The following is a 71,092-nucleotide window of genomic DNA, read 5'->3' as shown; positions in this document are numbered from 1 at the left end:
TGTGGCAAGTGTTAGTTAAAAGTGACCCTGCCTCGACAAGAGCAGACCCAGCGACAGACGTAGGATGAGCAAGGTCAGGAAGAAAAACGAGGGATGACATTGCCATAGAAAGTGAGAAGCGCAATAGTGACATCTTTCTGCCAGTGAACCTGCCAGCAGAAATCACCCTGTTAGGTGATGCCGTAAATCCCAGAGGTTCACCTCGACCAGGGTGTCCCAGCAACTGAGACCGTGGTGAGGAGCCTTCCCAGCTCTCGGCCTTGCTTTGGAGAAAGAGTCAGCCTGTCCCATCTGCACCTGAGCACTGCCAGCATGCGTGTTCTCAGCACAGGCAGGGTTTTTTTCTGTGCAGGGGTACGTATCTCTTTGGATACGTATTCTGAAGAGAGGATGGAGAGCATCTCGCTGAACAGAGAGCCGAGGCTGTGCCCTTGTCTGGTCAGGGACAGGCAGGGGAGCCGAGTGCTGGTCTCTGCCAGGCACGCTGAGAAAGGAGAACAGGAGGCTCTCCTGGCCCTGCAGCGCTGTGCCCAGCTTTGGTCCCCTCGGTCTGTCGCGGGCAGGTCTCCTTCCAGGCACGTGCAGAGCAGGCAGGTCAGGATGGTCAGGGCCGAGAGGAGACGAGCCGTGGGCAGGCGAGCAGAGCCCCAGACGAGGGGTGCGGGGTGCCCCGTTTTCTGCACGGAGCTCTCCACGCCCACAGCTCCCACGCGCAGCCAGGCATCCGCACCCCGTGAGGCGCCCAGTGCTGCCCCGCACCCTCACACCCGCCCGGCCCCACAGCCGCGGTGGGGCCTCAGCAGCCTCCTCTCTCCGCAGGCGCCTCTCCGCAGCTTCGCGAGCCTGGTCCGACACCAGCAGCTGCTCCTCGGGCCTGGACAGCCGGAGCAGCCGCTGCAGCACCCCGGAGAGCTGGACCCGACAGCAAGAGCCATCACCTGTGCCTGCAAAACCGGCCCCCCTGCCACAGAGCAGCAGGGAACGGGCCTCCGCCAGCCCGGACAGCCGCCCGGCCCGCCCGCCTCCACCCCGGCCCTCATGGCTGTCCAACTCAGCCAGCCGGCTGTTGCGGGACCAGCCCAGCGACCTCGAGCCCCCAGAGGAATTGAAGCCACCCGCCCGCGCCCCAAGCCCATCGCGCCGGCCCTCCTGCAAGGGCCTGAGCCAGCCCCACCAGGGTATGGGTTTGGGCTACAATGACAGACTCCTGACGGACAGCTTCAGGGATCGACCATTCGTGTCCGAGTAATGGCACAGCAATAAATACAGATCAGTAGCACAGTTGTCCAGGTCGTAATGGCAGCAGACCCAGGGATTCACCAATCCTGGGCCGAACTTCGCATCGGGGCACACAGGGACCTGGATGCCCACGGTGTCAGCAGGCAGGGAGCTGGGCATGGGACCCACCAACAGGCTGGGGGAGCCCAGCTTCCCTGGTGGGACTGTCCTGCTAAATTCTGAGCCACAGAGGCACCAAAGGGGCTCGTTAACAGGTCACCATCCCCCCCTCTGCTCCCTGTGCCAGCTTTGTCCTGGAGCGCACAGGACAGGGGTACTGTGTAGGGCAATACCAGCCCCAGCCCCTCCATTGCGTGCGCGCCAAATACACCACATAAGGCAAAGCCAGAAATAAAACACAGAGCAGCACCAAGCTGCTATTGAGCCATAACTGCTTTTGGCTGGGATGGAGTTAATTTTCTTCCTAGCAGCACATATGGTGCCGAGTGTTGGATGTGTGACCAAACCAGTGTTGGTAGCACACCCATGTTTTAGCTATTGCTGAAGGCTGCTTGCACGGCCCCAAGGCCTACTCTGTGCCCATGCTGCCCTGCCAGCGAGTAAGCTGGGGGTGCGCTGGTGGATGAAAAGCTGGACATGAGCTGGCAATGTGCACTTGCAGCCCGGTCAGTGCAGGTGGGTGGGGGCCGGGGGGGTCTGTGAGGGGTTTGGGGGGTCTGTGAGGGGTTTGGGGGGGGATTTGCGAGGGGTTTGGGTGGTCCGCGACTGGATTTGTTGAGGGGATGTTGGGGTCTGTGAGGTGTTTAGCGGGGTCTGCGAGGGGATTTGAAGGGTTTGGGGGGGTCTGTGAGTGGAGTTGTGAGGTGGTGAGGGGATTTGTGAGGAGATGTTGGGGTCTCTGAGGGGTTTGGGGGAGTCTGTGAGGGGATTAGTGAGGTGTTGAGGGGATTTGTGAGGGGATGTTGGGGTCTGCGAGGGGTTTTGGGGGGGATTTGCGAGGGGCTTGGGCGGTCCACGAGTGGATTTGTGAGGGGATGTTGGCGTCTCTGAGGGGTTGGGGGGGGTCTGTGAGGGGATGGAGGGGTTGTGAGGGGATTTGTGAGGTGTGGAGGGGATTTGTGAGGGGATGTTGGGGCCTCTGAAGGGTATGGGGGTGTCTGTGAGGGGATTTGAAGGGTTTGGGGGGGGGTGTGAGGCAATGGGGGGTCTGTGAGTGTATTTGTGAGGAGATGTTGGGGTCTCTGAGGGGTTTGGCGGGGTCTGTGAGGGGATTTGAGGGGTTTGGGGGGGTTGCGCAGTCTGCGAGTGGATTTGTGAGGGGATGTTGGGATCTCTGAGGGGTTTGGGGGGGTCTGCGAGAGGATTCGAAGGGTTTGTGGGGGTCTGTGAGTGGATTTGTGAGGAGATGTTGGGGTCTCTGAGGGGTTTGGCAGGGTCTGTGAGGGGATGGGGGGGTTCTGTGAGGGGATTTGTGAGGTGTTGAGTGGATTTGTGAGGAGATGTTGGGGTCCCTGAGGGTTTTGTGGGGATCCGTGAGGGGATTTGAGGGGTTTGGGGGTGTCTGTGAGGGGATGGGGGGGATTTGTGAGCAGTTTGGGCGGTCTGTGAGTGGATTTGTGAGGGGATGTTGGGGTCTGTGAGGTGTTTGGGGGGATCCGTGAGGGTATTTGAGGGGTTTGGGGGGGGCCTGTGAGGGGTTTGGGGTGTCTGTGAGTGTATTTGTGAGAAGATGTTGGGGTCTCTGAGGAGTCTGGGGGGATCCGTGAGGAGATTTGATGGGTTTGGGGTCTGTGAGGGGACGGGGGGATTTGTGAGGGGTTTGGGCTCCTGTCACGCAGCTCCTCCTGCCCAGGGCTGTGGCTGGCAGCACAGACAGACCCGCCTTTTGGGAAAGATTTGCCGACCCAGAGCAAACGCGGGGCAGCTCCTCTCCCTCCCTCCCTCCCCGAGCAGGCGCAGACCCCACAGCAGCACTGAGGGACGGCAGAGCTGCACGCACACCTCGCAAGCGCTGCTGAGGGAACAGCTCAGGAGCAAAGGGCCCTTCCCGAAGGCCGCGTGCTGCCAAGGGAACAGCTCCGGACCGAAGGGCCCTTCCCGAAGGCCGTCTCTCCGCAGGCGTGCTCTGGTGGGGACACAGCAGGTGCCCTTGCTGTCCCCAGGCCTCCCTGTGGGTGTGATGGCCCTGAGGTCTGATGCATGCCTTTCACCCCATGCAGGCTGTGCTGTGGGCTGTCATGAGTCCAGATTCAGGATCCTGCCGGCTGCGCCAATCTCTTGCCAAGGGGCGGAAAGCACCTCGCTCAGGAGGAGAGAAGCATCAGTGTGTTTTATTGAGGTGAAATAATAATTTGACAGAGTTCAATAAATATGAGGAATTTAACAAAGTTTGACAGTGGTTTCCCGAGGTTCAGTAAGTTGGACGGCAAGGTTTGCCTTATTAATTACGGCACGGAAGAAACGTACGAGGGAGAACTGAGTTAGAATCGAGGTGGAAGGATTCACACAGAGACCGGAGATGCAAAAGGGTAAGGAAGACCCTCCCGTTGAGTCGTGAGGTTCAGAGGGGACCCCCTTGCTTTCTAAACTCCTTATGGAGCCTAGGTGCGGCTCGGTCCAATCTTAGTCTCAGACTTGGACAACAGTTTGTCTAATGGAATTATCTGTACAAAGTTTATAATAGTTAATATTAAGTAGCTACGTGGATTAGTACTGTTTCCTTAGTATGAATTCAGCATGCTGTCAGTCACTTAGCAAAGATCTGCTATTGAGAACAGGCCTCTATGCCTCGAGGAGCAACCTTGAGAGGCGTCCCAGCTCGAGGGGAGATCACTGCCATGCAGCCACGCTGCCTAGGAGGGAGAGCTGAAAGAAGGCTCCCTTAGGCTGTCATATTTATGGGATAAAGTGGCTGGCTCCTAGTCAAATCACATGCAATGGGAAGGGTATGCATGAGACTCCCTGTGCCCACAACTTTTTTTGCTCCTTGATAAATGAGTCTTGGAAAAACCACCCGCTATTCCTGTGTTAATCGCCTGATGAGTGTTCCAAGGTGATAGGCAGCGGTGCTCACTGGGTCACTCGGCTCCTTTGTGGGTTTTTCAGAGAAGAGATTGAAACTAGAGGAGTTCTTGGCCTGGCTATGGCTCCTTTACCTCCTTTGGAGCCTGTACCAAACTACGGCTAGTTTGGTTATGGGGTTGAGTGTACCCGTCACACCGGCTCTTGGGAAATGAGGGTACATGTGACCCTGTGCGAGGTCAAGCTAGAACATGCTTTGCAGTTTGTGTATTTACTGCCCTGAATTTTCTGCTCTTCCTGGCTGTCTTCTGTGGTTTTCAGCCTGCTCTCGCCTCCACAGAAAGAAATGCTGTGTGTATGAAAGAGGCCATTATGAATCTTCCCTTAGGAGGTTTTTTTTTTGCGCTCTGCTCCTGAATTACTATCTGTAGTATATCTGCCAATGTTCAAAATATCTTTCTAATTCCCTGGTTTAAGTATTCTGACCCTACTCCAGCTACATGTTACTATGCACAACTCCCACCAACCATCATTTTTTATTTCAAGTTGTTTTTCATGAAATAACACACATTGCATCCAGAATCCTGTGTTGCTGTTCCATGGTTTTCTTCACGGTTTTCCAGCTGTATTCCTCCTCCCCATGATAAACAGTGTTGCCAGTATTTCTTTTTCTCTTAGAATACACATGGTAAGGGTGGTTGCTGGATGTCTCATCCTTTTTAAGGCCGGGAAGACACGTTCTGAGAAGGCCTTTTCCTAGTCCCAGGTATTCAGGGACGCAAGACGTGCCTATCCCCGTCAGCTCTGTGGAGGATTTAAGAGAGGTTGTGCACCTGAAGGTTAAACCGTGCTTCTGTATCGGAAGCTGAATTTCAGCAAGCAAAAGCAACTTCCCCAAATCTTAAGTTGTGTGTCTTTGAATGCTGCAAAATTGAATTAAATAATGAACCTTGCATACATCTTTCTCGATTAAGTGTACAGTGGATGTCTCCTCCTTCAACTAGGCTGGAGCTTAAAAATCAGCTTAAAAATACTGGATAGTGTAATTTTTGCTGCACATGGCCTCAGTCCACTTGGGAGAAAATTGGATTAGTTACACAAGTCTTCGTGGAAGGCTCAAAGAGAGCCTAAGGTTTTGAGTGCCCTAGGATGCTCTTTTCAAGTAGGTTAACAGGCACGTATAAAGCCTGTAATAGCGTAAGGACTCCCCAGAACATCTTCAGTACAGCTATATTTTATGTAAGCTGCTGTTTTCATGCAACCTCAGCTAGCGCTGTGCTGCTCTTTACAGGATGGGGTGAGTGGTGTTGTCTTTGGCTGTGTGGGCTTAAATGTGTTTCCAATGTGCGTGTCAAATAATTACCTGTGAAACAGACTGCCAATCTGGCTGAAGCCAGTGCTTCCGAGAAGATGAACTAAAAGCTTTGATGGTACAGTCCTGCCATGAATACGATCCGGTCAAGTAAGTGTTGATCATGTCCAATCTGTTCTTTGAAGATTATGGGAAAATGGCAGAGATGTGTGTTTTAACAAGAGAGACACGTGCCTACCTTTTTTCCCCCTCAAACCTTTTAGTTACATGAAGAAACCCTTGGGTCCACCTCCACCATCATATACTTGCTTTTGTTGCGGAAGACCTAGCCACTATATAAAGAACTGCTCGAAAAATGGGGTATGATTGTGGGGGACTTCTGGTGTTACTCTAGGTGTTAATTATTTTACCTGGGCAGTTATGCAACAAATACATGAACACTCATATTAAGAATTGTTTCTCTTGGGGTGAAAGGCAGAGGTTATATGGCAATGTTGCAAAGCCCTTCCAAATTCAAGGGGAAGCTGGAATTATAAAGGTGGAATTTTCTTTCTAGGTCTTAGACATTAAGTATGTCCATAGATCTTTCTCTATGAACTTTCATGCGTATTTTCATATACTTCAGTATTACTGGAATTTTTTCTGTTTTCCACTCTTTTTAATGACAGTTCACTGTTTTTATTATTTTGTATCAAACCAAGACATTTCTCTTGACCCCATCTATTGCATATTTGCGTGTTGTAATTACACTAAGTCCCTGGTTGAGTATTGATACCATTTCACGTTAGTCACTGAAGGTATACACGTGAGGTATGAATTCAACCTTCACCTATAGACGGCGAGTGTAGGTTTCTCCAGTGACTGATTCAGAGCACAAGATTAAGCTCTCGCTCTGAATTGTGCTTTGGAGGAGGAGCAGCGGGTTTGTCTCTTCTCTGAGTGGATGGTGAGCTAAGGGATATGTCAGCCTTAAGGAACCTGAAGTTAAGCCAAAGAATGTTGCTGGAGTTCAAAACCCCGCTCAAGCCTTTGGAACATCCTGGCTATATTCATGTAGGAAAATAAGTATTTCAGTTGAGCAACCCTTACACTAGGTAAAAGGAGAGGATTAAAGGCTTTTGCTGCTTAAAATCATCAGGGAAATGTCATTTTAAGTGTGGGTCTTGAGGTACGTCTGCCTCTCTTTTCTTGAACAGGACAAAAAATTTGAGTCTGTTCCCAGAGTTAAAAAGAGCACAGGAATTCCACAGAGTTTCATGACAAAGGTGAAGGATCCCAATACGAAGGGTGCTATGCTGACAAGATCTGGAAAATATGCAACACCACCTTTTAATGCCTAGGTATGGAACTAAGTGGACTGACCAAAAAGTGAAGGAGAGAAAGCACGCATAAATCTGAGTGGCAATGCAACCCAGTTGGCCAGCATCTGTCATTCCAAGGGAGGAAGCACTGTCATTGTACCTTAACCTGAAAACCTGTGGTACTTTCTAATATTAAAAGAGGGTGGTCCTACTGCTCATGCCCCTGGAAGTTGGCTAAACTTGCGGTGTGCTAAGAATCTGCGTTTCTGCAAAACACTTCAGTAGTGTTTACAGGGGAGTCGTTCTCCTTGAAAGCTCATTTTGCTTCTGTTTTCTGTTTCAAAGGCTTCTTGCCAAATTCAACAGGTAGCTGTTGGCCTGAGATTTCCTCCCCCTCTGACTTTTATTAAATCCCATGTGTGAAACAGACTAACGTTTTCCTGTTGCTATAAACTGAGAAAATACTACCGTGTGCTGATGTCGTGGTTTAACCCCAGCCAGCAACTAAGCACCACGCAGCCGCTCACTCACTCCCCCCCCACCCAGTGGGATGGGAGAGAAAATCAGGAAAAGAAGTAAAACTCCTGGGTTGAGATAAGAACGGTTTAATAGAACAGAAAAGAAGAAACTAATAATGATAATGATAACACTAATAAAATGACAGCAGTAGTAATAAAAGGATTGAAATGTACAAATGATGCGCAGGGCAATTGCTCCCCACCCGCCGACCGACACCCAGCCAGTCCCCGAGCGGCGAAAATCCCTGTCCCCCCCCCTTCCCAGTTCCTAAACTAGATGGGACGTCACATGGTATGGAATACACCGTTGGCCAGTTTGGGTCAGGTGCCCTGGCTGGGCATGAGAAGCTGAAAAATCCTTGACTATAGTCTAAACACTACTGAGCAACAACTGAAAACATCAGTGTTATCAGCATTCTTCACATACTGAACTCAAAACATAGCACTGTACCAGCTACTAGGAAGACAGTTAATTCTATCCTAGCTGAAACCAGGACAGCTGACAAGAGTGGCTGTTTTAAAATGCACTTGGTAGCACTTTTGGTTTTCCGTCATGGATCTCCTTTTGTAGAAGCTGTAACATAGACGTCTTCCTTTTAGAAAATGTAATTACTCGGAGACTACCTTTATCCTGTGCCTGCAATTTACATTTATCCTCTGGCAAAGGAGAGGTGGGATTCATTTTGCCTGATTTCTAGCTGTCAAAAAAAAATTTTCCTAGTCTGAGCTTCTTTCTTAGTTGATCCAATGAATGGGAGAGTTCTGCAGAAAGAAAAGTGTTCCCCCCTCCCTTTCTAGTGTTGTGGCTGTAGAAAAGTAGTTTAAACTAAGCACCTGTGTTTTAGAAGGCTAATGTGGAGTGAGAAGAATTCCATCTCTTCTCTTCCTTTGGTAAAATCCAAAGCTTGGAAAAGTTTTCCTTTGCCCATCTTTAACTTGTTTCTTTTTCCTTCCCCGCCCTTCCTCCAGGGAAGCTTCTGCTAGAGAAAAGAAGGAAAAGCCTCCCTTTTTACCAGAGGAGCCATCCTCCTCCTCAGATGATGATGATCCTGTTCCAGACGAGCTGTGATGTCTCTGTTTGTAAGGATCTAATGACTGATGCAGCTGTTATTCCCTGCTGTGGAAACAGTTATTGTGATGAATGTAAGTGTTACTCCCATATTTGTTGATTCAAAACATCACATCTGATCTTCTGAAAGCAGAAGGAGGAGATAACAAAATAACTTTGTTAGCAGTTCTATTTAATATTTAATATGAATTGAATACGAAAGCGCTCTTCTCGTATAAAGGGCAAAAGAAAGCCAGGAAGCTTTTCCCCCTTTTTTACGTGTCTAGTTAAATCTTCTTTACATGCAGAAGGACGAGTATGAGAAGAGTGGCTAACTGTGCAGGTGATTACAGTGTTAGGTATGGAATGCGTTTAGTTTGTCCACAGCCCTTTCTCTCATACAAAATTATATAGCCAACTCTGGGGACTTTTGGTGGTCTGCAACAAAGGGATAGTTAGGCATTTAATCCACATTCTTCTCCACGGGAGAGTTGGTTAAAACCTTCAGAACTCGAACCTACTAATGTTTTTTTGAGACGTGTTTTATTCATTAACCTTAAGGTTGGGGACTTCTCACTGTACTAGATGGTGGGAAAGAGACTAGTTGAAACATCAAGACACAGCCTATGCTACATCTTCAGATGTTACAATAGTGAAATATCAAAACTGTATAGTTATTTGCTACATACTAGAGATTTTTTACACTGTTGAACATTTCTAGCTTCATGCTCTCAATTCAAGACCATATTCACCCATTAATCATATGTGTGCTTTTATAATTGATGAGAACCCCCAAAACTTCCTTAGTTTGGCTAAATACTATTTTGATTATTCTAATTATACAGAGGTATTAGAACAGCATTGCTGGAATCTGAGGAACATACATGCCCAGCGTGGCATCAGATGGATGTTTCGCCTGATGCTTTAATCACCAACAAGTGCCTACGCGAGGTAATGTGATGACATTTACATAAAGTGCTTGTAAGAAAAGGCTATTTGTAGAAAGCTGAAAGGGAAGAAGATACTAATTTACATCTCCTTAAGCAAGGCGTAATTGAATAAGGCTAAATTTACTTTCCAAATACGTTATCTGTTGCTGTCACAGAAGCTTACAAGTCTTTAGAGACAACCTGGCAAATTCAGGTCACGCTTTTGTTTGACATGATTGCCTCGCTTTCAAATTCGGCGCTAACACTGAAGTACATTACATACAGTTACTCTGAGTTACCAGTCATTAGTATGAGTGTTTCATGTGATGTGCACGTTGGTTTCATATATCTGTCTGTTGGTTTCTTTTAGGACTGATAGCATTTACAGGAATACACAAGTAATTTTCCTCTGTGAAGGCTTTTGTTCGTAGATCTGCTGAAGTTTCATCTTACCCTTTTTGTAAATGTTTTTCTGCCTCTAGGCTGTGAACAATTTAAGAAATGGAATTGGCTACACAAAAAGGCTGCGTCAGCAGATTCGGCAGCAGCAGCAGCTGCTACTGCCACCGCCTCCACCACCACTCATGAGTGTTCTGTTCACCAGCAGTTCGTTGGAAGAGAAGGTAAGCTTTATTTCAACATATGCAGCGATTCTTATATTTCAGTACAGCTTATTTTCCAACTGTCTGCGTTTATTCAGAAGGGTTATGAGGTTCCTGTGTGAAGGCAACAGCATTAGCAAGTCATCTGGGCCCCCAAGGACAATCAATACCCACCACTGGTAAGGAACTGTAACTTTAGAATGTCTTTTAAAAAATTCTCTTCAGATAAACTGAATGGGATTTTTTGCTGTTTCCTTTCTCCACTCCAAAAGGTCATCCAGCGAGAGCCAGTACACTTTGCTCAGCAGGTGGCAGACCAGGCTGGGAACTGCAAGTGTTGTACAGAAATTCGATGTATTACTACTTGTAAGCTGTTAAACGAGGCCGTAGCACTTTTAACTTCTGCAACAGCCGATTTATAAAGAAGTAAGTATGGACAGAGAGTTGTGGAGAATACAAGCAGTCCTTAATTTTTAAATGGCCTAATTTGAATTGGCTTTAACGAAGGGGATCTGTGCTTGCAGTAAAATTATTTAAAATAAAACTCCAGTACCTGATCGAAAAGAGGACTCTGAAAAAGGAACTTTTTTGCAGGAAACCATAATTCCATATCAGAATTAAAAACAATTAAAGGCTCAGGTGGACAGACAGCCTTTTGATTTCTGGCTGAACAGGGCTGTAGAAATTGATTTCCCAATAGAAGTCAGCCTCCAACATTCTTTTTCTAACAACTTCGTTGACACTGATTGAGCAATTCTTGGAAAAGTCAACACTGTTATTTTTTGACAATTTTGAGTTTCTTCAGTTTAGTCAGCCCAAATAGCCAAGCTGCTTTCTCTCAGTTGGAGAGAGAGGAGTCTGTTTTATCTATTACTGCAGTGTCATGTCAGTCCTTCCTTTTGGTATGTATGTGTTAGAGATAGATTGTAAGGGTGCACTGTGTTTATAAAATCTTAAAGATGAATCAGAACAAAACCCCGGATCCATCCCACAGATTGTCTAAAATCTCCAGGAAGCAAGAAAATAACAGTTCAGGGACAAGAGCAGGCCAAATACATCATTGTGAGGCAACAGCATAGGAAGCGTACGTGGAAGAAGATAAAAGAAGTTTGAGGGAAAATGAGTTAATATCTGTGCCGTACGGGCTGCCAGCGCCTGCGGCTTGTCACTGCTCTCGGGCTACCGACCCAGCTTCAAGGTGGAAAAAGAGCAGCTTTCTTTGAATGCTGGCGTCAGGAACAAGGTGCTTTAACTTGCCAGCAGGTGCCTGCAGGCTTTTATTGGCATGAGTTTGTGTGGTAGGAATGGAAGGTGTAGCTGGTGTTACTTCAGTGAAGGTCATGGGGCTTGGGGGTTTTCTTGGTTGGTTGGATTTGATTGGTTGGTTTGTTTGGTTTGGTTTGGGTTGTGCTATCAATTTCGGGGGTTCAGGAGCTGATTTCCATTCATTCCTCCTCCCAAGTGGTGTGGGTGGAAAAGGCTGGAGTGATAAATTTCTACCCGGCTGGAGGCAAGCTGACCGCATGAGTTGGAGAGACACATTCACAGTGGAGGCTCATACACCACCCTGATGGCTGAAGGCAACTCCCTGAACTGTAATAGTGTGAACTTATCTGTTGTCTCTTGGAGTATGCAGGAGAAATGGCTTGCAGCTTTGTGAAGCTATAAACAAGTGTCAAAACTGGGAACAAATCAGTTTAACTTCTTGTATAAAATTAGGATCTCTCGGAACAGAAGTAGGTTGGAGCTGTTCACTGTGGTGGACAAATCATAGCAAGAGCTGGCAAAATATTAAACTGCCAGAGACTTCTCATTTGAACAGAAGGCTGATGGATGAATAGGTAGTATGCCATGTGTGCTACTTTCTCTCTTAAGTTCTCTTCTTTGTATATGCCTGGCAGTCTGGTACAGTTGAGAGAGAGAAGTAAGATTTTTTTTTGATTTTTTTTTTAATACCAAAAGGGGAACACATTCTGTTGGGCATAAGTCACTCTCAGTAAGGCTTTCCAAGTGCGATTTTCCTCAACTTTTAAGTTATGAGATCAATTTTTGAGTAATACATGCAGGCAACTGAAAACTATCGATTCTTGCCTAGAAGACTTTGCTCTTAATAATATCTGCTACATCTAATTGATATTGTCCTTTATGTCAATCTCTAATTATAGCCTCTGTAGGAAGAACAGGGCAATGAAAGGCAGATGGTGGCCTTCTGTACACTGGAAAGATCTTGGATGCTAGCAAAGTCCAAAACGCGTTCTTGTGTTGTGCAAACTCTCTGAAGTGCAAGTTGTACGTTGCAAGTAATACGTAAAGCATGTAGGAAGTTGCTGCTGTAGGTGTTCTAATTTAGATGTAGTTCACATCAATTAAACATAAGCTTTCCTTCTGTATTTGTTATGGAAATAATATCATAAGAAGGAAAATATTCATTAAGACTATTTTTACTTAGGAAGTGGAAGTTGACAATGCCTATAAACAAGGCAAGGCAAATTAGGTCAAGGCCTAGTTACCCTTGTAAGTAAAGAGCTGTTCTGACTGGGGAGACTAGTTGATAGGACTACAGTCCTAATACCCCCCCGCTCCAGCTTTTTGGAAAACATGTAGAAAAAAGTTTGAAAAATGAGCTCATAGAGAAGGGAGGCGGGGGGAACCCACCAGATGACTAAAAGCCATGTCTGTAGTTGGATAAAGCTACTCTGAGAGAGAGAAATCCATCTTCCCTCAGTGGAAGATAAAGGCAACAATTAGAATTAAGGAGCTGCAATAAGCTACCTTTTTAAAATCAAGTGTTGAAGCTGTCCTTTGAGCATTTCCTCATCCCATTCCAGCCGAAGTGGGTCAGATGCCTTAAATAGTTCTAAGCATCTCTCGACTAACCCAGCTAATATTTGAAGTTGTCTGTATATGAAGTAGGAAAATGTCCGGTTTGAATAATGGCATCATTAATCCCTTTAGCCTTTGGGTCTGGATATGGGCTTTTTGACAAGCATGATGAGTTGTAGAGACCTTTTTCATGTGTCTCCCCCTTTTGCTACTAGTGTTTCTGTAGAGACCCTTGATCCATTAAGTACAGTCCTCACCTCCTGTCCCACTCCTTTCTCTCCCCTGGTTTCAGCTGGTAATGCAAAGTAGGGGTTTCTTTCTCCCTTTTTCCCTTTCTAAAGCAAGGGTTCTGTGGTGTTTAAAAAAAAAAAAATTCATGCTGCTTTTAATTTAATGTTGTGCTGCCATGTTTGTCCTGTGCTGCTTCTGATTGCAAGGAGGTCAAGTTATCTAAAAACCATAAGCAGGATCTTTTTCCCCTCATTCATGTTAATGATGGGCAAAAGAGCAGAAGCTGATTTGGAAACCTGTAAGTGGAAGGGTATTTTCCAGTAAGGTGGTTGGTTTGTTGTTTTTTTTTTTTTCTGTTGTGGGGTCTTCAGTATTTTATTGTCTCCCACAGTACTCCTAGGCTGCAGAACCAGCCTCAAAGGCACTACGGAATGACTTCTCCCATTAGCTTGGCTCCTCCTAAGGATATAGACTGCATTCATACTCAGAAGCTGGTTGAAGCAATGAAAGCATGTGGGGTATTTGAAGATGAGGAAGAACTGAATCACAGGTATAACAAGGCTGTAAAATTTGTTAATCTCCTGGGTTTTTTTAGGGCAAACTTATACACAAGTTTTCTTTACAGGCTGGTTGTTCTTGGTAAACTGAATAACTTGGCCAAAGAATGGATTTCAGAACTTGGTGAGAGCAAGGTAAGGATTTTTGATATGTTCTTATCAAAACAGCTGAAGCCTTTTTGCTTCTTTTAAAGGTGATACTACTAGGATTTATGCTAAAGTTCAACTTTTAACTTTCTTCTGAAGTATCACGCAGAGCTGTAGTAACTGCCATTGAAATAATGTATAAAAGATACTTCAGATCAAGCTCTTCAAGTCCTTGGGGCACGGAATAAATTTGTGAGGTGGCTCCATCAGTTGACTTGTAGCAGCTAACAAAGCTGAAACCAACATATTGTGGGGCGAGAGAGATGGTAAATGAGCAGTAATCTTGCCCCAAACAGCCTGCGGCACTCAATCTAGTTTGACATTATTTCACTAGACTTGCCTTTGGTGTGGCTCTTAGATTGTGTTAATTTATGTGGGCCTGCTGCAGGGAAGACTGATAGTAGGTCTTAATTTGTTTAAATTGATGAAACGACTGCTACATTACTCATCTTTTCTTTGTTTTGTTTGTGAGCTGCAAGCACTCACTTCAGAAAAACAGTATCAGTCTATTAGACTAACAACTCAGTCCGGGAGAGAGAGGACATTGTTTATGGAGGCTGTTGTAGTCTTTCTAAATGACTTAGAAAGAGGCTCTGCATCTCAGTGGGATTCTGACGTAGAGCCTTGGAAGGAACGGATGAGTAGGTCGTGAGTCTTCACTTCCTTTGCTGGGTCACAGGCAAAAGCTCACTCTATCCCCTCTGCAGCTGCTGCTCTGCAGACCAACATTTAACGATTACTGGTATTGCAGTGAGCTTAACGCATTCTTCGCATGAAAACTTTCTACCCAGAACATCACCCGTGTGCCTTTGCAGCTTTGGGTGTCTCGGCTTACACCTGTGTCTGCTGCTCATCTTCCATGCACTGCCATTCACTTATGAAGCAGTTGATTGCAACGTACCAGGGGAATGTTTCTCCTCCAGATGGGATTACAGCAGTGGCTGTAGGCTGTGTGACTTCAGCTTGTGAGCTGGCTGCCATTCCAGAGCCACAGGGGGAATGCAGGGCTGAGGCATTCAGCTTTGGTTGTCTATTTTTTATGCCTTCATAATACTGTATTGCACTCCTCAGGAATCCAGGGTCCCCAGCAAGCAGTCCTTGCCCCAAGCCCACGGGCACAGCTGCATCTAGCAACCGTTCAGCCTCTCAAACACACTGTGCGACTGTCAGCAGTGCAGAACACATGAATATGTGGGACTGTCTCATCTCCTACAGGTGCTGGTGAGAAAAGTCCACAGGCTGCAGAATGCAAACGGCGCTAATGTACAGTGCAGCTGTGGTGCTGGCCATCCTGGCGTCCATAGTCCTTCTGGGAGCTTTGGGTCACCTGGTTAAATCACTGCTGAAGAATAGGAAACAGTGAGTTGGTCTTCCCAGCATTCTTGCGCAGCAAAGCATTCCCAGTGGCAGCATCCTGGAGTGCAGTTCACCGAGGGTAGCAGCACTCTGTTAGCATTTCATAGAATCAGAATCATAGAGTTGTGGAATGGTTTGGGTTGGAAGGGACCTTTAAAGTTCATGTAGAGCAACCCCTCTGCCATGGCCAGGGACATCTCTCACTAGGTCAGGTTGCTCAAAGCCACATCCAACCTGACCTTGAACACTTCCAAGAACGGAGCATGGAAGTGTCCTTTCTTTCTCTCTTCCCTGCCTTTCTCCTCTCACTCTTCCCCTTTGTTGGCTCATATTCCACACTGGATTAGCAGAGGAGAGGTAAAAAACTGCTTGATTATACAAAAATACATTTTTTTGACTAAAGATCACATACCTGCCTCAAATCCGACCTCTAAACCTCAGTGCCCTTCTTACGCCAGGAACTCAGCCATCTTTTCCAGACGCAGGAGCACGTCCCCACAATCCCCAGGAGAACTGCATCTCTGTCAAAAGGCATTTGGAGCTAAAAGATGAATTGGCTGGCATGGGTCTCGCCCTGTCCAGCAGCCCAGTGGCTCAGGCGCTCCCTGCAAAACTCCTATATCCACACCCCCTCCTCACTCAGATTTGCAGTTAGAGCCATGGCTCTCTCACCAACCAAGCGCAAGGCTGAGCTGGAGGTTGCAGGCATCCTGAGGACAGAAGCCCCCTTTAACGGTGCCTGACCCACTTTCTGTAAACCCACAGTGGATTCGGGACAGTTAATGGCCAGAGAGAGAGAGGAGCTAGGATGTCCCTGCTGGGAACTCGGCTTCAAACCCCCAATACAACAGTTCCTGAATTATACAAAGGGGAACAGCTTCCCTGGGAGCAGACTCCCTGCAGCCCCTCTGCCTGCCCAGCCACCTGCTACTGGGGCACTATTCGCCTTTGTGCTAAAGTCCACCCTTCAAAACAGGCAATCAGATCTAAATAGAACTTTCTTTTCCCTTCGCTGAACTAAGTAACGGGGATCTCCTTTTATTCTTTCTTCCTGTCTGAGGAAGGAGGTAAGCACCTAACTGCAGAAGATTTGTGCCCAAGACCCCGAACTGCAGGGGGCCTGTGCTGCCAGCCCAGAGCTGAGCAGTGCATTATTTAGGACAGATGGGATTCAGGCTTTTGCCTTTTACTTGCCCATCCCTCCTTTGTAACTTGCAGGCTTCTTTTTTAGCTCCTCAACTTTTGCTGTGATGTCTGGGCACTTGCTGCAGCCTGAGAGTCTTCTGGACAAAATGAGACGCGTGTCTTGAGAGGCCACAGTCCAACCACTAATTGCCTATGTCTCTACTAAGCAATATTGACAATAATTTTCTTAGAAGGGGTGGATCATCAAATTGGTGACACAGAATAAAAAGATTGGTTTTCTAGGCCACTTTAATTTTAACAGAAAATTGGAGATTTGGGTTGAAAAATACAAAACACTTTAAAGCTGAAACACTCTCTGTAGCTGCTACTTTGCTTATTCTTGTTTGAAAGAAGTACTTGGCAATTTGAACATATTTTCCACATCAATTCAACCAGACTTGTTTACATTCAAACTTTAAAACATATACAAATCCAAACTAAAAAAACAGCACTATGCTCACAATTTTTACCTAACTTTTTAAGCATCTTTTGCCCCAAATATTTATATTCTGATTATATTCCAATATTATCTCTCGGAAGTTATAGAGCACTTTTTTCACTTGAGTGCAATGTAATTAGCTTATGTCCCCAAAATACTTCATTCCTGATGACTTACAAAATTCACAGTGCAAAATGAGATACAGCATCTCCCTGTGCAATGCTAGGCGCCTTGGGCAGTGGTCCTCAGAAACAGGACAAACAGAGAGTGCCTAAGCTTATCAGGGATGAAACGAGGAGGAAAAGGCATCTAATTAGATCTACTCGAAGATCCAAGCGTGATCTTCAAACACAAACTTTCTTCTGCAACTGAATGTCTAAGACTGAATTTGCGTTGTGTTAAAGAAAGAAAGAAAGAAAAGAGACAGAGACTGTACTTGGCTTCAGTAAGGGCTAACAGCAGAGTTGTCAGAGACCTGATGAGGAACACAGGAGACTGGGGTGTGATTCATCTGACTCAATGTGGATGTCTCTCATGTAGACACCCATGCCCGAGCCAACCTTGGCCCCATTTTCAGGCAACAGAGAGTCGAGTCAGTATAACCAGTGAGTTCAAGGTGCTGTTTCTCTTATCCTAAAGTAAATACTTATATTTTTGGCCAGAAAGACTGCACATTAGATTCACTGACTTGATTCACTGTAGCTCCTTTAAAATAAAATAGGACCTCATGCCCGTTGTGCAGGCAGAGATGATTACAACTGCATTACAGATACACAATTGTCGCGTCCCAAATTTTAATATAGCAGAGATTAGAAGAGAGAGAGAGACAGCTGAAGATAGTAGGCGGCTAATCATACATCTTACTATGGCAAGGCCAGCTTTTAAACATATAAATCCAATTAATATCATAAGTCCAATATTTACAAGCCATTTTCCCCACCCCGTCAGTCCCTAGGATCCCAAAATGGAATGCAGCCATGAGTTTGGACTCCAGCCATCAAACCAGTTAGCTGACTGATTGATTGAAATAATTCAGCTGTTTGATCAGCTATCTCTTTCATCTTTGCCCGGGCTTCTTCAATGGAAGTTGTGGCATTATGAATGGTAATACAACGTTCGGATTCAGTCAAGTTTAACATACCACACACACCACGTTCTTTTAGCAATAACATATCTAAGGCTAAACGATTCTGTAATGTCATTTTTGATACTTGTTGCACTAGCAGATTTAGTTCCCCAAAGGCATATTGAGTCCAATTACTTAATACATGTACTTGCCAAGTTAGGTTTTCTAGCGCCCATTGGTGCTGAACAATATAGCCAGATGGTGCAAAGAATGCTTCTAGCTCTAATGATACCTTCTGTCCCCAGGTATAATAACTGGGTTTTAAATGCTTTGAATCCACTTCTGGGTGTTACTTGGGTCATCAAGTTCTCGTTTTTTCCTGTGAATAGGTGGTGTGCAGCATCATGCTGGCAAAATCAACTCCTCATGGACTGTTCTGGATGGTTTGCTATTTATGCTGCATCAGTCCTTTGCCTTAACTCTAGATGTGGCAGTACACCAATCCATACACTGTGTTCCACCAGCTGCACTACCTCTATGTCAGCATCTTGACTAAAAACTAAGGCAAGAATTGGACTTTAGTAGGGTTAGTTACATGCAACAAGTTTAGCGTGTAGGTCACTCTTCAAAAGCCTATGGCTGCAATGAGTACTATTTTGCCTCTAATTAAATAATATACTTGGATAAGTTGTGTTGACAAGGAGACAGCTGATGACAGGGGTATAGAAATGGATTCTGTATAACCTGTTCTATTTAACTCACAAATGATCACCCTGTTTTTCTTTTTTTTTTCTTAAATGAACTGGCGTAAGACATTAGCTCCATGCTTGTGACCATTCATAACTCCATGAAGACAGAATAGCACATATCAAAAGCTTAAAACAGCATCACTCACATAATACAGATATTAGGACAAATACAGGAAAAAAAAAAGGACCTGTATAGCCATTTAAGTTCAAGCCAAGACAGGATCAAAATACACTGGTATTTCTTCTGTTCTCCCCGATGTATAGCTCCGGCATAGCCATAATATACATTTCTACTGATTGTTCTATTGACGTGTTATGCCTAACTTGATCAAAACACTTGAGGTTAACAATTGCAATGTTAGTGAATATAAGCCACTCTCTCACTTGCTGTACTACAAATATTCTGTGTATTAAGTTTAACTGCGTCTTCTAGGGACACATCCAACTAGTTAGCAGTAACATTTACTGTGTTGCAAGCTGAACCTATTTTGGAACACATAAAACAGGTTTATGTCCCTTATTTTAATTGAAATATAGATATGCTACTGTAATGTAACATCTCTTCATAATGTCTTCAGTACTTTTTTTATGCAGCATTTACTATGTAACAGACATTAAATCTTGGGAGAGCTCGTGGATATTGCCAGTGCTCTTTTGGCTTCCCTAGAAATATTCAGAACTCAGACTTGAGAAGTTCTTTGTTTTGCTTCTAAATGACCCTTCCTTGGAGATACACTGCTTGATCACTAGCTGTGATCTGCTGTGTGTTCCCGGATGAACGGTGCAGGACCTATGTCCTGGTTTAAGCCCAGCCAGTATCAAAGCACTATCAAGCCACTTGCTCACTGCTCCCCCCCAGCCCCGGTGGGATGGGGAGGAGAAAATATAAAGAAACGCTCGTGGGTCGAGACAAGGGCAGGGAGGGATCACTCACCACTTATGGTCATGGGCAAAAGACAGACCTGACCTGGGGAAGAAACAAAATCAATTTAATTTACTACCAATCAAATCAAAACAAGGATACTGTGAAGGAAAACCAAACCTTAAAACACCTTCGCCCCACCCCTCCCTTCTTCCCAGGCACAGCTTCACTCCCAAATTCTCTACCTCCTTAGTCAGAACTTAATATTATTATTAATAGTATTAACGCTGAACATACTGACAGAAACTCATTATTTTCTGAATAGGCAGTTACAAGTATTTCTCAGTTATTCTTCCTTCCTAAAAAAAAAAAATACACTGTGAAGTTTTTTAAAAGGGTATTCTTAAAAACATTTAATCAGGTTACCAAAACCAGGTATATGTCTGAAAACCTAACTTAAACCTGGTTAGTTTTGGCACCATAGAGAAAGAACACAGATTAGATTCTTTCATCTCTCTCAAGACATTCTTCTCAAGTAGAACAAGACTCCCGTGTCTGCATTGCAAGTCGCCCTTGTCAATACTATTCTGTGAATATATTATTCCGTAAATGTTGCCATTTTTCACTGAATAGAATTCAATTTTTTTGCAGTATTCATGCTCATATAAATTATTCACATAATAATGGCAATATTTATCAAGTAATTAATCCTTTCTAGTGTTTAACCAGTCCTAGCTACAGACAAAGTAGGCAGAATGTATTAGTCTATATGGAACAAGCACAAGTTATCATTACGATTCATCAAATGTGGGCATTTCTATTTATTTCTTATGAACCTATGACCCTGCTCTGACTATGAGTATAATGAAGCTTCCTCCAAAGCTTTTGGCAATTAGTGGGAACATTTCCACTGATTTTCATGGTCTTTGGATCAGATCCTGGTAATGCTGATAGTATACAGATAGCACTATTTTTCTGAAAAAAAAACCCAAACAAACCAGTGAAAATAAACAAAGGAATTCATGTTCAGGTTCAGAAAAGCATCCCTACTCATGAAAAACACTAAATATGGACCTTGTTTTAAATAGGCATTTAAGGTATTTCCTAGTAAGAAGTAAGAAAAGAGATGTGATTTAAGCTTATTCTAACCTGATAAATATGTATGTACTACATTACATGTGCCACTGTCACAAATAATCTTTCTTCACAATTAAATGCAAATTGCTGCTTGACCAGTCAGAACACCAATAATTACCAAGACTAACAACGCTTATGTTATAGAACAAAACTGACTAACCCAGGTCACTTAATAACAATGATCTGTGTTGTATTGTTCTTTTATCTGAATCAGGCTTGGCAAAAGAAGTCACTTCTTCGGGCTTCTGTTCTCTAACTGATTCAATATCAATACAGGAGAATAACACGCTTGAAAATAATTTTAATACCATACTTTTCCACTCATATATAAAAATGCAGATATTTGATGAGAAGAAACTTCCAGACTCAGATACCTATTACATTGAGGAAAATATATACCAGAAAAGCCCCCGACTCGGAGTCAAATTCCACTCTCCCAACCTCAGTCTGCACCAGCATCCAATCTCACACAAAATCACTTGAAACAGTGACATTATGCAGACATTCCTGTCTAGAACTTCCTCACACAAACACATTTCAGCCTTCATATTTTGGTAACCGTTCTTAGCTTCACACAGAATTGAAGGAATTTGCTATCTGCATACAATGCGTGATCCCTTGTGCAAGAAACCAGCTCATTTATCCTTCAACTGGAGGGCAGTCAGGTTCCCTTCTGCAGTCAGCATGAAAGGCCTTGTGAGATATTGTCCTGACACAAAGAACCCCAAACATTCATGAAATGCAAATCAGACCCATACCCCCAATCCCACATGTAATGAGGTAAGAGAGATTTTACAATAGCCAATATATTTTCAGCCTGTATCTCAAGATAAGATGATAGCTTTTTCACAGACTTTGAGCAATACAAAAACCAGGACTAAAACACCCTACCAAACACCACAAGATCCAAGATAGAAATCACAATTTTTGCTGGGTAACATCAACACCACCTTTTTTCTTTCCTTCTTGAAAGACTTCCATTCCTCTACCGATTTTAGTATTTTCCCGTGAAACAAAAGTGTTCTAGATGCTTGTCTTATAAAAAGGCTTTAGTGAATAACTCTAGTTTTAAAGATTACAACCAAATGATCTTTTTCTTCTTTCCTGCTGAGATTCCTGACTTTTGTAAGCCTCTGGATTTCACCTCTACTGCAGGAGAACAATGCTTATGAATTTTTAAAATGTGAAATGCAAGTACAAGATGAATAGAATTTTGAACACACACTATTACACTATGAGCGATTACCCACAAAAAGTAGGGAACACATACAAATGCTTAGGCGTTTAAGATGATTGCTAACCCTGTCTCACAAAGCCATTTTTTTCCTGCTGCTTTATTCCACATTCCCTTGGTTGTAAGTTAGTTCGGTGCATCCTTCTTTGCACTGTAGCTGTTTTCTTCCTTCAGAAATGAAGGGGAAAAACCTATGTATGTTCTTTCTGTTTATCCATCGGTAACATACCTATAGCTCCTCTGCTAATTTTTTTTAAACTTTTTGTGCCTTGAATTCACTTAAAGTGTATATTCCATATAAACCCCATTTTCCCTTTATAAACTATAAATAACTACTATATCAAATCTTGTTGACTGGATATATGGATTTCTGATATTTTGGTTTATGAAACAAAAGCAGCCACCTGAAAACTTCACAGTGTTTCATGTCTAATTGCCTGAGTTATTTAACTGTCACCTCACTTCACTTGCTTCAGGAATGATACGTGAGGATGTACTTACTGATTAAAATGACAATTAAGGTAGGTTACCATCACATATCTGTACGAAACTTTGAACATGCTGTGTTTCTCAGCTTTTACAAATGCTGCTATATTTACATGCAACATAGCTGAAATTTGACCATGAAAAATGTATCCCTCACACATAACAATACAAAGTGTTGAGTGAGGCACATTAAAACAAAGATGTGTTCACCTAATTCTAACGTCTTTATAGTTTAAAAATCACCTACTAAAAAGCTATGAATGTTTTGCCTGTGAATACAAGAATTAGCTGCTTTTTTTTCCTCCAAAGAAAGCAACAGGCCTGCCTGCCAGTTTCCCGGCAATTGCAGTTGGTATTTGAACAAGCTTTCTCCTTCTGAATACAAAAGAACAATTAACTTGAAATCTAGAAGTGAGACTAGAGTAAGGGGGTATATACCCACTACAATCTATTGCAAAGCCATCTGCAAGGTTCCACATGAGATGATTGTTTTGTACAGAACAAAAAATAAATAAACAAAAAAGCACACGCAGCATTCACTTCACCTCCAGACTTCTAAATGAAAAGATGTATGTAACCTGGGATGCAGTGAACTATATAAGGGAAATCGGGCCTGATAATCAACCTCTTTCATGTTTGTCTTACAAAAGCAAGGCTTATCTTTCTATTTGTTTGACAGACCCCAATTAGAATGAGTCCCGATTTTAACATGAGTTCTGCAGAACAAAACTCCAGGTAGTTGGGTGTTTGTATTGCAATTCTCACTCCAGATCAGCCCTCTTCTATTTATTGAGGAGCAGGTGCTGAGAGAGAAAGCAAAATGTATTGCCTTGTTTGGAACAACAACATCGTCCTTAGCAATGATGTACCTTCATGAGTAAATTGACTCATGTGGGTAACTTCTAACTTGGCTGCATAATTATGCAAGCAACTTCATGGGATTAGTGGCATAAGTAAGTGCTCACTAGAGTAACAAAAAGGGCTTCATACATTAACATTGTTTTTCTTTCCCTTCAATGTAAGGCTCCTGTAACTTGTAATGCAACACAACAACAAGCAAACATCAAGAAAAAAAACCAAAACAAACAGAAAACCCCAAATATGGGCTAACTTAACAGAGCATGCAGGCAGTAAAACTTCTTAGTCAGAATCATCCTGGCAAGACGGCCATTCTGTAGGATGAGCTAGCATGAACTGTCCAAAGAGTAACCGCAGTGTGCACTGTTGCTATCCTAGCAGGAACTCTGCTGCACACAGTGAATTTTTCCTGCTGGAAAATGTCAGTTGTATCCCAAAACATTGTGTTTTCATTTTGTTTTTTTCCTTCATGGATGTGTAAGTACTTTACCAAAAAAAACCTGTACTCAGTAGTTTATCGTATTTAGTTCACATCCCACATTTCTCATGTCGTTAGAGCTTATGGGACTGTTATTTACTCACAAAAGCCTACTGAAGTGATGTTAACCTGTACACTGTAGTGCATTGCTTCTACTTCTGAAGACAAAGTCCAAATAAAAGGCAGGAATGCCCTTCATTGCAGAGGAAAAAATACAGCTGCCACAGTGATTCCTTCTGTTGCTCCTGATGCTGTATATATTAACATCAACATCTGCTGACATTGGCAAAGAGCAACATGGAACTAGACTTACCATCAAGAAATCATGTTTTTGTGTGATAAATAGGCAGCAGCAGCTGTTTTTACAGCTGGGAGATTTCATCTAACTGCGGGACCAGACACAGTCACTTCTTGGACATTCCAGATTGTCTTGAACAGTGCTAGAATGAACAGAGAACAGAAAGAAATGCTGAAATTGCAACTTTTCTTATGGTAAGTTGCAGTATTATTGGCATTCTTCTGAGTCTTCTTCCACGTGCTGCCCAATTCTTTTTTTGTGTGCTGTACTATGAGAATGTCTTCAAGGCACCTTGATAAAGGACATGCTCAGGACTACACTTCTCTCAGATTCTGTGCTTGACTGCTTCCTCTGTGTTCCCGACCAGTTAAGTTCTCAAGGTTATACCCCAGCTTCATCCCACTGGCCCAGAATAGGAGAACCACAAATTACAGTAACTTTTCTGGGTATGACGGGAACAGGCAGCCCCACGCTCACCGTGCAGCTCATCTCCACACATTTTCTTGACACGCTTTTCTGACTGCAGCACCATGAGCGCTTGGAAAGCCTCTCCTGCTTGTTTTGCCTGCCAACAAACCACTTCAAAGACTTCAGCCCTCTGTTGTCTGCTCACATGCTACCCCACGGGATGGCCACGTGCTTGTACCTGTAATGCACTCACAGAAGAGGATCGAGAGGGCTGTGAAAGTGGTACCAGCTGCAGGTGAAATGACTTATGTAAGGGATTTTTCTATTTGGAGAAGATCATAAAACAATAATATTTTGGGCTACCAATAAAAAGACAGTTTTGTGATAAAATAGGAAGTTTTAGGCTCCCTTCCTCCCTCCAAACAGTGAGCAGCAGCCTCTAGACAGGAGCATGGAATAGCCCTGACCAGAGTCAGCATTGCATCACATGGACCTGGTCTAAAATAGCTCTAACAAAATCCCAGCCTCAGAGGAGAAAGCAGCAGCAGCAGCAAAGATAAATCCTGTGATTATAACCAGAGTGAGGTTGTAAAGTCAGTATCTCTCTTCAGGAAAGTGACCATTAAGACTATGGCTTCAATTTCTGTCCTGGGGCCTTTTCAAGCTGGTTAGGTCATTGTTTTAGAAGTTTGAGGTTTATTCAGGAAGAGATCAATTCACGAATGGATCATATATTTTAGCTGATCAAGAGAATAAGTGGCACATGGCTATGTCTGTTAGTGTGTGAGCCCATGTCCGTAGAAGCCCCGTCGACAGCTTCACCAAGATTACCTTCTCACAAGGCCATTCTTCAATGACCTTCAGACGGTTCAAAATACACAGCCTATCTTAATGCCACTATCCAGGAGAGGATGTTTGTCCCAGCTAGTGTTGCATGGTCTGAGAGCTGTCTTTCTCAGGGACGAATCGTCTAGGGTGAAAGTGGTTTTCGTCTTAATGAGGGCAGAGCAAAAGTGTGATGCTGCACAGACTCTCCCTCTCGTGGGGAGGGAGGTCCATATTGGTGTCTGGGTCCAGACCATGACATTCCCTTTCTCTTGCAGTGTGAAGTGTTGAGGCACACAGAGCAATGCAGAAAGCACAAAACACCAAGTTACCGTTACCAAGTTGGAAACTGTATCTGCACCCTATCAGCATGGTCATCTTCTTTCTCACTGTCCCATGCCAAGAGAGAGCCTCCCCAATTTGACCACTGCTTTGGCTAGAGAAAACCCACACAATTCTAATCCTCATCGCAGTGGCACAGGGAGATGTGCATGAAGGGCGGGAATGGGAAGGGTGCTACATAGACAAGCAAGGGGAATCCAGGGATAGCCACACACTTGTGACTAAGACACAGTGGCTTAGGGAAATGCACAGTTCTGGGGCATGAAGGTCCTAGCAAGAAAGACTGCAGAAGTCCCAAGCCCTTCCCCTCTGCTCTGTCGAGCCCTGGGCTCCCCAGTGCCAGGCAGAGACGGCCACATTGGAAAGAACTCTCCCCCCAGTGCCCCTCCCACTTTCCGTTGGGCTTAGAATGTTGGTCGTTGGGCTTAGAATGTTGGTCGTTGGGCTTAGAATGTTGGTCGTTGGGCTTAGAATGTTGGTCGCTGGGCTCGGAATGTTGGTCAGTTGGAGCCCACGGCCGCCAGAGACAGCAGCACGGAGCTGTGCTGGCACGCAGGAGCGCTGGGAGGAGGCAGGATCTGACCGAGCGGCACCGAACCGGCACCGGCACCTCGCCTCCCATCCCCGCTGTCGCCGACTGGCCCGCGTCCTCGGTCCACGGCGAGGGTCCTCCTCTCCCGGGCAGGATGGGCCAGGCCAACTGCTGCTGCGGCTCCAGGTGAGCTCTCCCTGTGCCTCGGGGGCACGGCCGGGACCCGCGGTGGCAGCGGCCTTTCTCATGCCCGCCGCTCTCTGCTCTGCAGGGAGGCTCTCGCCGACACCGAGGCGGTGCTGAGCGCGGACGTGCGGCTGACCCGGGGCCGCAAGAGGAGCGAGAGACGCCTTCTCCTCCTCCAGGAGGAACTGGTGATCGCCAAGTTGCAGTAAGACCCTCAGAGCCCAGCTGCCTTTCCCCCAGCCCTGGCCCTGGCCCCAGCCCCGGGACACCCCGGCCCCAGCCCCAGGCCCCGGCCCCTTGGTGCTGGATGCGCCCATCGATGTCTGTCCCAAGGGCAGGTGGGGGACAGGGCTCGGCCCGGGGGGACCCCGAGGAGGACACCCCCAGCTCACCGCCTGCCTCTCCTCTCTGCTCTCTGCAGACGCGGCACCAGCCTGCGCCCACAGCTCCGCCTGGCCCTGGACCAGCTGTGGGTGCTGAGCAGCAGAAAGGAGGCAGCAGGGGAGGAAAAAGAGGAGGAGGAAGGCGGCGACGAGGACATCCTCATCCTCGTCTGGCCCACCGGCTCATGCGTTGTCGCCTTTGGGTGAGTCGTGGTGCCACATCCCGTGGCTGGGTGGGAGAGGTTCCCAACCGTGCCCAGAAGAGAAGGGCAAAAGTCCTGCTCTGGCAGGACACAGGGAGCCAGGGCTTGGGCAGAGTCCCTGTCCTGCCCCACGGGGCTTCTTCGTCCTGCCCCTCTGTCCTTCCCCACGGCGCAGGGCTACACACAAACACGCCTCTGCCCACGGGCTTTGAAGCAGCGGGGCCTGACGCTGGTTCTCCTCTCTTTCTGCAGCTCCCAGGTGCTGAAGGAGCTGTGGGTGGGCACGCTGCTGGGGTAAGCCAAAGGGGGATGCTCCAGGCGCAGCCTGATGGGAGAACACAGCTCCCCAGCTGGGGAGAGGTGCCCTCGCAGCTGCCAGGAGCTCTCGGGGAGAGCTGCCTGACAGGAGAGAAGGGGCAGCTCGGGGCTCAGCCAGCTCTCTCCCTGTCCCTTCCCGGTCCACAGGACACCAGAAGGAGCAAAGCAAGCCCGGGTGACCCATCTCCCCTCCCTCAAACCCCTGGAGAAGCAGCTGAGCCGCCGCCACGCCGTGAGTGTCTCCCCAATCTGGGCTCTGTCCCCGAGCCCTGGTCCTCCAGCCGAGCAAGCGGCAGAGGCATCGCTGCTCACCTTCCTCCGCTCCTTCTCTCTTGCCCAGTGGAGGACATTCAGCGCCGGGAGCCTGGAGAGGCTGATCGAGGGCCAGGCAGAGGTGAGAACGGCTGCCTTTCGCCCACCTCTGGCTGTGCCGGCATGTGCGGCAAGTGGGGAGAGGTTGTGGGGAGGGTCTCATGGTGCCACTCGGGGAGTGGAGAGGGTTGGGGAGCCACCAGGAATGCCAGCACATCCTCACTGGTGGCACTGGGGGGAATCCTGCCATGCAGGGCAGAGAGCCCCACAGGGCACAGGGTCCCAGCTCTGCTGCGCTCAGGCTGCTGGTGCCGGGCGGCAGCTCGCCGGCGGCCCTTTCTGCTGCGGGGATGCTCTCTAAGCGCAATCTCATTTTTGCAGGATCATCCCAAGCAAGGGCCACCGACAGCCCCATCTGGGAACAAGGGAGGCGGACTTTGCCGCTCACCAGGTGAGTTTTGGAAAGGAAGGCAACCTCCTGCGAATGGTTGAGCTGTGCTCACTTGTCCCTTGAGTGTCGCCATGCAGGTGCGGCACCCCAAGGCAGGACATCACCTGGACGAGCACAGACACCCGCTGGGCAGCGGCCGCTGGACGTGGTTCTGCGGGGACACGGAGCCTCTGCTGCTGCCCACGGCTTGGAGGAGGGCAGGGCGAGGGCTGGGACAGGCTGTCCCGGTGGCACGCCGGCTCTCAGGAGCCTGCGAGATGGAGCCGCTGAGCTGGAGCCGCGGTTCCAGCTGCTGGCTCCCTGCTCGTCCTCACTGCTCAGCACCGCGCTGCAGGCAGGGCAGGCTCCGGGAGCAGCGGCCTGGCAGTCTCCATTGACGGGATCTTGCTCTGTTTTCCTTTGCAGCAGGAGGAAACAGCAGGAGGAGCAGGAGGAGGATGGGGCTGCCCTGGCCCTTTGCTCTGCGGAGGACCCCGGCCGCTGCCCAGGCGCCAGGGCAGGCGGGCTCCGGCTGTGGCAGGGCGCTTTTTGGACAGCCCCTGGCAGCCCTCTGCGGGGAGGACGGCTCCCTGCCCCGGCCCATCCAGGTAAGGCAGCCTGGGCAGGGGGTCCCCAGCCCTCCCTCCCGCTGCTCCAGAGGGGACGTGGCTGTCCCCAGGAGCTCCGGGGATGGGGGATTGGGCTCTTCACCCCCAGACCATGCTTTGGGGGGCAAGGAGCAGGATGTGGGGCAGCGCTTTGGTCACTGCTGTTGGAAGGCAGCTTCTCAGCCAAGCAACTGTCCTCCTGCCCCTCCTGCAGGAGCTGCTGGCTGTCCTGCACCGGGAAGGACCATCGACGGAAGGGATATTCCGAAGAGCTGCCAGCGGAACGGAATTTCGGGAGCTGCGAGAGGCCATGGACCACGGCGCCGACGTCGACCTGGGCAGCCAGCCTGCGCTGCTGCTGGCCGTCATCTTAAAGGTGAGCGCTTCTGACCTGCAGCTGGAAGAGCTCCTGCCTGGCCTGGAGTGTTCAGAGGCTCACCTGGAGCCCCTGGCATTGCAGGACTTCCTCCGAAGCATCCCCGCCAAGCTCCTCGTGACAGACCTCTACGAGGACTGGATGGCGGCGATGCAGAAGAGCGGCAAGGAGGAGAAGATTGAAGAGCTGAAAGCGTAAGTGTGGGCAGCAGCCTGCCTGTTGAGGAGGGACTGGTAGAGGCCTGGGACTTGCCTGAAAAGGGACGGTCTCCTTAAAAAGCTGTGTCTTCTGACAGCTTGCTTTTGCTGCGGTGGGCTTAGATTTCGGGGGAAAGGGCATGGACAGGGAGCCTTCCCTTGCCTGGGCTTGGGGGAAATCAGGATCTAGGAAGGAACGCCGTGCTTCCTTCCTGAGGCACAGGAGCACTGACCGCTGGCTGAGAGCACCTGGAAATCTGTGCAACTCACCCACTGGCTCCCACCTGCCTTGGGCAAGCTTCGGGGATGGCTGTGGGCAACATCTGCTCTATTAACGTTGAGTTCCTGTTCCCTCAGGGTGGCCGAGAAGTTGCCTGGAGCCAACCTCCTCCTCCTCAAGCAGCTGCTGGCCCTCCTCCAGCACATCGGCCACAACGCCTCCAGCAGCAGAATGACCGCCAGCAACCTGGCCATCTGCCTTGGGCCAAATCTGCTGAGCCCACCTAACGAGGACGTGCTGCCCCTCGAGGCCATGCTGGCGGTGACTGAGAAGGTGCGCTGTACTGAGCAGCCGGCTGCAGCCTTGCCGGCCCATCCGAGCTTGGCTGCTCAGAGGTCCCTGGCTGCCTCCTCTCTTGAGCGAATGCTAGTGGGGTGGCTGCCTGCAAGAGCAGCCCCACAACCACAGCCTCCTGCGCAGAGGCAAGGGTCGGGAGTGGGAAAGGCTGTGTGATACATTTTCAGGCACCTGGGTTGAGACTGAGGGTTTGATGTGTGCAGGTGAACGTGCTGGTGGCGTTTCTCATTGAAAACTGCGGTGACATCTTTGTGGAGGAGATGGCTGGCCGCTCCTGTCCATCAGCCGGGGAGTCGGCAGCCCCCATGGACAGAGCCACAGGTATGAGGAGGAACTGAGGGCTGTCCCAGGCTGGGGCTTGGGGTACCAGAAACCTCAAGGTCGAGAAGACAGCTGGTGTAGGGCTTTGGGTGGGTTTTGCTTTAGGTGTGCTTTACTTCCAAGGAGTCACTTTGCTGCACGTGCTTTTCCTTTCTAGACCTGCATTTGGAAGAGCAAAGTGGCCCTGCAGGTGAAGCAGACGCAGAGGACCAGTCAAAAGCCTTCCTGGACACACCACCGTCTCTGCTTGTCCTCCCCAAAGAAGCAGGTGTAGATATGGCAGTGGAATCGGAAACAGGAGAGGTATGTCAGGTCGACAAACGCTGTGACGTTTCTCATGTATGAGAGTAGTTTCTGACAGGTCCAAGCAGCTGCTGTGCCTCTTCCAGGCATTAGATCCCTTGGGTGGTGGTGGGCGTTTTTTTCACTCTAGAACGATACATAAGAAAAACCAGAAAGGTTGTTTCAAATCTGCATTAGGCATGTACTTAATCAAACTAAATACCTACTAGAAGACAAATACAAAAAGGCAGATTTCAAAAGAAAAGGCTCCCACCTCAGAAGTTGGTATTGCTGCCAAATGAATAGCAGCAGAACTACATCTCGGGAGGGCAGAAGAAACCCCAGCAGAAAGAAATTGGCAAGCCTTTTCTTGCTCTCCTTTCCCAGCATTTCTCTGAGCTCTATCCTACCCTCAGAGGCCCCTCAGTCTGTGGTGCCCCAACCTGCAAGGAGCAGCCCGTCAGCTCCTTCTGCACATCAGGATGCCAGGGCTCGAATGTGCAGTGGCTGCTGCAGCCCCTGTGAGCCCTGAGCGGGATTGCAGGCTCCCAGCTGAATGGCCCTCACAAATTAACTGTGTCATACACCCGTGTGAAAACTGTGTTTGTAAGCAAGCTTTGAAGAAAGGACGCCATTCTTGCTACAGTCTAAAATACTCTGAAAGGGACAGCAAGGTCGTCAGTCTGCAGCTCTGTGAAAATTAAGGCTAAGTGCCGTGCAGGTTTGCCATCGCACTTTGTGAGACAATCCTGTTTGTTAGAATTTGCTCAGCTGAGCAGTCATGGGTGTAGTTGTCAACTTCAGAGGAGTTTGGCTAAGATCCTACTTCATCAGAGCTTCATGAAGTCTATTTTGGGACAGGGGACTGTGCAAAATGTGGATAATGCAAACCAACCAAAGGGATCTTATTTTAAGAGCTAAGTTAGCAATTTGGAAAAAAGTACCTTACTACTCCAGGCGTCTTGCTACCTGTTAAGTTCAACATTTCTGGTTCAGGTGCCTGTACCTTTGCCTCCAATAACCCCAGAGAGCACAGCAGAATTCCTGGTATGTCCAGAAGAACTGAAAAGTGTTTCAGAGGAAGAAAGGTAAAATGAGCTTTCTTTGGTTAAAGTAAGAACTGACTCCAGTGGATCGTGGCTTTACCTATCTAATCGCACTGTGGAATATAAAGGCTTGCAGGGTCTTCCAAGGAAAATGAAAACCGAAGAAACAGAAAGAGAAAACAGGCCTGTGGAGAGGAGAGTGAAAGCATACCAGAAGAGAAAAGGAGGAGGAGAGAAAAAGAGCTTTTGGTTATCAACAACTGAAAAAATCCAGGAAGGTCAAGAATCCTAGGTGTTTGTTTGACCCTTCTGTCCATCTTTCAAAACTCTGAAGACTGGTCTAAGTATATGAACTATTTCTATGATACACAAAGATGGCCCCAGAAAGGAAGCATGCACCTGCCTTCTGGAAAAAAAGTATGTCAGGAGGAGAATGCCGTTCCCAATTTTGCAGTTTTTGTTTTGTATTTATTGAAGTTCTGTTTGCTCAAGGGTAAGCGCACACCCTGGCAAGGTCATGAAAGTCCCAATTCTGAGCTATTTAACCTGCTACCTAAATAAAGACGCAAATGAAGTCTCACTTTTTTGTCTGTGTCAGTTGGCAATCCTCACACTGCCTTGTATTATCTGAATCCCAAATACACAGCAAGGATTTGTTCCAAGTCACTTTAGACTCTAAGATATTGGCACTTTTTTAAAAGGCCAAATTTCACCTGAGGTAAGTTAGAAGGGAAAAAAAATTCAAAAAAGAGAAGACAAATACATCTGGTCACTATACAGAAGGGCTCTAGTCTGGTGCCTTCACATTTTTTTCCATGCACAGCCCACTAGATAGCAAAGCCGTCTGGGATGTCTTAGGTGCAAACTGGTAAAACCAGACAGCTCAGCATGGTGTTTTGCAGAAAGAGTGACTGAAGTCCTGGAAGCAACACAATACCAGGCAGCTATGTTGCTCTGCCCAAGGGAGCGTGTTTTGCCTGCAAACTTGGGTTGCTTGGAAGGGACAAGGAGGGATGATGCTGTGCAGAGTTTGGAAATAACTATATCGTAGCTATCCAGGGGCTCCCTGTCGAGCCCTGTTGCGTAGCAAAGGGGCTCTGTAAACCTCTGTAAACTTACAGGTCTCTAAACAGGCTATTACCCACGTTGGTAAGGCGCCAAAGCAATCTCATAGTCAATGCCAGTGCTAGTTCTCTCCTCTGGGCTATAAACAATTCCTTCACAACTGTATTTCCTGAAGAAAGGGGAGCAAAATCATGCCTATTCTTGCCTTTATGGTTTTGTCAGTGCTTTCTGACTCTATCATTGTAGGTGCTGATATTCTGTTACTGATTGGATTTCCTGGCTGAGCCACTGGGCCTCCTGGGATCCTGCAGTTGATGTCCACAACAAAATTATATTTTTTATTCTTATGACTGTGTCTGCCGTATGATATTCTGGAATAGGTAGATTTTGTTTTGTGATGAATCCTAGTGGAGGAGTTTGGGATCATCCATCGTCCCAGAATCCTTCCTGGCAGGCATCAGGGATGTGTTCAGAGGCTTTATGAGTAAAACTAAAGCACTGAATCACAGAGAATAGTTGAGGTTGGAAGGCACCTCTGGAGCTCACCTAGTCCAAACCCCCTGCTCAAGCAGGACCACCTAGAGCTGCTTGCCCAGGACCATGTCCAGATGTTTTCTGAATACCTCCAGGGAGGGAGACTCCACAACCTCTCTGGGCACCCTGTAAAAAAAAGTGTTTCCTAATGGTCAGAGGGAACCTCCTGTGTTTCAGTTTGTGCATCTTGCCCCATCACTGGGCACCAACAGAAAGAGTTTGGCTCTGTCTTCTTTACACCCTCCTTTCAGGTATTTACACACATGGATAAGCTCCACCCTGAGCCTTCTCTTCTCCGGGCTAAACAGTCCCAGCCCTCTCAGCCTTTCTTCACACGAGAGATGCTCCAGTCTCTTCATCATCTCAGTGGCCCTTAGGAGGTGATCCTTTCATACTAAGAAGCTTTCTCGGCCTCCTCTACCCTCCAGGGCTTTCACCCTTTAAATCCTCAAAATATTTGAATATTCAAAAGAGGCTTTTAAATCGCCTGGAAATTATCTCTAACTAAAGGAGAGTGTCAACAACAAATCAAAAAGCTAGACAAGCAGATGACTCAAATGGGTACAAAATGTTCTCTCTGGTCTATCTTTTTACTGCATTAAGAACAAACTTGCAAATTTAAACCCCTCATGACTGAGGCAATATTCCTGTTTCAGATTTTTTTTTACTCAAAGCATTTACAAATTCCTCAAGGATATTACATGTAAGTCTAGAAAGGTAGGCATCATGCTACTATTTCACTACTTGATGGTAATAAATATAAGACATCATATTTTCCAGGGATGTAAGCTTATTTGTATTAGTAAGAAAAGGGAGAAATTCAATGTATTTTCTCCCTGGTACCTCCACTAACATTCCTGCATCTTTCCAAATAACTCCATACCAGTATGCTATATAGGAGAATCACTGATGGGGACTTTGTCATGTCAAGGTACAGGGGTTGGTTTTTTTCTGCTGACTGTATCTCAGCACCCTCAGGAGACAAAGGACTGCATCACGTAAGCCTGAACCAAACACGATACTGAAACATCTATCTTGTGACTCAAATGGGAACACAGTGGCATATTTTGACTATTCTTAATTTACAAGAGGGTATCATTTTTACACACTAAAGACATCAAAGAGAGAATACAGAATGCAATAACAGGAAAGAAATAACAGGAAGAAACTAATAATGATAGTAATAATAATAACAATAATAGGATTGGAATATACAAAACAAGTGATGCACAATGCCATCGCTCACCACTTGCTGACTGATGCCCAGTTAGTTCCTGAGCTGTGATCCACCCCCAGCCAATTCCCCCCAGTTTATATACTGGGCATGACGTCACGTGGTAGGGAATACCCCCTCGGCCAGTTGGGGTCAGCAGTCCCAGCTGTGTCCCCTCCCAACTTCTTGTCCCCCTCCAGCCTTCTTGCTGGCTGGCCAGGAGAAAGAGAAAAATCTTTGACTCAGTCTAAACACTACTTAGCAACAACTAACAACATAAGTGTGTTATCAACATTATTCTCATACTAAATCCAAAACGTAACACTATACACCGGGGGGTATACGCTGGGGGGGTGCCCTGGGCTTTCCGGGGGGGAAGTGGCAGAGTGTCGGGTTCTGAGTGGTGAGCAGTTGCACTGTGCATCACTCCTTTTGTATATTTTTTTATCAGTACTGTTGTTGTTGTTGTAACTTTTCTTTTTGTGTTGTCCCAGTAAATTGTCCTTATCTCAACCCACAAGGTTCCATTTTGGGGGGGCCACCACCCCAGCCCACTCCCCATTTGTATACTGGGCATGATATCACATAGTATGGAATAGCTCCTTGGTTAGTTCAGGTTAGCTGTCCTGGCTGTGCCCCATCCAGGTTCCTGTGAAAATTAACTCTATCCCAGCTGAACCCAGGACAAAGATCATATGCGCCTGTATTTTTTTATGATTCAGCACTCCTCCGAGCTGAAATTAATCTCCTACTGCACAGCATTAAACCACCCAAAACAGCAGAAGGTGCGGTATTGCACGTCAGAATACTGCTAAAACTACGATTCAGAGGACGGCCTTAAGCAAGTCTGACTTGGAGAGATTCTACGTACTCCAACATGCTACTGTGAAAAAATTTAACACATATGAATACTTTGGGGTTTGTTTGGGTTTGCGGTTGTTTTGTTTTGTTTTAAATAAAAACAACAAGCAGCATCATGTTGGCAAAATCAACTCCTCATGGACTGTTCTGGATGGTTTGCTATTTACGCTGCATCAGTCCTTTGCCTTAACTCACATGTTATTATTCACATACTAAGGCTACAGTGCAATAAAACATGCGAAAAATACTATGAACAACTTTAAAATAATTTCAAGCTACAGCTAAAGGAATCTGCAGGAGATGATGACAATTACCCAAACCCCTCCAAATATTATGGGACAATAGAGAAAATACATTTCTTCTGGGAAACTAACATAACATGCAAGGAAGAAATACAGCAACAAATATGGATAATATAAATACTTTAAAAGAAAAGCTATTAACCCTCCCCTGTAATTATTACTTAGAAGAAGAAAATGCTAATTTAAAACTGAAGAAAAAAACATGTTTCTGTAGCATTTACAGTGAACACACATTTCCAGTATAGATATAATTTGAGAAATTTATTTCATGGTATTAAGATTAAAGTAGGTTTATATTATCATATATTATTATTATTCTTTTCAGAATATTTTCAGCAAACTTCTCGTACTCTAGCAATAAGCAGGGATTTCTTAAAATTAACAGCAAAATTTAAAATATTCATGATTTCAACTTTGATTCTGGGCACAGGCTTATAGAACGTTTTAATAACTACCATAAAACAACTATTGTTTGGTTTATACAGTGTAATCCATTACTTAGCAACATTTATCACATCTTCATCTAACAACTTTCTTTCCTACATAGAAAAACTAGTGAACTGTGGCCACTTCAATTTTATAAATTGGAACACAGCCAGAGTGCCGCAGTTCTGAAAGTTACATTATGGAAAGTGATAATCACTGAATGGTAAAGCTTCTGGTAAGAAAATTGTATTAAAAATACATAATCCACTGGACTATGAAATTTTCATATGGTTATCACATTTAGGGCTCCAAATTTTCAGGAAAGAGGAGGAAGAGAAAAAAAGAAAAAGCATACTTTTATTTGGAAATGACAACTTTTTCTTTGGGTCAGATTTGAGTAAGAATTTTTTCTTATGACAGAATCATATTATGAAAATAGGTATAAATACGTAATTTTTTGCCTTGGATTAGAAAATGTCTAAGAGATAAAACTGTTTTTCTTTTTTTTTTTTTTTTAATTATAAAAATGAGGATCTGGATAGTGATATGAAGCTGGAGCCTGAAGTTTAAGTGCATTCCTGCAGCCCACAAAGGAGAAGAGAGAAAATGCTGAATCTTGGATTAGGCAATGGTTTGTCCAAAAGGCAATGGATCAGGGAAATAATAGTAATAATTTTGGTGACCATCATAACATGACAATTAACCTGCATGATTTTTTTATGATGGAGGTTGAGTTTATGCACTATTAGAGGACATAAAACCATACACCATATTTTTACAGTTGGGTAAACAAAAGAAGTTTAATCCTCCAAAAACTTAGAAGGACGTAGAAGAGGACAGAGACTGAGCCTGACTCTCTTCAACTGAGCCAACAGTTGCTATTAGGGCACTCATTAAAAATATGGAAGATTCATTCTGGCACCACATCAAATGTTACAAAGATGTAAATCTGTCTCTCAAACACTGTGCTGTTTTTCCATGAAAACATTTGAATGTTATCAGATCTGAAGTGGACTCAGATGTCCAAACCTCCCTATTTCTTGCAAAATGGAATTTCTGGGTTTTGGCTATTACTACTGATTGCACGAATTCCATTGACAATTTTGACAGAACTGACAGTCTTGAGAAACATTTCTATTGTGTACAAAGAGCATCTTCGAAGGGAAAATTACTCCACCAGACACGATTAATTTGCTTTGACATTATTCTCATACACTCTACTTTGTTTTTAACAAGAAAGCACAAGATACTTGATTCTGTTGTTAGAAGTAGCAGTAATTTCATTTCAAAACAAAGATCAATGTATTTAAATTTCTGCACAATTCATTCTAAACTAAGAATATTTATCTTGGCAAAATTGCCTCATAAAGAAAGGCACATTGTAATTTAACTGCCTCGGATCAAATGAAGCTAGTGACAACACCATTCTTATTATAGTATGTTCCCATTTTATCTTAATCTGTTTCTAAGTAGGGACGAATTTATTAACCTCATCCAAATATTTCTCACTTCCAAGACATGACCACGCCTTAGTGTCAATTGAGAATGAAGCCAAATTTCCGTACTTTTACCAAAGCTTTTAAAGCATCATGCCATAGCATATGTGCAGGTGCAGATTTGATACAGAAACCCATTTGCCACAGTTTTCTTAAACATAATCCTTAGTATTCAAGAGCTGCAAAAGTTGGATCATTCTCTAGTAGATTGTTTTTAATTCCTTGGCACAGCAGTGCAAAATATTGTGAATTTAAATACATTTCTATAGAGACATTCAGGTCATGTCAATTTTAATCACCACAGTTTCTAGTTACTATTAAAATCTCTATTATATCTGTATTTTTCTTATTATTGGTATTTCAAGCTAAAAGCAATTTATACTTCATTATTCTTAGACTCCTCAGGGCATATTTGGAAGATGTAGCATTCCATATAAATGTTTTACATGCATCATACAAAAATTTAAGTAAAGCATCTAATTTCACACTGAGTCACTGAATATAGGGTACAGGCATTTGACAACAGGGTCTTTACTTCCAGGTTATGAGTTTGAATTCAACGTGGGGCAGAAAAGATAAAGATATCACCAGGTGCTAAACTGTCCATGACTTGTATTAAATGAAGTTCACAGCTTTTAGAGTCAGTGGGGACTATTACGATTCTCAGGTCTGGCTCCAGATCCAGCACCGGCCACAAAGCTTTACAGAGTAATTTCTGCATAAAACCTACAAATTGTATGAGGTAAAAAAATTCATTTGGAAAGGCATTCTTCTTGGTTTACACTTCATCTGATGAAAAATGTACTCCACTGCAATGTCCCCTTCACTATCAAAAACGTGTCAGTGCCCATTTAGGTAACAGAATGTTACAAAACACATTAAAAAAAAGAAGAAAGCCTTTCAGCAGAGATAGCAACGTAATGGAATGTACTTGCCCTACGCAGATGGAGTAGTGCTCACAGAAAAAAAGTACTATTTGCGAATAAAACAGGATAAGAGAAGGAGAAAAGTACACAAGCAAAGGGGTCTGGAACCAAGTAAGTTGCAGAGAACCAGCTTCTTGGGCTTTATACACTTGTGTTAGACCTACCTCTTCCTGCCACATCTTATTAAAGAGAATATATTTATTTTGCTTTTCCGTTCAGCATTTGTTGTTGATTTTCTTTTCTTGTTACAGACAAACCATTGTATATTTTGCTAATGAAATATATTTCAAGTTGTATAGTTGAATCCCAGCCTATTAATCAACAATGTAGAAAGCTATCTTTTGACTGCCAAATAGAGCACAAACTGCTCGAAGTGTTTTATTTTAATGCTCTATAAGTAGTGGCTAATACTTCAGCTATATAAAATGAGCTATTGATATTTCAGTGCATTCCTATTTGGAGTGCAGAAAGCTTCGGATTTTTTCATTTGTATGTAATTAGGCTCTAAATTTTAATTATTTGCTCTACAAAGAAGGTAGAGAGTAGAGATACAAACATAAACTTTCTCCTGTATCCTTGTCATTTAATTACCATCATTTCACAGTCTAAAATACAAAGCTTTTCTCAACCACCTAATGAATGAGGTTCTTGTGTAATTGAATGCAGGGATATGACTGAAGAGCAGTAACTTCTGTGTCATTTAAAAATATTAGTGGAAAACAAAGTATGTGAGCTTTACGGAATAGGCAACACTAGTGAGCAGTATATTTAGAATATCTTTCCTCTCAGGACCAGGAAAAACAAAAAAAATGTTTTTACTCAGTAGATATGACATATGCTTATATCTGTAACACTTACTTGTTCACCCTACTGAATAAAGCTGTAAAAGTGCTTTTCTGTAGGGGTCGGCGTTCGGAAGATCTCACGTTGTCACGGAAAGTTAGAGGGTTAGTCGCAGCCTGGTGATGTACCTGTAACCCCACCTCCCCTTGTTAGTATAAAAGGAATTAACTGCGCAATAAAAGGCGGAAGTTGGCGCTCACACTGTGTGTGTTATCTGTCTCTTTCCCTGGTCCGGGCCGACCAGTGATCTAAGCGTGGCACCTTGATATGTAGCGAATGCTACACTTTTCTAGGTTTTCAAAGTTTTTGAAGTGCTTAATTCCAGCACCGGTAGAAGAGAGTAAAAAAGATTCCATCCTTCTTTGTGCACTATGATTTTGATTGATCACTTGCCAGTAAATTAACACTATACAAACCAGTGGACAGTAAAGGAATTGCATACATGGCGTTGAATGTACACTTTGAAAATGGTATTTTTCTTCTCCCCAACATTCTGAATGCTAATATATAGAAAATCTTAGCCTAAAGCTCCAGCCTCAGGCTGTGTCTTCAGAGACAATGATTACAATCTCTCTGTAAACTGAAAAATTTCAAATACAATTTTGAAGAAGAACAGAGAGACAGGAGAAGCTCAGTTTAAAGCTTCAAAGAATTTCTTGTTCAGTTAACTTACTTTTAACATATTTATTACTTTGGGGAGGAATTCATCTGCTGGATTTCAAATTTTCAAGCAGGATTTCCTACCTTTCTACATGATTTCCATTTTTTTCTCTCTACTAAGGGATTAAAACAAACCACTGCGGGGGTTTTTCCAATGGATTTTAGACTTAACTTTATTGCAAACAAATGTTACCAGTTATCCTCTCTATCCAGCTGGTTGGTTTTCTTCTTCTAGATTCCTAATATGCAGTCTCACAAACAAAAAAACCAAGATCCTTACTTGCTCCGCCCTAACTCTTACTATATGCTGCTGGTGCATCTGAATGAAAATATTTCACTGTATGAAAAACATATTTTTGACAAGCCAACAGCAATTTTTAAAAAAATTATAAATTCTCAGAATAGTAATTTATCCCACAGTTTGGATTTAAAAAATTGAAAAAGATCTCATCTGATGAGGTATTCATTTTAAGCTCACAACTCATGTATCAAATCAGTTTTCATAAATCTGAAAAAAAAAAAAATCATCTCTTTGCTGAAAAAAAAATGATAGACTTCAGCTAAAAGAGTTTTTCAGAAAGTCATGTGTGTCTGTAAAGAGATGCTTACAACAAAAGTGCCTCTTAGCTACAGTGGTCTTGTGTACTTAAGCACATCTACTTTGATTTGCAGCCAATATCCTGATATCAAACCAATTGTCCTTCTATGTTTTTCTTCTACTAAACTGTTGTTTGTTTTTTTTGATGACTGTAAGTAGTAGTTGTGATGGGTTGACTCTGGCTGGACGCCAGGTGCCCACCAAAGCTGTTCTATCACTCCCGCATCCTCAGCTGGACAGGGGAGAGAAAAATATAACAAAAACTTGCGGGTCGAGATAAGGACAGGAGAGATCATTCACTAATCACCGTCACGGGCAAAACAGACTCAGCTTAGGGAAAATTAACTCAATTTATTACAAATCAGCCAGAGTAAGGTAATGAGAAATAAAACGAAATCTCAGAACACCTTCCCACCACCCCTCCCTTCTTCCCGGGCACAACTTCACTCCCCGATTTCTCCACCAAACCCCCCCAGCGGCACAAGGGGGACAGGGATGGGGTTTACGGTCATCACACGTTATTTTCTGCCACTTCACCTCCTCAGGGTGAGGGCTCATCACGCTCTTCCCCCGCCCCAGCGTGGGGTCCCACCCACGGGGTCAGTCCTCCACGAACTTCTCCAACGTGGGCCATTCCCACGGGCTGCAGTTCTTCACGAACTGCTCCAGCATGGGTCCTTTCCATGGTGTGCAGTCCTTCAGGAGCACACTGCTCCAGCGCGGGTCCCCCACGGGGTCACAAGTCCTGCCAGAAAACCTGCTCCACGGGCTCCTCTCTCTGCAGATCCACAGGTCCTGCCAGGAACCTGCTCCAGCGCGGGGTTCCCACGGGGTCACAGCCTCCTTCGGGAACCCACCTGCTCCGGCGTGGGGTCCTCCACGGGCTGCAGGTGGAGATCTGCTCCACCGTGGACCTCCCTGGACTGCAGGGGGACAGCCTGCCTCACCAGGGTCTTCACCACGGGCTGCAGGGGAATCTTCGCTCCGGCGCCTGGAGCATCTCCTCCCCCTCCTTCTTCACTGACCTTGGTGTCCGCAGGCTTGTTTCTCTTACATGTTCTCACTCCTCTCTCCAGCGGCTGTTTCTCACTCTCCCAACTTTTTTTCCTTCTTAAAAATGTTATCACAGAGGCGTTACTACTATCACTGATTGGCTCGGCCTTGGCCGGCGGCGGGTCTGTCTCAGAGCCGACTGGTGTGGGCTCGCTCTCTCTCGAACACAGGGGAAGCTTCCAGCAGCTTCTTACAGAAGCCACCCCTGTAACCCCCCTCGCTACCAAAACCTTGCCACATAAAACCAATACAGTAGTGCACGTGACAGAGCTGATAAGGAATCCAAATTTCTGCCAGCCTGTGTCTACATCCTGTTTAAATAACCCCCTGTTAACTCCTATGGAAGCTGACGCAGCTGCAAGGAAGATACTATATAGTTCATTATGCCTTAAAAGACCTCGTCTGACTTGATCAGCTCATCCTAGTAGTACTTCTGGTAGTACTTCTGAAAAATAGCTTTATGGATAAGGACTTCAAAGTCAAGTTATCAGGAACGTTTTTATTTCAGGAACCTTAACGAAGCATCACAGCTACAGCAGTTTGCATGTTTCTGTTCTATCATTTCATTTTCCCATACTTGATGACTGACCACTTGAACAACCACAGTGCATTTAAAATTCATAAATGTATGTTAACATAATACTAGGGATGAAGTTCTTTTGCATGACATTGAGGGCAGAAGACAGGAGCAGAAAAGGGCTTCACAGTTACAAGAAGAACAAGATTTGGATTAGAAGCAACTCAAGCAACCTGTTAACTCTTGAAGCACAATTTTTGTGAATTTCCCTTGTCATCACTTCAGAAACACTCTCTAAATTATGAGCACATGCATGGTTTTGCATTCCCACTTTCTATTACCCATTGATATCAGAAGCTGAATTAAGTCTGACACTTTAACACTAATGGAAGGGATTACCCCATTGCATTTTGTCTTATCTTAATTTTCTTCTGTTTAACTTCAGAGTTAGCTATTCATTTTGCTTTGGTATTATTGTTTCTGGTTTTTGTTGTCTTGTTTACCACTTCCTTTAACTTTGAATTCCCCCTAGGGGTTGATTAGCAATGTGCAATTTAATGGGGAAAATGACTACTTCCTTGCCTTGCAAGATTTAGAAATGGCAATTATAAAAAAGTTCCCATTCCAGCTTTTGCTCTGAAACCAAGTCTTTGAAACAAAACTCATACTGCCTATCTTCAGCAATATTGTTTTGTGAGCTCTTCAGCAAGCCATTTCTTATAAAATTCACAGTAAGGACGACATTTTTTGCTTTGTGTCCATACAGGGACACAAATTTGCTTTTCAACTCTCAAAAATTCCACATCTTTACAGATTTTAGACTAATTTCAGGCTGCCTGACTGCCACAGTTTGTGTGCTGCCTGATTTGTTACGTTTGCTGCCAAATCCCCTGTTCAACTACGCTTATACGTCCCAGTAGCATTCTTCATGAGGACACATTGCAGGAGACGAGAAACTTTATTCCTTGCATTACCTCAATTACACATGTCCATCCTTAGGTTCTTTACAATCATATAGTATCTGCAGATATACTGATGATCTGCGTACTGGTATATGCAATGTACATTGTTTCTTTTTATAGCATTAATGATACTCAGCTTATCAGATGGAGAACATTTTCCTACTACGATGACATTTTTTAGTGCATCATAATACTTGTGTGTATCTTTCCACTCTCTTCTAAATATCTCTATGTTTTTTGTTTGAATTTCCTGGTATTTTCACATTTCCTTGAGCTTGTTTGCAGTCATGGTTTGAGACTCTCGAGTTTTAAAAAAACATGAGATCTTGTAATATCTTTCAGGCTCTTGAACAGGAGCCGGATCTCAGGGAGCAGGAATGGATGGACTCTCCAAGGAGATGTGGAAGGTTCATCTGCAATAGTTTGGGAACTCCAATAGGACCCAAAGGGATGCTGTAAGGATAGTAAGGATTCTAACATTGTATGTTCACTCTCGAGATCTCCATATGACCTAAATGGACCTAAATTTCAAAACAACTTCTACTATATGAAAATGTTAATACGAGAATGCTCTCAGGGAAGGATCTCCAGTCAGTGAATGTACTGTTGAGATAAAGAACACCATCTGGACTAAAGAGCAACCTGTGAGAGATACTAAGCCACTAGATAGTCTCAACTAACTAAACGGACAAGAGTAATGTCCTGTATGTATCACACAGCTACCACACTCAAAAAGCCCCACAGATAGACTGTATCACTTCCAGATAAATCCCTGATGCTTTTGAGATTGACACTGGTCTAGAGAAGGAAAAGAGTAAATAAAATGGGCTAGGGACTAATCTCTGGTTCGCAGGTTGGCAACACAGCAGTTTTTACTCACTTGCCAGAATTTTTTTTGTCCTCAAAATAGTACAGTAACATCTAAAGTGCCTATTGGGAACAGATCCTAGCATATGCTGTTGACTCAAGCCACTCCTGAGAACTGTCTGGGAGATTACTAGGTTGGAGCAGATCAAAACTATGCCAGAGTATGCTAGCAATAAAAACGCATGGATGACTTCTCAGCAGTGCTCGAGCCCTTGCCATTCACTGTTTCACTCACTTGTAAATACACAAGCTAGGTGACCAAGACTAATGCACTGAAGTTGTCTTACTGAAAACAGCAGTACCAAAACTGTCACTGCTTTTCTAACATACAGCATGATTTCTGTATGCCTGCTATGATGCATGTGCTTATACAAGACTCAGCAGGACTCAGTTGCAGTATCGAAGTCAGACTGAGGAGTCTTTAGAAAAGTATTTCTTGGCACAAATTTCACCTCTTTTTGTATAAGCACTAGCTGGGGTCCCAATTTTCACATGTCAAGACAAGTGCTACTTTTCATATGAAGATTTAAGTCATACAGCCTTATGCAGATCTGGCAAGAAACTATAAATGTAAAGACACAAGAACTGATGAAGCTGAGGTTGACAGGGAACATCCTAGCTAGAATATTATCCAGGGAACTGCTGAAGCTGCCGATCTCTGTCATCTTTTCAAAGTCACATGTAGCACAAAAGAGGGCCTTCTTCAGAAATTAATGGCTCCATAGATAAAACAATGGATTAGATCAGTTTCTCAGGAACTCTTTAAGTTCTCTGTCCTCTGCTCTGATAGGTGTTGATTCAAGATCTCTCTGTACTCAGAAGCTCTACAGTTGGATATCCCGGCAGGAGCAGTGGGGGACAGCAGCCAGGCAGACCAACACCTACTCCTTGTTCTCTCCGTTAAGTCGATAAACCTGAAGGAGCATAAAAGTGACTCCTCTGAGAGCAAAACCAGAATGGGATGAAGGGGCCTGAGATTTTTAGAACTGGTCTCCCATATATCAGAACGATGTAGCAGGAAACACTTTCTTTTGATCCCAATTCACAGTTCCTCCATAGCCAGAAGAAATTTCATTACAGGAATTTACTAAACTGGCAAAAAGGCATACAAGCCTTTTTATACCTCTGCTCCTTTTATACTTGTTCCATAAAACCATTTCCCACTCTCCAGCTCACGATCTCTCTAAGCAGGAAAGCCCTATCTGCCACACACTTGTCATAACCTAGGTAGGATATGACAAAGTTTCAAATACATCAGTATTTATAAAATTAGAAATGTCAAACTGCAGAAAAGAAAAATAAAAAGGAAAAAAAGGGTGGTGGGGTAAAAATCAGTTTCTACCTTGACTGTTAGGCTCTTAAGCTGCCAGTATTTAACATTAATGTTTCTACTTCAGGCTCATGATTGCTACAGTTCTGCCATTTGTGGATATCAGTGTGAGATTATCTGCCTTTCACCAGCTCAGGCAATCCACTTCTTGATGGATATGATTTTATTTTACCTTTTAATGTTTAAAATGGTGAGAATCCAGCCCTCCAAGCTATCATTACGCTTCTCTTGATTTAAATACAAGAAGTTAGCTCCACTGGTACATTCATCCACAGGAACGTTAGCACTTCCAACTTCATAGACAACCATAAATTATTTCTGTCAACAGCAAATTACTAAACATAGTACAACACTCTATGAAAGACAAAAAGAATGCACACAATCAGCATTTCCCTTTATGACTATGAAAAGCTCTAACAGCAGATAAGCCTGAACTAAACATCAATCAAATCTGGACCCCAAACAGGGTACGGCTTATGATATGTCACACATCTGGACTCGACTATCGAAAGCAATCATGCACTTAGGAAATTTGAGGCTGTTATGCAGAGGTTTAACTAGAGTCTTGGCAACTCAATTTGAGACATGAAAGGTATTTGCACTACAGTACCAGGTGCAATAAAAGAAACTGGTCTTGCAGTTCGACTCCAACACCGCATCCGCAAACAAAACGAGGCTGCTACGTATGAGGAATGTGGATGGAAATCTCACCTGTGATATAGAGAACGAACTGCTAATTGCTTAATGATTGTCTCTCTGTAACTTTACATACCAAAGACCGGTGTTCGTCAAGGATTAAGCCTGTCAGAGACTGCTACTTGGGAGTGATGAGCAAGAAGGAACCATGAACAATCACAAAACTTAATTAAATGTTTGATAAATCTACGATCTTGTCGAGAAGGCTCAAGTAGAGGCCTTGCTTGAATAGACAGGGCCAGAAAAGAGAAGAACTCCTGCCTTTGTTCTCTATCCTTGTAGATAATTTAGCTTAAACTAACCATATGGTTTTACACCACTAATGAAAACTTAGATAATAAGAGCACTAACGAGCACTGATGTATTAAAACATGTGAAAGACCATACTGCGCAGAATCACCTGAGAAGGGTCAAATAGCGGATGAGTGAGGAAGACTATGGAAGACCACCAGAGGACTCCTGAAGACCACCAGAGACCTTCAATATGCCTGCGTAAAGGACATTTGCACATGCTAATAGTTTCCCAGAAAACTAATGAATACGTATAACATTTCTCGGAAATCTAGTGAATATGTATGTAGAACATGTATTTAACCTGCACAATTAGACCCGAAGGTGTGCACGATAGGTGGAGCGATCCCCTGTGCATCTAGCGCTGCCAATAAAGAATACCTACTTAATAGTTAATCAAACTATTGAGTCAATTTCTCTGAATCACCTGCCATCCTGAAGTTACGCTGTGGCATTTCGTCACTTCTTGTCACTTTCCTCGGGCTTGGTAAAGCCTTTGCAGAGTCTGAAGCAAAGGCCCATAGCTTCTTCCCGTTTGTAACAGTGGATGCCTGGGTTTTGGCAGGTTGGTTTGCTGTGGGGCACCACTTGTACCCTCGATTTGCCTTCACACATGCGTCCTTGTACTAAAAAAGGAAAATTGCCAGTCATGACGTTATACTATCCACAGGGCAATAGAGTGCACTGCTTGTAAGAGCATTTAATACAGCAAATAATCCTTAAATATCTTGATTTTTTTGACAGTTTAGTCACGTGCTTAGAGTCTGACCGCCAACACAATCTAACAAGAAGAACTATTAAGATAAGTAGAGATGCATTTAAAAAAGTGGGGGTTCTCTTTCCTCTCCTGAGGGTTTATCACCCAGAGCAGGCTGAAGTTCTGATCCTGCAAACTGCTCCCCAGTGCTTGAATGCTCACTCTGGGAAACAAATTCTTTGGCAGGTCCAATCTTTGTTTACTTTCTAGTTTGAATGAAATGAAAGCAGACGTTTAGCAATAAATGCAGCATGATGCTCCTTACCTCATACTCCTTTTCCTCTAATAGATCTGTACCTTAGACTAGTTGAGGATATTCTTTCCCAAAGCAGGCACTGAAAACCACTTAACCGTTTAACTGTGAAACACGTTACCACATCAGGTGTGTGCCGTTGGTGGAGCGGAGACTCCCCGGCCACCCAGCGCTGTTTTGCCTGCTTGTTACTTGCTACAATAAACCTTGATTGGATTATCCCCGGGCTGGCGTACAAATTTTCATCATAACTTATAACAATTTGGTGCCGTGACTCGGATAAGGTTAACTTCGTTTGGAATCTAAACTCTGGGGAGGCGCACCATCCTTGGATGGCCCCGGAGTGGACGATATCCTTTCCAAGACCCTTACCTCCGAACTCTAAATTTGGCAAGCAGGCAAAAGAACACTGCAGTACCCCATAATTTTCGTGCACGAGGATCCGGACGAAGACTCCAGGTTAAGTGAGTATTGAAAGCGTTTCCCGTTCAGTCGGGGTGGGTTTCCCAAAGTGTGCATAAACGAGACGCTCCCGAGAGGAGGGAAGTGAGTGCGGACCCTCTTGTAGTGCGGTTCTCATTTCCCACGAGGGCATGAGCCACGAACGAGGGGCACGTGTGTGTGTGTGAGAGAGAGGCACTTCGGAAGATGGGGCAGAAGAAAAGCAAGCCTTCTGACTCCATGGTGGGTTCCCCGGGGTGTAGGTCGCCTGGGAAGAGGGATGACTCCATAGGGAATCCTAAGGTCAGTCTCCCTATGATACCGCCAGATAGTCCTTTAGGGTAATGATTGCCCATTGGGATGACTGGCTGCCCAGACAGGGCAAAAGCAGAGAGAAAATGATATATTAATGCATACAGGGGTGGGGTGGTAAACAAATCAGAGGAGATCAGGTATTTCGGCCTGTTTTGGGGACGTTTGACGATTGGATACGTCAAGCCTTAAACATATATGTAAATTCTAAGGAACCCTTGAGTTTAGAAGAGAGTGAATATGCTCATTTATGGATAAAATTAGATACCCAAATCCATGTATTTGCTCTAAGTGAAAAGAACCATAAAAAAAAAAAAAAAAAAGAACTAAAAACCCCGAAGAACTTCCCACACCTCCTCCCCGTTATGTTCCCCCTACACTCGCACCTGACCCAACCCCCCCCTTCCTCCTCTTCCCCGACAGCCCCAGCCCCAGACTTAGACCCTCCGAGTTCCCCTGAGGAGAACAGGGGAATAACGAGGAGTCAGACCAGAAAGAAAAGCAGTTAGAAGAAAGATTATACCCCTTGAGAGAAATAGCTATAGGGGGTCCACAGCCTGGCATGGGATTTGTGTCAGTACCTTTGAATTCCGGAGATGTAAGGGAATTCAAGAAGGAGATGGGGAACCTTTTAGAAGGCCCCTTGGGAGTATCCGAAAGGTTGGACCAGTTTTTGGGTCCTAATATATATATACCTGGGAAGAGTTACAGGCAATTTTAAGTATACTATTCACAACAGAGGAAAGGGAAATGATTCGAAGAGCAGGAATGAGAGTTTGGGATCAGCAGCACCAACACGGTCCAGGCGCAGATATTAAATGGCCACTACAGCGGCCAAACTGGGATAACCAAAATGCAGAACATAGAACTCATATGGCAGATCTGCGCATTATAATTGTTCAAGGCATTAAGGAATCTGTTCCTCGAGGACAGAATATTAATAAAGCATTTAGTGAACACCAGAAGAAAGATGAGACCCCCACTAAATGCTTAAAGAAGATTAGGGGGGTCAGGGGATCTATTTGCTGGGGACCCCTAAGAAAACAGAGCCCTTGATAAAATTAAAATTACGTCCCCAGCATCAAGAAGTAGAGTTCCTTGTGGACTCTGGGGCAGAGAGATCTAGTGTCCAGTTAGTGCCCCGAAGATGCACACTGTCCTCGGAGAAATTACAAGTAATAGGAGCAAAAAGGGAACCGTTTCAGGTACCACTAATAAAGGGAGTAAAAATAGAAGCTCCATCTCGACTTGGAATAGGATCCTTTTTGTTGGTACCTGAAGCAGAATCTAATTTACTGGGAAGAGATTTAATGATTGAATTGGAAATTAATTTGGAAATAAAAACCAAAGAAATAGCAGTAAAATTGTGTGTCTTGACAACGGAGGATGAAGCTAAAATTAACCCCGAAGTGTGGTACACTCCAGAGTCAGTAGGACGATTAAACATTGCTCCATTTGAAGTCACTATTAAGAACACGGAAATTCCAATTAGAGTCAAACAATATCCCATGGCACAAGAAGGTAGACATGGATTACAGCCTGTAATCGAAAGGTTGTTACAGCAGGGATTATTAGAACCTTGCATGTCACCACACAATACCCCCATTCTGCCCATAGAGAAGTCAGATGGCTCCTATCGCTTAGTTCAAGATTTAAGGGAAGTAAACAAAAGAACTGTTACCAGGTTTCCAGTCGTAGCTAATCCGTATACGTTGTTGAGCCAACTCTCCCCGGAATTGAAGTGGTACAGTGTTATAGACTTGAAAGATGCCTTCTGGGCTTGCCCCTTGAAGGAGGAATGTAGAAATTATTTTGCCTTTGAATGGGAAGATCCAGAAACCCACCAGAAACAACAATTAAGGTGGACTGTACTTCCACAAGGATTTACAGAATCACCAAATTTGTTTGGGCAAGCTCTGGAACAAGTACTAGAAACTTTTGAATCAACCTCAGAGGTAACTTTAGTGCAGTATGTAGATGATCTGTTGTTAGCTGGGGAAGATCAAGAGACTGTTAGAAATGAGAGCATTAGATTATTGAACTTTTTAAGCCTGAAGGGGTTCAAGGTTTCAAAGTCTAAATTACAGTTTACTGAAGAGGAAGTAAAATACTTAGGACACTGGCTGAGTAAGGGAACTAAGAAATTAGATCCTGAACGAGTGAATGGTATCTTATCCCTCCAGGCACCAACAAGCAAGAGACAGATAAGGCAGTTGTTAGGACTTTTAGGGTACTGTAGACAAGGGATTGAAAATTACAGCAACAAAGTGAAGTTTTTGTATCAGAAATTAGTAGGAGTAAGATTAATAAAACGGACTCAGAAGGATGAACAGAGTCTAGAAAGCCTCAAAGCTGACCTTGTAAATGCTCCGGTATTAAGTTTACCCGATACTAAACGACCGTTTTATTTGTTTGTGAATGCAGAAGGAGGAACAGCCTTTGGGGTATTAACCCAAGAATGGGCTGGAAGAAAGAAACCTGTAGGTTATTTTTCCAAATTATTAGATCCAGTTAGTAGGGGATGGCCTACTTGCCTACAAGCTATAGTAGAAGAAACATTTGACTAAATTAATCATTGAAACTAAAATGAACCGGATAAAATGTTTACCATTAGCACTATTAAATGTAAGGACGCAACCCAGAGCAAACACTGGGATCTCTCCTTTTGAAATGTTATAGGGGATGCCCTATGACCTAGAAATGCCGATTGAACACCCAAAGATAGAAGAAAAATTCTTACAGGAGTATATCATTAAACTCATGAAGAGACGGCAAGAACTAATAAAGAAGGGACTGATAGTGCAGAGGCCACCATTAGATATTGCAATACACAAAATTATGCCTGGAGATAAGGTATTGATCAAAACTTGGAAAGAATCATCTCTAACTCCCTGTTGGGAGGGACCGTTTCTTGTTCTGCTTACTACAGATCCTGCAGTCCGGACTGCCAAAAGAGCATGGACTCGTGCAAGCAGAATCAAAAGACCAATGCAGAATTCTCACTGGGAGGCGACCAGAGACCCTGACAGCTTGAAAATTAAGTTCCGAAGAAAAGCGGATGAGTGAGACTATCTTTTGTAAAGATCCTCACTGTGTATGTTATCCCTTTGTATGTTACAGGTGTAAACTCTGTAGAGAAAAGTGGTGCACACATTGCTCCTATGGGTATTCCCCTCTAGTGGTATTTGCCACGAATGTTATTATTACAAACGGGAATTAACTGAGCAAGCATTACGTGTGGGAGTATCAACCGGGAAAATTACAAAGGACTCCAAAGAGTGGTGGGATATTTTTGCTAAAGGCATAAACCCTGAGAGGTGTTGTCTTTACGCCAACGAGCCGTGTTCAACGAAGGCTGAAATACTGCCAATATCTTGCAGACGAACAGTGGTCAGAGTGGGGTGGGGAGCTTAGAAAGTGAAGGATAAAAACTGGGACGCATATAAGTCAAAGCGAATCAAATATAAAGGAGGTTCCCCTGAAGAATACGACTGCTGCCGAGAAGATGGTACACCTCACTGCTCTAAGCAACAGAGTAGGCAGAGAAGAAGGCAGAGACGTACTGCTGTTCGGATTAAAGTTGATGAACCACCTCCAGAGAAGGCTCACGGAGCCTCTTGACTTATTACTCCCAAACAAAACGTCCTCAGAGCTTCCCCGAAGTCTCCCATCTCTCACCAGGGGTAAAGACAAAAACCAAAATGATTATCAACAACCTCGGAATACCTGTCGCAAGGGTAAGGGTACACCACTTTTCTTGAACTTAAGATTAAGCATTTGGATGATAAGACTGTTACTAATGCTGATAGGGATAACCCAGGGTAAAGGGAACCCCCACCAACCTTATAAATGGACGCTCTATAGGTGGGAGGATCAAATGATATTACAGCAAGTAATTGCTACCGGGGCCCCAAGTTTTAATCAATCGTTATGTCAACTCGTACCCAGAGACCCATGTCTACATAACTTAGGCTTTTAGTTTTGTCCTAGTTCTCATAATGTTAATATTAACCTTTGCACCTTGTATATTGAATAGAATTACTGGATTGATAAAAAATCGATTAGAAGCTGTACACCTAATGTTGATAAGAAGACACTATAAGCACCTAGAAGAAGACGAAATTGTTAAAGAAACTCCCCTTCTCTCCCTAGCTCGAGAAGCTCTTGCCCAGTTTGAGGAACAAAATAAGAAAAACAAAAAGGGGGAATTGTAATAAACTTTGCATAACCAATTTGTTCATCAAACCTGTTGATTGTTAAAATATATTGATCTCTACAACTTAGTAACTAAGCTGCTTTTAACTGTAATAACCACAGTAACAAGTGCAGAAACTAGATATTGAGCTAAGTAAGCAGGATGAGCCAGTCTTGATTACCTTATCATATAGCTCCTCAAGAGCAGTTTTCTGAGAAAATAAGGAACTGGTCCCAGAAACCGGCCAAGGCCGATTCCGTGGCTTGGATAGATAAACTTCAGGGAGTGTCCCCTTGGAACTAATCGTAATACCTCTCGGAACTAATTGTAATACCTCTTGGAATTAATTTTAATGCAAAGCGGGAATAGGTCATGCATATGTATAGGCGTACCTGCAACTCCCATACATATGTAACACTTAACTGTTTAACTGTCAAACACGTTACCACATCAGGTGTGTGCCGTTGGTGGAGCGGAGACTCCCCGGCCACCCAGCGCTGTTTTGCCTGCTTGTTGCTTGCTACAATAAACCTGGATTGGTTTATCCCCGGGCTGGCATACAAATTTTCGTCGTAACTTATAACAAAGACGCAGCGTGCCTTGTGGCAGGATCACCATCGCAAGTGTATCGCTTGCATTCATCTCCATCTTAATCTGCCGGCTGGCACTTGCTCCCTCCAGGCTGTAGCCGGGATAAAAGCGATGCAGTTTACAAGAAGCACAGCACCGTGTGAGCCCGCTGTGTATTTATAAAAACGGCTACAAATACTAAAGCTCTGCAGGGACCGCTGACCCACACAGAGGCTGTGTTTTCTGAAGAGGGAGTCTGTGTGAAACCCACAAACCCAGGACTGCGACCCCCCTCACCCTGCCCCTTCTCTCCTTCCCTCAGCCGGGCCCGGCTCCCACACCCCCACGCCCGCCCAAGGGCCTCGCTCGCCTCACGGGCAGCCCCAGCCCTCACCTCAGCCGGGCCGCAGCTGGAGCAGAGACTGCAGAGACCAACATGGCCGCCCGGCAGCCCCGTGCCCCAGGACTACAGCTCCCAGCATGCCCCGGGAACCACCAGGGCCCCCGGCAGCCCCGTGCCCCAGGACTACAGCTCCCAGCATGCCCCGGGGCGCTCCTTCCTGCTGCCTGACCCTGCAGGGACACCGGCCCCGGCCCGGCCCCGGCCCCCGCAGGCCTCATGGCCGCCTGCCTGGGGGAGGACGAGGGCAAGGGCGAGGACGAGGACGAGGACAAGGAGGAGGGGAAGGACAAAGGGGCAGGACGATGAAGCCCCGTGGGGCAGGAACCTGTGAGTCAGGTTCCCTTCTGCACTCAGCATGAAAGGCCTTGTGAGATATTGTCCTGACACAAAGAACCCCAAACATTCATGAAATGCAAATCAGACCCATACCCCCAATCCCACATGTAATGAGGTAAGAGAGATTTTACAATAGCCAATATATTTTCAGCCTGTATCTCAAGATAAGATGATAGCTTTTTCACAGACTTTGAGCAATACAAAAACCAGGACTAAAACACCCTACCAAACACCACAAGATCCAAGATAAAAATCACAATTTTTGCTGGGTAACATCAACACCACCTTTTTTCTTTCCTTCTTGAAAGACTTCCATTCCTCTACCGATTTTAGTATTTTCCCGTGAAACAAAAGTGTTCTAGATGCTTGTCTTATAAAAAGGCTTTAGTGAATAACTCTAGTTTTAAAGATTACAACCAAATGATCTTTTTCTTCTTTCCTGCTGAGATTCCTGACTTTTGTAAGCCTCTGGATTTCACCTCTACTGCAGGAGAACAATAAAAAACTTCTTGCTTACGAATTTTTAAAATGTGAAATGCAAGTACAAGATGAATAGAATTTTGAACACACACTATTACACTATGAGCGATTACCCACAAAAAGTAGGGAACACATACAAATGCTTAGGCGTTTAAGATGATTGCTACCCCTGTCTCACAAAGCCGTTTTTTTCCTGCTGCTTTATTCCACATTCCCTTGGTTGTAAGTTAGTTCGGTGCATCCTTCTTTTCACTGTAGCTGTTTTCTTCCTTCAGAAATGAAGGGAAAAAACCTATGTATGTTCTTTCTGTTTATCCATCGGTAACATACCTATAGCTCCTCTGCTAATTTTTTTTAAACTTTTTGTGCCTTGAATTCACTTAAAGTGTATATTCCATATAAACCCCATTTTCCCTTTATAAACTATAAATAACTGCTATATCAAATCTTGTTGACTGGGTATATGGATTTCTGATATTTTGGTTTATGAAACAAAAGCAGCCACCTGAAAACTTCACAGTGTTTCATGTCTAATTGCCTGAGTTATTTAACTGTCACCTCACTTCACTTGCTTCAGGAATGATACGTGAGGATGTACTTACTGATTAAAATGACAATTAAGGTAGGTTACCATCACATATCTGTACGAAACTTTGAACATGCTGTGTTTCTCAGCTTTTACAAATGCTGCTATATTTACATGCAACATAGCTGAAATTTGACCATGAAAAATGTATCCCTCACACATAACAATACAAAGTGTTGAGTGAGGCACATTAAAACAAAGATGTGTTCACCTAATTCTAACGTCTTTATAGTTTAAAAATCACCTACTAAAAAGCTATGAATGTTTTGCCTGTGAATACAAGAATTAGCTGCTTTTTTTTCCTCCAAAGAAAGCAACAGGCCTGCCTGCCAGTTTCCCGGCAATTGCAGTTGGTATTTGAACAAGCTTTCTCCTTCTGAATACAAAAGAACAATTAACTTGAAATCTAGAAGTGAGACTAGAGTAAGGGGGTATATACCCACTACAATCTATTGCAAAGCCATCTGCAAGGTTCCACATGAGATGATTGTTTTGTACAGAACAAAAAATAAATAAACAAAAAAGCACACGCAGCATTCACTTCACCTCCAGACTTCTAAATGAAAAGATGTATGTAACCTGGGATGCAGTGAACTATATAAGGGAAATCGGGCCTGATAATCAACCTCTTTCATGTTTGTCTTACAAAAGCAAGGCTTATCTTTCTATTTGTTTGACAGACCCCAATTAGAATGAGTCCTGATTTTAACATTAGTTCTGCAGAACAAAACTCCAGGTAGTTGGGTGTTTGTATTGCAATTCTCACTCCAGATCAGCCCTCTTCTATTTATTGAGGAGCAGGTGCTGAGAGAGAAAGCAAACTGTCTTGCCTTGTTTGGAACAACAACATCATCCTTAACAATGATGTACCTTCATGAGTAAATTGACTCATGTGGGTAACTTCTAACTTGGCTGCATAATTATGCAAGCAACTTCATGGGATTAGTGGCATAAGTAAGTGCTCACTAGAGTAACAAAAAGGGCTTCATACATTAACATCGTTTTTCTTTCCCTTCAATGTAAGGCTCCTGTAACTTGTCATGCAACACAACAGCAAGCAAACATCAAGAAAAAAAACCAAAACAAACAGAAAACCCCAAATATGGGCTAACTTAACAGAGCATGCAGGCAGTAAAACTTCTTAGTCAGAATCATCCTGGCAAGACGGCCATTCTGTAGGATGAGCTAGCATGAACTGTCCAAAGAATAACTGCAGTGTGCACTGTTGCTATCCTAGCAGGAACTCTGCTGCACACAGTGAATTTTTCCTGCTGGAAAATGTCAGTTGTATCCCAAAACATGGTGTTTTCATTTTGTTTTTTTCCTTCATGGATGTGTAAGTACTTTACCAAAAAAACCTGTACTCAGTAGTTTATCGTATTTAGTTCACATCCCACATTTCTCATGTCGTTAGAGCTTATGGGACTGTTATTTACTCACAAAAGCCTACTGAAGTGATGTTAACCTGTACACTGTAGTGCATTGCTTCTACTTCTGAAGACAAAGTCCAAATAAAAGGCAGGAATGCCCTTCATTGCAGAGGAAAAAATACAGCTGCCACAGTGATTCCTTCTGTTGCTCCTGATGCTGTATATATTAACATCAACATCTGCTGACATTAGCAAAGAGCAACATGGAACTAGACTTACCATCAAGAAATCATGTTTTTGTGTGATAAATAGGCAGCAGCAGCTGTTTTTACAGCTGGGAGATTTCATCTAACTGTGGGACCAGACACAGTCACTTCTTGGACATTCCAGATTGTCTTGAACAGTGCTAGAATGAACAGAGAACAGAAAGAAATGCTGAAATTGCAACTTTTCTTATGGTAAATTGCAGTAGTATTGGCATTCTTCTGAGTCTTCTTCCACGTGCTGCCCAATTCTTTTTTTGTGTGCTGTACTATGAGAATGTCTTCAAGGCACCTTGATAAAGGACATGCTCAGGACTACACTTCTCTCAGATTCTGTGCTTGACTGCTTCCTCTGTGTTCCCGACCAGTTAAGTTCTCAAGGTTATACCCCAGCTTCATCCCACTGGCCCAGAATAGGAGAACCACAAATTACAGTAACTTTTCTGGGTATGACGGGAACAGGCAGCCCCACACTCACCGTGCAGCTCATCTCCACACATTTTCTTGACACGCTTTTCTGACTGCAGCACCATGAGCGCTTGGAAAGCCTCTCCTGCTTGTTTTGCCTGCCAACAAACCACTTCAAAGACTTCAGCCCTCTGTTGTCTGCTCACATGCTACCCCACGGGATGGCCACGTGCTTGTACCTGTAATGCACTCACAGAAGAGGATCGAGAGGGCTGTGAAAGTGGTACCAGCTGCAGGTGAAATGACTTACGTAAGGGATTTTTCTATTTGGAGAAGATCATAAAACAATAATATTTTGGGCTACCAATAAAAAGACAGTTTTGTGATAAAATAGGAAGTTTTAGGCTCCCTTCCTCCCTCCAAACAGTGAGCAGCAGCCTCTAGACAGGAGCATGGAATAGTCGTGACCAGAGTCAGCATTGCATCACATGGACCTGGTCTAAAATAGCTCTAACAAAATCCCAGCCTCAGAGGAGAAAGCAGCAGCAGCAGCAAAGATAAATCCTGTGATTATAACCAGAGTGAGGTTGTAAAGTCAGTATCTCTCTTCAGGAAAGTGACCATTAAGACTATGGCTTCAGTTTCTGTCCTGGGGCCTTTTCAAGCTGGTTAGGTCATTGTTTTAGAAGTTTGAGGTTTATTCAGGAAGAGATCAATTCACGAATGGATCATATATTTTAGCTGATCAAGAGAATAAGTGGCACATGGCTATGTCTGTTAGTGTGTGAGCCCATGTCCGTAGAAGCCCCGTCGACAGCTTCACCAAGATTACCTTCTCACAAGGCCATTCTTCAATGACCTTCAGACGGTTCAAAATACACAGCCTATCTTAATGCCACTATCCAGGAGAGGATGTTTGTCCCAGCTAGTGTTGCATGGTCTGAGAGCTGTCTTTCTCAGGGACGAATCGTCTAGGGTGAAAGTGTTTTTCGTCTTAATGAGGGCAGAGCAAAAGTGTGATGCTGCACAGACTCTCCCTCTCGTGGGGAGGGAGGTCCATATTGGTGTCTGGGTCCAGACCATGACATTCCCTTTCTCTTGCAGTGTGAAGTGTTGAGGCACACAGAGCAATGCAGAAAGCACAAAACACCAAGTTACCGTTACCAAGTTGGAAACTGTATCTGCACCCTATCAGCATGGTCATCTTCTTTCTCACTGTCCCATGCCAAGAGAGAGCCTCCCCAATTTGACCACTGCTTTGGCTAGAGAAAACCCACACAATTCTAATCCTCATCGCAGTGGCACAGGGAGATGTGCATGAAGGGCGGGAATGGGAAGGGTGCTACATAGACAAGCAAGGGGAATCCAGGGATAGCCACACACTTGTGACTAAGACACAGTGGCTTAGGGAAATGCACAGTTCTGGGGCATGAAGGTCCTAGCAAGAAAGACTGCAGAAGTCCCAAGCCCTTCCCCTCTGCTCTGTCGAGCCCTGGGCTCCCCAGTGCCAGGCAGAGACGGCCACATTGGAAAGAACTCTCCCCCCAGTGCCCCTCCCACTTTCCGTTGGGCTCAGAATGTTGGTCGTTGGGCTTAGAATGTTGGTCGCTGGGCTTAGAATGTTGGTCGTTGGGCTTAGAATGTTGGTCGCTGGGCTCGGAATGTTGGTCAGTTGGAGCCCACGGCCGCCAGAGACAGCAGCACGGAGCTGTGCTGGCACGCAGGAGCGCTGGGAGGAGGCAGGATCTGACCGAGCGGCACCGAACCGGCACCGGCACCTCGCCTCCCATCCCCGCTGTCGCCGACTGGCCCGCGTCCTCGGTCCACGGCGAGGGTCCTCCTCTCCCGGGCAGGATGGGCCAGGCCAACTGCTGCTGCGGCTCCAGGTGAGCTCTCCCTGTGCCTCGGGGGCACGGCCGGGACCCGCGGTGGCAGCGGCCTTTCTCATGCCCGCCGCTCTCTGCTCTGCAGGGAGGCTCTCGCCGACGCCGAGGCGGTGCTGAGCGCGGACGTGCGGCTGACCCGGGGCCGCAAGAGGAGCGAGAGACGCCTTCTCCTCCTCCAGGAGGAACTGGTGATCGCCAAGTTGCAGTAAGACCCTCAGAGCCCAGCTGCCTTTCCCCCAGCCCTGGCCCTGGCCCCAGCCCCGGGACACCCCGGCCCCAGCCCCAGGCCCCGGCCCCTTGGTGCTGGATGCGCCCATCGATGTCTGTCCCAAGGGCAGGTGGGGGACAGGGCTCGGCCCGGGGGGACCCCGAGGAGGACACCCCCAGCTCACCGCCTGCCTCTCCTCTCTGCTCTCTGCAGACGCGGCACCAGCCTGCGCCCACAGCTCCGCCTGGCCCTGGACCAGCTGTGGGTGCTGAGCGGCGGAAAGGAGGCGGCGGGGGACGAGGAAGAGGAGAAAGGCGGTGATGAGGACAGGACCTCCATCCTCCTCGTCTGGCCCAGCGGCTCCTGCATCGCCACTTTCGGGTGAGTGCCACGGCCAGGCGGGAGACGTTCCCAAGCACACCCGCACCATCGTGAGAACGGCCTCTGCCCTGCGTGCAGAGCCTGGGCAAGGAGCGAGCAGCACGCCGGCAGGGAGGGATGGGGGCATGGGCAGGTCCCGCATCCCCTTTGGGTCCCCAGAAGGGGAGGGCAAAAGCAGCTGCTCTGGCAGGACACGGGGAGCCAGGGCTCGGGCAGCGCCTCTGTCCTGCCCCACGGGGCTTCGTCCCGCTCTGGTGTCCTTTCCCACGGGGCAGGGCTGCGCAGGCGCCCGCCTCTGCCCACGGGCTGGGGGGCAGCGGGGCCTGACGCTGGTTCTCCTCTCTTTCTGCAGCTCCCGGGCGCTGAAGGAGCTGTGGGTGGGCACGCTCCTGGGGTAAGCCGCGGGGATGCTGCAGGTGCAGCCGGACGGGGGAACGCAGCTCCTCAGCTGGGGAGAGGTGCCCCCGTGGCTGCCGGCAGCTCTCGCTCGGGCAGAGCTGCCGCACGAGGGAGAAGAGGCAGCTTGGGGCTCAGCCAGCTCTCTCCCTGTCCCTTCCCGGTGCACAGGATACCAGAAGGAGCCAAGAGAGCCCGGGTGACGCCTGTCCCGTCCATCATGCTCCTGGAGAAGGAGCTGGGCCGCCGCCACACCGTGAGTGCCTGCCCGGTCTGGGCTCTGCCCCCGAGCCCTGGTCCTCCAGCCGAGCGAGCGGCAGAGGCATCGCTGCTCACCTGCCTCCGCTCCTTCTCTCTTGCCCAGTGGAGGACATTAAGCGCCGGGAGCCTGGAGAGGCTGATGGAGGGCCAGGCCGAGGTGAGAAGGGCTGCCTTTCGCCCGCCTCTGGCTGTGCCGGCACGTGCGGCCAGTGGGGTGAGGGATGGAGGGAAGGGTGGTGCCGCTCGGGGAGCGGAGAGGGTTGGGGAGCCGCCGGGAATGCCGGCACATCCTGGCTGGCGGTGCTGGGGGGAAACCTGCCCCGCGGGGCAGAGAGCCCGGGAGGGCAGAGGGTCCCGGCTCTGCCACGCTCAGGCTGCCGGTGCCGGCTGGCAGCTCGCCGGCGGCCCTTTGCGCCGCGGGGCTGCTCTCTGAGCGCAGCCTGGTTCTTGCAGGCTGGTCCCAAGCAAGGGCCTCCGACGGTCCCGCCGAGCAGCGGAGGGGGACTTTGCCACGCACCGGGTGAGTTTCGGGAAGAACGGTAAGCTCCTGCAAGCGCTGGAGCTGTGCTCACTTGTCCCTCGAGTGTCGCCATGCAGGTTGGGCAGCCCGAGGCAGGATGTCACCTCCAGGAGGAAGGAAGGACGGACACCCGCTGGGCAGCGGCCGCTGGACGTGGTTCTGCGGGGACACGGAGCCTCTGCTGCTGCCCACAGCTTGGAGGAGGACAGGGCGAGGGCTGGGCCAGGCTCTCCTCTCCTGGTGGCGTGCCGGCTCTCAGGAGCCTCCCAACTGGAGCTGCTGAGCCGGAGCTCGGAGGTCCAGCTGCTGACTCCCTGCCCGTCCTGCTGCACCGCTCAGCACCACGCTGCGGGCAGGGCAGGCCCCGGGAGCGCTGGCCCGGCGGTCTCCGTTGACGGGCTCTTGCTCGGCTTTCCTTTGCAGCAGGAGGGAGCAGCAGCAGGAGGAGGAAGAGGAGGGGGCTGCCCTGGCCCTTTGCTCATCGGAGGACCCCGGCCGCTGCCCAGGCGCCAGGGCAGGTGGGCTCTGGCTGCAGCAGGGCGCTCTTTGGCCAGCCCCTGGCAGCCCTCTGCGGGGAGGACGGCTCCCTGCCCCGGCCCATCCAGGTAAGCCAGCCTGGCCGGGGGGGTCCCCAGCCCTCCAGATGCTCCCTAGAGGCGGTGGGAGCCCTCCCTCCGGCTGCTCCACAGGGCGTCCCCAGGAGCTGCGGGGATGGTGGCTTGGGCTCTTCACCCCCAGCAAGGAGCTCGCTCTGGGGCAGTGCTCTGGCCACCGCTGTTGGAAGGCAGCTCCTCGGCCAAGCAACTGTCCTCCTGCCTCTCCTGCAGGAGCTGCTGGCTGTCCTGCGCCGGGAAGGACCGTCGACGGAGGGGATATTCCGCAGAGCCGCCGGCGGGACCGAACTTCGGGAGCTGCGGGAGGCCCTGGACCGCGGCGCACGCGTCGACCTGGGCAGCCAGCCTGCGCTCCTGCTGGCCGCCGTCTTGAAGGTGAGCGCTTCTGACCTGCGCCTGGAGGAGCTCCTGGCCGGCCTGGAAACTTCAAAGGCTCACCCGGAGCCCTTGGCATTGTAGGACTTCCTCCGAAGCATCCCCGACAAGCTGCTCGTCAACAACCTCTACGAGGACTGGATGCAAGCCATGGAGAGGACCGGCAAGGAGGAGAAGCTCTCCGAGCTGAAAGCGTAAGTGTGGGCAGCAGCCCGCCTGTTGAGCAGGGACGGGTAGAGGCCTGGGACTTGCCTGCAAAGGGACGGTCTCCTTAAAAAGCTGCGTCTTCTGGCAGCTTGCTGTTGCTGGGGTGGGCTTAGGTTTCGGGGAAAGGGCATGGAGAGGGAGCCTTCCCTTGCCTGGGCTTGGGTGCAATCAGGAGCTGGGAAGGAACGCCGTGCTTCCTTCCTGAGCTGCAGGAGCACCGACCGCTGGCTGAGAGCACCTGGGAAGCTGCACAACTCAGCTGCTGGCTCCCCCCTGCCTTGGGCAAGCCTGGGGGATGGCTGTGGGCAACATCTGCTCTATTAACGTTGAGTTCCCGTTCCCTCAGGGTGGCCAAGAAGTTGCCTGCAGCCAACCTCCTCCTCCTCAAGCGGCTACTCTCGCTGCTCCAGCACATCGGCCACAGCGCAGCCACCAGCAGGATGAGCTGCAGCAACCTGGCCATCTGCCTTGGGCCAAACCTGCTGAGCCCACCCGACGAGGACCTGCTCCCGCTCCAGGCCATGCTGGAGGTGACCGAGAAGGTGCGCTGTGTTGGCAAGCCGGCTGCAGCCTTGCCAGCCCATCCGAGCTTGGCTGCTCAGAGGTCCCTGGCTGCCTCCTCCCTTGAGCAAATGCCGGTGGGGTGGCTGCCTGCAAAGGCAGCCCCACAGCCACAGCCGTCTGTGCAGAGGCAAGGGTCGGGAGTGGGAAAGGCTGCTTGGGACAACTTCAGGCAGCTGGGTTGAGACCAAGGCTTTGATTTGTGCAGGTGAACACGCTGGTGGAGTTTATGATTGAATATTGCAGTGACATCTTTGGGGAGGAGGTGGCTGGCCGCTCCTGTCCGTCAGCCGGGGAGTCGCCAGCCCCCATGGACGGAGCCACAGGTATGAGGAGGAACTGAAGGCTGTCCCAGGCTGGGGCTCGGGATACCAGAAACCTCAACGTCAAGAAGAAAAACGGTGTAGGGCTTGGGGTGGGTTTTGCTTTAGGCGTGCCTTACTTCCAAGGCATCACTGCTGCACATGGTTTTGCTTTCTAGACCTGCCTTTGGAAGAGCAAAGTGGCCCTGCAGGCAGAGGAGACCAGGGCCACCAGGCAGAAGCCATTCTGCATGCATCCCTCTCTCTGGACATCCTCAAAGGAGCTGGGGGAGACACGGTGGCGGAGTCCAAAACGACAGAGGTATGTCAGCTCTGCTCCACAAGCACCGTGACAGCGTCTCTCAGGTAGGAGGGTAGTTTCTGAGGAGGCCAAGTAGCTGCTAGGCCTCCTCCGGCCAGCCGATGGCTTGTGTGTTTGGGGTTGTTCCTCCTCCTCCCCCCCGGAATCGTACATTGTACGGAAAACTGGGAAGGTCCTTTCTCAAATGCATTAGGCATGTGCTTAATCCATCCAAATACCTACAAAAAGACAGCGGGGAGTAGCTGTCAACTTGAGAGGGCTTTTGCTCAGATCCTACTTCATCACAGTTTCATCAAGTCTGTTTTGGGGCGGGTGGACTGTGCAAAATGTGGATGATGCAAAGCAGCATCTTCCCCAGAGAGCTAAGGTGGCAATCTGGCAAGCAGTCCCTTACTACTCCAGGCCGTCCCTTGCCACCCCTTAACTCCAACATTTCTGGTTTAGGCACCTCCAGCTTTGCCTCCAGCCACCCTCGAGAGCACGGCAGAGCCCCTGCTACGTCCACAACAACTGGGCAGCCTTTCAGAGGAAAGAAGGTAAAACGAGTCACTTTGGGTTAAAATCAGAACTGTCTCCGCTGCATCATGGCCTTACCTATCTAAGCACACTGTGGGATGGAAAGGTTTGCAGGCTCTCCCCAGGACAAGGAAAAGAGAAGAAACCGACGGAGGAAAGAGGCCTGGGGAGAGGAGAGTGAAAGCTGTGCCGAAAACAAGAGGAGGAAGAGAGAAAACAGATTGGGGGATCGCAAACGGAAAAGATGCAGGAAGGTCCGGCAGGTCAAGAAGCCCAGGTGTGTACCAGGCTCTGCTGCCCATCCAACTCTCAGCACTGCTCTAAGTCAGGCCAACCCGCTGGCAAGGCACGGCGAGGGATGGTGCTGCGCAGGGTCTGGCAAGAACCCCGTGGCCGCTCCCCAGGGGCTCCCCATCGAGCCCTGCTGCGTGGCACAGGGGCCCTGTGCATCTCTGCGCGCGCACAGCTCTCTAAGGGCATTCCCCGTGGGGATAAGGCGCCAGAGCCCTCCCCTCGGCAATGCCAGCCGTAGCTCGCTCTCTTCTGGGCTATGAGCAATTCCTCGTCAACGGTGTTCCCCAGAGAGAGGGCAACCAAACCCTGCCTCTTCCTGCCGCTGTGCATTCAGCAGCGCTCTCTGACTCTGTCCTTGTAGGTGCCGTTTTCCTGTTACTGGCTGAACCCCTGTGAGCCCTGGGCCCGCCCCCCACCGCAGTTAATGTTCTCAATAAAACGGTTTTTCTCTCTTCTGACTGTGTCCGCCATCGGCTGCTCTGGAGCGGGCAGCTGCTGTTTGAGGATGACCCCTCGGGGAGGAGTTTGGGATTGTGCCTTGTCCCAGCATCCTTGCCGGCACGCATGAGGGCTGGGTTCAGGTGCTTTAGGAGTGAAAGCAAGGCACAGAGTTGCACAGGAGGGTGGAGGTTGGAAGGGAGCTGTGGAGGTCGTCCAAGCCCTCTGCTCAAGCAGGCTCCCTTAGAGCAGGTTGCCCAGGACCACGTCCTGGTGCGTTTGGGCTACCTTGGAGGAGCAGCCCCATGAGCTCCGAGCGAGGGCAAGATGTAGGCAGACACGGTGGCCAGGAAGGGCTGAAGGTCCGTATGCAGCCACCGTCACCTGCAGCTTGCTGCTCCCTGCGGCCATCACCCTTGCACAGCGAGTGCCGGGCAGTTTCTGCAGAATCCCCTCGCTCATGGCAACGGTATAAACCCAACCGCCGTGCTGGGCGGTAGGAATGCGTCAGCTCGCCCCAAAAAGCTTTGGAAGGGGCTCCAACAGCAGCCGGACTGCTGAGGCTTTTGTGCGCCCTGGTGTGATACAGGGGATGCCTGCACCCTGAGGGAGGAGGAAGGATGAGCACTCTCCCCGTCCGTCCGTCCGTGGGTAGGTAACTCTTTTGCTCACAGGTTGTGGTGGTTTAAGCCTGGCCGGTGGCTGAGCACCACACAGCCGCTCGCTCCCTGCCCCCCAGGGGGATGGCGGGGGAGAATCGGAAGGGTGAGAGCCCCGACCGTATCGCCACAGCAGGCTTCGCCCTCCCGGTGTCCCATCACGCTGGGACCCCCCACAGCACTGCCCAGTGACACACTGGGGGGAGTAGGGGGCACTGGGGGGAACCGAGGGGGTCACAGGAGGTTACAGGTGTGTGGGCAGGGGGCGGAAGGGGGGCACTGGGGGACGAGTGGGGAATGGCGGGGGGACCTTAAAGGGTCAGCAGCGGCACAGGGGCCGAGCAGAGGGACGGAGAGTAGCATCTGGCTGGCCCATCGGACCCCTGCCCGTTAACCCAGGCCCCACTGGTGCTGTTCCTCACCCCCAGCGAGCCTCCGCACATCTGCAGGGGGCAGGGGCAGCTCCACACAGGGAGGCCACCAGCAGAGACGTGGTTTTGTCCCTTGGGCTGCTGTGCACGCTGGCCCGGCTGCGAGCCCACGTGAGCCTCAGCCCCCTGTCCCGCGGGTCCCACCACACGCGCGTGACCCAAACGGAACGCTCTGCAAAGTTCGCTCAAAGGAAGCACGTGCTTCCGCCTTGCCCAGTCCTTCCTAAAGGTGTTCCTTGGTAAAGGTGAGGATGTAAGCGGGAACGGAGCCCCTTTCTGGGTTGAACAGCAGGCTGAGGGGGGCTCCTGCTGTGGCGGGGGCACCGGCAAGGGCCAAGCTGGCCAGTCTTCCTTCGTCCCGGTCTTCAGAGGTGGCAACCTCCTGCGTGCTCTGGGCTGGCACAGCCTTGCCCGTGACCCAGGGGAAGTTTCCCTCTCCCCGAGTCCAGAGTCCTGCCCCATACACGGCACCCTGGGGCAAAGGGCAGAGGAACCAAGAGGTTCCCCTCCTTCGCAGGGTCCCCAGCGTCAGCTGTAGCATCGCGCCTATCCTTTGTAGTGCCCAGAGCCTCCTGTTTCGGGCCGAAATCCTCGGTTTTCGGGTCCAAACCCGCCTTTGATGACCCCCAGCCTTTCCTCAGGGCCCACAGCTCCATGCTGAGGCTCTCAGCCCTAAAGGTGGAGTTCGTTGCCTGGCAACCTCCACCCAGCAGTCCCTGGGGAGTCAGTGGGCCCAGGACAGCCAATCGCATTTGAGGAGGCGGGGGCAAGGCATGTGATCGATAGGTAACCCACCAGTCAAGCTTCGAGGCCTGCAGGAGAGGTGGCAAGAGGGGAAAAAGCCGGGCTCCCTGCCGGGTGTGTGTGGGGGGGGGGGTGTTGGTTGGAGGCGGGGCATGCCCGCTCCACCAATCACAGCTGGCAAGAGCAAAGCAGAGATGACTGATGAGCCGCCTGACCTATCACTGGATGGGAGGAGCGATCTCATGCAGCCAATCGGAGGAAACATCGCCTCAGGGAAGGGCGGGCCCCAAAGCAGGGCACAGTGGCAGCCGAGGGGAGCGATCCTCCGAGGCAGCACCGCCTGAAGGGAGGAGACTGGCAGCCCTCCCCAGCTGTGCTGACCCATGGGAGAAGAAGGTGGGGCCTTCTCCTGGGGCCAGGAGTTTCCTCTAGGCACCTGCAGTGCCGAGGGCTCCGGCAGTCCTGGGAGCTGAGTGTGCCAGGCGCAGGGCAAGCGGCTGAGCTGGGCGTTCTCCAGCGGCAGGCATTTGGACGAGGGGGGCTCGGCGGGAACCCGTCTTGCCCTCCCGCTTCTTCTTGTGCTTCTTGAAGTGGAAGCACTTGTGCAAGGCTCCAGGAGGAGTTCATTTGGTGCCCGCCCTTGCTAATTGCAGGTGGGTGGTCTGCAGCGGGCAGGGAATGGGACAGGACTGCTCGCAGGAATGCCGTGGGAGGGGAGGTCCGTCGCTCAGGGAGACAAGGATGAAGGGTGGGCATTGAGGGTTGTGGTGCTTCTCTTCCCAGGTCACCATTACGCGTGAGGAAGCTCTGCTTCCCTGGCAGTGGCCGAACATCTGCCTGCCCTCGGGAAGCCAAAGGCAGAAATCAAGCAAGCAGTCGGGATGGAGTTGCAGGAATAGTCGCCACCTGTCGACCCCAGCTGTCGCCCCAGTTCATTCTCTGTGTGGAGAGGCAGTTCAGGGTGCCAGGAAAAGGTAATTTAAGGGATCTCCACTGCTTATCGGTTCTGCTGACTCTCATGACTTTACTGGCATTGTGGCATTTGGTGCTAATGCCAAAGCTCTTGGGGAAACCTGTGTCAGGGTATTGGCATCTCTTAGGGTTGTGATCCTGTGGTAGGGGGGAAAGCTAAAAAAATGAGACACAACTGTAAGTAAAGAAGCAACATTGAGGGGGGGGGGGGGGAAATACATTTTCCCAAAACACTTTTGAGGTTTAGGGATTTGGTTTGAGAACTCTTGTTTTGGTGACACACTTGCTAATAAGTCCAAAAAGAGATTTATCTTTGCTTTCATTGAGATTTTGACTTGAGTGCAGTTAGTGATCTGCTGAAACCTTAAATCACTCGTGTCATCTGACCAATTCTCTGTTTTGTCTCTACTACTGAGCTGATTTTCTTTTCTCAAATGTGGCATAAAATTTGTATGTACTTCCTGGAAATTGAAAGATTTAACAGTGCTTTGTGGAGTGCTATTCAGTCGATGGGCGCATGGCACACAAGAATTTAGGGGTAAAAGTTCTTTTAGAGGTTCTGAGGGTTATGGTCCTGCTGAAAGATTAGTGAGAAATTCAGCTACACAGTTGTCAGGACTCATAAAACTTGCCAAGACTGCAAATATGTGATGTCTGGGCTTTGGTGTTGACTAAGCACAGTGCAAACACAGGTGGATACAAAAGCTGGAAACAAGAGCTTAGGCATAAAAGAACCAAACCAAACCAAAACCCAAGATGATGGAAGAGAGAAAAATGTCCTGCCAAAAATACTCCTTTAATTATTCACCGACAGAAAAGACAACTTCCAGAAGAGATTGTCTTCCTGGATGCAACTGTGAGAAGAAACCTAATTACTGAACCAAAATAGTACACATCTTGTAGGATGATAATAATGCATTAAGTATAAAATAAATAAAAAGGCAGAAGAAGCCATGCTGTATTTCCTTCAGATTGTGGATTGCCTCTCTTCCAAAGATACTAGATGTTTATCTGCCCAGTACTAACAGCACTTAAATATTATTTGCTGTTTGTAAATGAAGTATTTGAATTGGAAGTAAAGGCTTAAGATTATGAAGCTTTTCACTGCCAACAAAATGTCTAGGTGCTGAAGGAGCTGGCTGCTTGCTGGTCCCAGGGTGCAGGTAAAGCTACTTTCTGATTATCAGAGATGAATCAGAATCTCGGACATTGCCTGACTCTTCATCATCTCGGTATCGTGCTGAATATCAGTAGCAGGCAGGGAAGGGGGTTCTTGTGTCCCTGTCTGAGATGCCAAATTGTGATTTCTGCTCTCTGTCCCAGGTACGTGCCTGTGCAGGCAGCTAGATGGGAGCTTTCCCTCTGCAGAGCACGGCTCTCTGCGGTTTGCAGAGAATAATGTTTTCTACAGCCTTGTTTTCAGCTTTAGGCAGGTCTGGCTTCATTTTTCGGGGGAGGCAAGAAGGCTTGCCTTCTGGGAGTGTGTTTCACCACTGTCCCATTTTTGCTGAGGTCCATGAGTGTCCCTAGTTGTGAGTAAAGGAGCCCTGGTGGGACTGTGGGCTGGAGATGTGCTGCTTTTTGCCCCTTCTGCCCCTCCTCTGAAGATCTGATAGCAGAAGTGTCTTTGAGACAGGTTTTTTGACCTGCTTCAATGCAGTAATGGATTACTGAGAAGCAGCAGTACCAGGGAGTATGAATGCAATTTTCTCTTGCATGATTTGGCTGAAGATCAGAAATGTGCTTCACTGAATAGGAACATTGTTGATTAAAATGGCATGACTGTTGATGCCATATTACAGCGGTATCTTGCAGTGTTGGAAGCTCAAATCTATCTTTTCGTGTTAACTTAAAGCTTAAACTCTGAGAAGACTGTAGGAATTTAAAAATCACCCTCTGCAACCTATGCAGACCTTGAGGTATGAGCCAGACTGAGAGGAGTGAAGAAAATGTGTTCATGCTTTTTTTATCCAGCTGAAAGAGCTCTGTATAGCTTTAAATGCTGTTGCATCTCATTTTTAGTTGAATATAAGCAGATGGTAATAGATGAGGTGTCAGATATCTTGTGAGGGCAACTACCTGGCAATGACATATTATTAACAGTAGTTTAAATGATTGCACTTGTTTCAGAACAAAAAGTGGAGTTCTGTCTATTTTTAATCTGAGTTTCTGAACTATCTGATTGGAACTTAGTACTGGGGAGGCCTTCAATACAATTTTTTTTATGATGATCACTAGGGTGTGATGGTTGTCGGTTATTTTTAGGTGGTGTGGTCAAATCAGAGGTGTTGAAAGCTTACCCCTCATCTAATTGGGGTGGGTTTTGTTTGTTTTCGGTGCTTATTTCTTTTGGAAAAGCTGAAGATTAAAATCTCTCTGTATATACCCATGCACCCCTTCTCCATGGTGTTTACATAAATGTTTAGGCTGTTTTCCAGGCTGTTTCCTTCGTGCAAGACTGGTTGGAATCCCCTTAAAACACCCTTTTACCCAGCACCTGCGAGGGAGGACCACAGTGTTTGGGGACCTCGGTGGTCCCAGTGCCTGAGGATGGTGTGTGCACACACACACACATTTGTCTGGGGTGTTCCTGCAGCTCCCTGGGACTGGGCTGTAGCCAGGGCCAGGGTTTGTGAAACCCCTTGTCTGAAGATTTCTTGGGACCACAGCACCCACAAGGGCAGGAGCAGAGGGACAGGGAAGAGAAGCATTTAGCAATATTTAGCAGGGGCTCTCACCAAACCAGGCTGATCCACTCTCCAGCTTCTCCCTTAACTTGGGGGGAATCTGCTACCACAGATGTTTCTGGCGTTTGCCGCATCGGGAGGATTGTCAGTGGGCTGCACTGGGAGCAGGTTATGGGAAATAAGAGCCTGTAATGGTCAGACTACAATGCTGGGAGATTTTTACAGTAATGCCCGTGCTGCAAGAATCCAAAGGTCAGAGAGGAAAATTGCAATACCAACTTCAATTAGTGACTAAGAAAGGGAATGACTTTCATGATGTGTCAGACTGTGCCTCTAAGCCCTATGAGAAGCTGCCACCCTTCTCCGATGACAGGTAGCGTCGTGGCAGTGGCTACTGCTGGGCCAGGAGCAGCAGGCAGATGCTGCGCAATAAAATGAGAGCAGAGAGCAGGCAGGCTTGGTCTGTGAAGGATCTGCTATCCCATAATTCATTCCCTGCCCTTATTCACTGGAGGCTGAATGTGAGGATCTTTGTTCACTGGGGGTTTTTTGTTTTGGTTTTGTGGTTTGTGGTTTTTTTTTTTTTTCTCTTTCTTTTGATTTGGTTTGTGGTTTGTGTTTTTTTTTTAGGGGAGTTTAGGAGAACTGACTATGGGCAGCAGAGAAGATCTGGTGATTCAAAGGATCTTTTTTCAGTTGTTCATGCTAGAAAGTTCTTGGGGTTTTTTGTTTTGTTTTTTTGTTTGCTTCTTCCTGCTGCCACTGAACACCTCTGGGATCCATTACATTTTACGGGGATTGTTGCTTTGGAAGATGGCAGGAGGTCCTGTGGCCCTTTCTGCCAGCCAGCCCTGCAGGAGCAGGGAAGCTCTGCTGGGAGGAGGCCAAGGAAGGGTGTCAACAGCTGCTGTAGAAATCCAGACGAGCAGTTCAGGTACATAGGAGGGATCAGGGGTACAGTCCAAAGGATCCACACAGGGATGTGCTTGAATGATGACTGTTCCCTCCCACCCCAGTGCTATGAAGGACATTTGTGCCCAGGTCTTGTACCAAGGGACTGTCATACCCTCGTGTACGGGGACCCCTCGTACACGCACCCTGGCACGATTAACTTTGCACAATCTTGGCCCCCTTCCCTGTCTTCAGGGGAACCCGAACTAGTAAAACGTTTTTGGCTTGTTTTTCTTCCTTGCATGGTGAGGATGGACCATGGCAGCATGATGTCCTTACAGTGTCACTTGGTGGGGAGACTTGGACTTGTCCTCTACAGGCTGGACACTAACTGTCCAAATGACTTCCTAGAGCTGGCTGCAACAAAGAAATGCAGTGTCATGCTAAGGAGGAAATGACAGCTGGATAGCTCCCTCCCAGAAGCTATAGCAAAAGAAGAGAATGAGAAAAATGAGGGATAATTGTTCCTGACAATGGTGTCTTTTAAAATCAAAATAGAGATTTTTTTTTTTTCCTTCAAAATAGAGATTTTTTTTTTTCCTTCAAAATAGAGATTTTTTTTTCCTTCAAAATAGAGATTTTTTTCCCTTCAAAATAGAGATTTTTTTCCCTTCAAAATAGAGATTTTTTTCCCTTCAAAATAGAGATTTTTTTCCCTTCAAAATAGAGATTTTTTTCCCTTCAAAATAGAGATTTTTTTCCCTTCAAAATAGAGATATTTTTTTTCCTTCAAAATAGAGAGATTTTTTTTCCTTCAAAATAGAGATTTTTTTTTCCTTCAAAATAGAGATTTTTTTTTTTCCTTCAAAATAGAGATTTTTTTTTTTTCCTTCAAAATAGAGATTTTTTTTTTTCCTTCAAAATAGAGATTTTTTTTTTTTCCTTCAAAATAGAGATTTTTTTTTTTCCTTCAAAATTTCTCAGGAAGTTTTTGGTGATGTTGGACTCTCCAGTGCAGAATGATCTGAACACCGCTGCAGTGTCCTGATGACAGGACTTTTCCAAGCACTCAGCTTTAGAAATAGTCTATGGAAAGATGTCCATGTCCTGGGCATGAGATTTAAAAAAAAAACAAAACAACTAACGAAATTGAGAAAATAAAATTTGAGCGGAAAGTCCTCCTTTCTCCCC

General features: G+C 46.8%; 2 protein-coding genes and 1 long non-coding RNA gene across 3 annotated transcripts in view; all 3 read left to right on the top strand.

The window, feature by feature from the left end:
- The window catches only part of LOC142027988 (uncharacterized), a 9,694-nt gene extending 8,432 nt beyond the window's left edge, over nt 1–1,262 (top strand). The window contains exon 9 of the mRNA XM_075022136.1: nt 820–1,262. Within this exon, the coding sequence (XP_074878237.1) occupies nt 820–1,249 (430 nt within the window). The 3' untranslated portion in view covers nt 1,250–1,262. The remainder of the gene's footprint in view (nt 1–819) is intronic.
- A 28,512-nt stretch (nt 1,263–29,774) lies between these two features.
- LOC142027989 (uncharacterized) lies at nt 29,775–32,780 on the top strand. Its single transcript, XR_012649338.1, has 3 exons — nt 29,775–29,894; nt 30,052–30,197; nt 31,173–32,780. It is a non-coding gene; the product is annotated as an uncharacterized LOC142027989 (long non-coding RNA).
- Nucleotides 32,781–58,650: 25,870 nt separating this feature from the next.
- On the top strand, nt 58,651–63,475 carry LOC142027987 (T-cell activation Rho GTPase-activating protein-like). Its single transcript, XM_075022135.1, has 8 exons — nt 58,651–58,796; nt 59,279–59,363; nt 60,395–60,493; nt 60,716–60,877; nt 60,962–61,071; nt 61,431–61,626; nt 61,854–61,971; nt 63,441–63,475. The coding sequence occupies exons 1-8, from the start codon at nt 58,651–58,653 to the stop codon at nt 63,473–63,475; spliced, it is 951 nt and encodes a 316-aa protein (XP_074878236.1).
- The last annotated feature ends 7,617 nt before the right edge of the window (nt 63,476–71,092 follow it).

The sequence above is a fragment of the Buteo buteo genome, unplaced genomic scaffold, assembly GCF_964188355.1.
Source record: "Buteo buteo unplaced genomic scaffold, bButBut1.hap1.1 HAP1_SCAFFOLD_102, whole genome shotgun sequence".
Lineage (NCBI taxonomy): Eukaryota > Metazoa > Chordata > Aves > Accipitriformes > Accipitridae > Buteo > Buteo buteo.
Note: the sequence above shows the minus strand (reverse complement) of the source record. Positions and strands in the feature narration are given on the sequence as shown.

Coding starts and splice junctions, on each gene's coding strand:
- LOC142027987 (XM_075022135.1), top strand. CDS start 58,651: ATGAGGACAGGACCTCCATCCTCCTCGTCTGGCCCAGCGGCTCCTGCA. Junction 60,494..60,715: donor CCCTGCCCCGGCCCATCCAG/GTAAGCCAGCCT, acceptor CCTCTCCTGCAG/GAGCTGCTGGCTGTCCTGCG. Junction 61,072..61,430: donor AAGCTCTCCGAGCTGAAAGC/GTAAGTGTGGGC, acceptor CCGTTCCCTCAG/GGTGGCCAAGAAGTTGCCTG.